At 36.8% G+C, this 72,089-nt stretch overlaps 2 protein-coding genes across 4 annotated transcripts in view; both read left to right on the forward strand.

Annotated features, from left to right (window-relative positions):
* Nucleotides 1-25,401: 25,401 nt before the first annotated feature.
* On the forward strand, nt 25,402-46,349 carry LOC137819154 (cytochrome P450 71B37). Its single transcript, XM_090296122.1, has 3 exons — nt 25,402-25,832; nt 26,043-26,190; nt 45,735-46,349. Exons 1-3 carry the CDS (start codon nt 25,402-25,404, stop codon nt 46,347-46,349), a joined length of 1,194 nt encoding a protein of 397 aa, XP_090152248.1.
* A 23,671-nt stretch (nt 46,350-70,020) lies between these two features.
* LOC150024715 (uncharacterized) overlaps nt 70,021-72,089 on the forward strand; it is a 2,868-nt gene continuing 799 nt past the window's right edge. The window contains exons 1-3 of one of the 3 annotated variants that reach the window (XM_090296416.1): nt 70,064-70,328; nt 70,744-70,845; nt 71,914-72,089. The exon at nt 71,914-72,089 is cut by the window's right edge and continues 46 nt beyond it. In XM_090296416.1, the coding sequence (XP_090152542.1) occupies nt 70,290-70,328; nt 70,744-70,845; nt 71,914-72,089 (317 nt within the window). In that variant the 5' untranslated portion in view covers nt 70,064-70,289. Of the gene's footprint in view, nt 70,329-70,743; nt 70,846-71,913 lie in introns of all 3 variants that reach the window. The other 2 variants (XM_090296415.1, XR_016516287.1) reach the window with 2 other exon arrangements.

The following is a 72,089-nucleotide window of genomic DNA, read 5'->3' on the forward strand; positions in this document are numbered from 1 at the left end:
CTTCAACACCCTGGTCCCACATTAACTTCAAATCTTCAATTAGGGGACTTAGATAAACATCAATATCATTCCCTGGCTGTTTCGGACCGAATATCATCATAGACAACATCATGTATTTTCGCTTCATGCACAATTCAGGAGGTAAGTTGTAAATAACTAGTAATACAGGCTATGAACTGTTATTTGTACTCATATTACCAAACGGATTCATTCCGTCTGTAGCTAAACCAAGTCAGATATTTCTTGATTCTTTACCAAACTCTGGAAAGTCATCATCAAATTTCTTCCACTGAATAGAATCAGCTGGATGTCGGTACATGCCATTGCATTTCCTCTCATCTACATGCCATCTAAGATTCTTAGCATCGTCTGGGTTTGCAAACAAACGCTTCATCCTTGGAATGATGGGAAGATACCACATAACCTTCATTGGGGGTCCATGCTTTTCCATCTCATCAATAGAATCATCATCTTTTGGTGACCCAGCGTGGAGGTGGAAGAGGCAAGTTTGAGGAGTGATGCCGAGTTGGATATGAGGAAGTTGTTCCATCATCTATGTTATCTTCTAAATTGATATACAATCCTTGAAACCCTCTACAAGCAAGCAAGCTTCATTGTCTCTGCATTCTCCAGGTGGAACTCAACGTCAAACTTAAGCATTGACATTGGTGACTTTCACTCACTTGCAATCCTCCAAGAATTGTAACGAAGGCTCTGAATGATCCACCACCAGTGGTGGTGAGAAGTAATGATATTGGTCTACCAGATTCAGGAACCAATATTTAGTCACCCACAAAGATTCATTGACTAGCTCGTGGTCAGGATTTCTAAATTTGGGCAACCACTCTTCTCTGAAAGGCATATTTAGAAGAGGGCTCCTTAAGGGGATGGATTCACCCTCATCCTCATAAGTGTAGTTAATGAGATCATAGTCTTCGATTACATCTTCATAACATCTTGATGCTTGTTCTACTGTGGATAGATCGATCATCGTTTGAGCATTTATCATCTCTAAATCCGCATCTTCAGAGGATACAGCAGAGATTAACTTAGCATGAATGACCATGTCTTAGGTGGTCATATAATTTGTGTTTGTCCTCACGTCTTCATCTCTTTTTAGCTGATGAGGTGGCAGTAGACTCATGCCTTGGAAGCGCTAAGATGGGATGTTGATCAGACGGTGGTTGAGCACTGTATTTGTGGGAGGTTGAGGAGGGAAGAGGATGTGAAGGGTGGTTTGGTGAAAGGTGATTTTTGGCAATGGAGATTTTTGTAGAGTGAGTTGTAAATTTGCTGGTTTGGAGATGTTTGAGAGGATGGTATGGAAAACTTTCTTTACTGGTATAAGACAAGATCTTTTATCATTTTTAACCTTCCATCCCATCACCTGAGAGACTCATAAGACCCTACTCTTAGGCAATTGAGGGCCTTGTGCATCGACTTTAGCTTTAAACTGAGCAAGGAGTTTGGAAGTGGAGAATTCACCAACCTCTACAATTTCACCTCTGGTTTTCTCTCCTCATTCAGTGCAACCTCTATACAGTGTCTATCATACAGTGTTGCAGATCTTCATCATCAAGCCTCAGACTAGAACAACTTCCAATTCCATTCATTTAGCGTCTTTGTCCCGCTTTCCTTTTCTAATTGAATCACAGCCTTGATAACCATAAAATATTCTTCATCTGGCTGTTCGTAAGGAAATAAGTAAGAAAATATCAATGGTTCGGATCCAGGATTTTGCAGGAAAGAGGAGGAGAGGATATACCTATGAACCGTAGATATCATCTCCCTCAAAATGAAGAGATGTAGAGGGAAAACCACTGTTACTGCATTTATATTAATATTTTTTTTTTATAATTATTATGTTTATTAGTTTGTAATTTATTTGATAATAGTTTTTATGAAATTATTTTCTATTGTTAATTACGTTATATTTTTTTAGTATTTTTTTAATTTTTATTACAATAAGGTTTTTAATAATAACAAATATTATCTTTTATTTATATAAGATATGGTTTATTTTTTAATTTTATAATGTATGTTTAATATTTTATGAAATTATTTCAAGCTTCATTTTTATTTAAATTTGTTGAATACATTTTTTTCTAATTATAATTTTTAAATTATATCTATTTATATTTAATATATATTTATTTTTAATTTTAATTTTTAAATCTACGAAATATGTGAAAGTTGTTTATTTTTAAACAAAAATAACTCATTTCATTATTAAAAAAAATTAATAGACAAGGATAAATTTGTAAAGTAACATTTAATAATTTAAAAAATAAATAAAACTCCCTTACAATCATCTTATCACTCACAAATTTTCATAAACTTTCCTCACACATCCACTCTAACATACCCCAATCCAAACAACCTCACTTTCTTCACACATCCTCACACATCCACTTCCTCAAATCCTCACACATCCACTTCCTCAAATCCTCACACATCCACTTCCTAATCTAAACACACATCTAATGTGGACTTACTTTGAGTAAGCTTGGACTTACTTGTGTTTGGGTTTGTAAGGAAGAGTTACCCTTTTACACTAATTTTGGGTAGACTTTGATTCGTAGCCCTTGTTAACATCCATTTTATGAAAAATAATAGTTTTAAAATCCTAAATACAACTTTTTTTTTTGTTTAAAAATAAATATATATAATATAAATTTATTACATAATATAAAAGAATATTAAAATAATAATATTGAAAATTGTAATATAATTGTATAAAAAATTAAGATTATTAATAAATTATTACTTTAAATAAAATTTACACTTAACAAAATTTATGAAAGAAAATAAATAAAAAAGGAAAAGAACTTTTAAATAAAAATAAGTAAAGACAAAAGTAGAAAGTAAAAAAGAAATCATAATAAAACAGTAAAAATAAAACAAGCAAAAAACAATTTTTCTTATCTTTTTAATTAAAATATATGTTTATTTTGCATTATTTCCTTTGTTCTCACTCTTATTTCTTCACTTCCTTTTCTACCCCCATCCCATCTTTACAATTTTCTTCTGACACCCCAATCTTACTGAGTACACTGAACCTACCTTTTCCTGATCACCACCCTGTTCAACTTAGGGTTCCCCCAGCTCATATCACTTTTTCTCTCCACATATCCACGCTCGACAGCTGTGCACGCATCCTGTAACATTTTTGTTTTCTTCTTTTCTCTTTCTCCACTCTAGAACAAAAAAAAAACCTTTTTCCTCACTGCAAATCTATCTCCACACGGCACTGCACACCCACAAACAATCCCCTGCCTCACTCACTTGTCATTCTCTCTACAAAAGCTGCAACCACACACACACGGAAAAAACTCCCACACGGTTTTTTCCATGCTCTCGTCTCCACAGCATCAAAAACCCTAATCTTGGCAAATATATTCACCTTTTATAGGGGGGCTTTTTTTGCACACACCACTCCTTTCCTTTCTCTTCCTTTTCCAGCAATCGCACTATCACCTTCACCTTAACGCTCTCAACATCTCAACTTCATCTGGTTGGTCCCGCAACACCGCCCCTCCTCTCATTCACTTTCTCAATGCACTGATACTTAACATTCCACTCATTCTTCCAATCACGAAAACACACTCAGCCCTAATCTCCTTTCTCTTACTCTACACACCCTCATTCCATCCCCACATAAGAGACCCGGAGACCATTTCTTACTCTCTGCCTGGCTCACAATACACCAGTTATACTTCCTGTTTTCCCCAAAAATACAGCCACAACAAGGACTTTTCGAGTTGAGTACGTGATTCTGCTGCACCTATGCTGTTTTCTAGCTTGTCCGCGCCTCTGTGCTTTCCTAGCTCTGAGGTTGTTTTCTTTAGCACTGCAGTATGGTCACTGTTTTTGTCTCTTTCGTAAGATGTGGGACCAGTTAGTACATTTTTGGGGTTCTCCGTTTTCGGTGAGTTGCATTTCCTAAACTGGTTGTGTATCTTATTGCTTCAGATTTATTTGCTTTTCACGTATATATTGTTTTTTTAATTAAAGCTTTTCACGTATTTAATGCGTCTCAATGATTACTCTTCTTAAGAAGTGTATTACCCAAGTTACCTAGGATATAATAAGAATTTTTTGAAAAACATTGAGATAACAACAAGTAATTTTTAAAAGAGTAAAAACAAATAAAAGAAAATATTTAGAACAAGGAAAGAGAAATAACTAATGAGAAAAAAGGAGAAAGAAATTTCCAAAACTGCTATAGCTCTAAAGTTGTCACCGATGACACTAATTCTCGTCCCAACATCTTGAGAATAATGGAAGAGATTTCGGAGGATCGAGTCTTGCATACAAAGCATATGCTCTAGCAAAGATTATGAGTTGTAGAAGAGGATCCTGCATCTCAGAAGATGTCCAAGATAATTGGGACAACTACACAAAGAAGATGTCCAAGATAATTGGGACAACTACACAAAGGTTGTTCAAAAACACACTAATGAATGTGAAGCCTATGGGTTTGTGAAGCAAATCTTTATCTTTTGCGATATCTCATATGTAGTTCATATGCAATTTTACAACAATTCCCACATATTGCAAAAGATAGAAAAAGAAAATATGAAATTTTACAACAATTCCCACATATTGCAAAAGATAGAAAAAGAAAAGAAAATCCTAAGTTCATATAAGATGTAATGCATTAGAGCTAGTAACCAGTTTTAAATTGATGAATTTAGCACTCAATGTAGTTGGTATAGCAAGCTATACGAACCAAGATAGTTAATGTGTTAGTGGTTTATCAGTCACAATACACCTTCACTATTTTTGTTATCGTTGTGTTACACTTACTAGGTCATGTGCGTGTCCGGTATTTATGAGTACTCTAGAGATCTTGTCAAGATCTCATGTAAGCGGCTTCACTTGATACTTATATAGGTGATTTCATCAAGTGTATGCTGTAAATCATACACCACCCACATGAGATATGAAAGTTATTAAATCTTTGTAACTTTTACGTCAAAATTTTAACCATAAAATTAATCATCTCGATAATGCAGTATCTAACACTTTCACACACCATAAGAATGGACAAATTTGATCTTAAATCAATTTTAGTGTTAGCATAACTAACATGTGACTTGTTTTTACCCATACAAACCTTATTCATGGGTTCTCCAATCACTAAAGTTGGGTTTCCATCACTTGTTTGTTTGTAAGTGGCTTAAGTCATATTCTCCTCGATGTTTCTAAAATCAGTTTTCTCTCTAGGAATTTTGTAAGAGGATATGCCAAATTCTGTTATGTCTTAACATAGTCATTAAAAATCATTTCACTCTTTAGCGGTTGCTTCACTAAATTATGTCTCAGTTGTATATGTCTATTCTTTCCATTATAAGTTTTATTTTTAATTATAACTATTATCGATTGATAATCACAATGCATTGATACAGATGAGGTTGGTTTCATTCTAACTGAATGTTTGCTAAGAAATTTTCAACCACTCACCTTTACTACCACCCATTTCTAGAGCAACAATCTCAAATTCTGACCAGTGAAGACTTTAAATTCTCAGTGCGTTATCTAAAGATTTATTTGATGTTTATTGCTCTTACAAGGAAGCAAAAGATATTTGGAATTCTCTTATCGTCAAATACACTATTGAAGACGTCGTTAGACAAAGGTTCTTGATCGGAAACTACTATCTTTGGAAGAGGGGATCGGAGACAAAGACATAAAAATTCAAATAAACAAATACCACAAATTGCTTGAAGTTATCAAAGTAGAAAGCACAACCTTGCATGATGAGTTCATGTCTGAACTGCTGATTGAAAAACTTTCGCAATCTTGGACTGACTACAAGCAACAACTGAAGCATAAGCACAAACAAATGTCACTATCAGATCTGATCAGTCACGTCATTATTAAAGACACCAACAAAAATGAGTGTGCTGCTGCAAGGAGTCAAAGCCTTGTCTACCAAGGCAAACATGGAAGAAGACAAACCATCTCTAAAAAGATATGAGAAAAAACTTGATCACAAAAAGAAGTATAATAATAAATTTTCTCCTCTCAAAGAACTAATCTCACCTTTAAGAAAAAGGTTAACTGCTCTGTCTTTGGAAAGTCAGGTCATCTTGTACCTCAGTGGAGACATAAGGCCAAAAACAACAATGTTTCTAAGGCAAATATAGGCGAAGGGGAAGATATCATTGTTGCAGTCATTTCACAAGTAAATCTTGTGACCAATATAAGTAAATGGGTGGTAGACTATGGTGCTACCAGACACGTGTCCAGACAGAAACGTGTTTACCTTTTACACCAGCGTAGGGAATAGAGAAAAATAAGTTTATCTCGGTGATTCTAGGACAATTTTTATCTTAAAAAAATGAAAGGTTCTTTTTTAAAGTTCACATCTAGTAAAACTCTAGCTTTGAGTGATGTGTTACATGTACCATTGATTAAAGTTAATTTGATCTCTATATCATTGTTAGCAAAGATGGAATTAAAGTATCATTTGAATCTGACAATATTATTATAAAAAAAAAAAATTGTATGAAAGAAATATTGTGATCTAGATTTTTTGTTTTGAATATTTCTGAAGTTATTAATGAATTTGAATTACAGATAATAACTCTATTCCCAATACTTCAAACGTTATTTCCGCAATACAAATCATTTTTGCGAGTCATTTTTCTGCAATTTGAATTATCAGTTCTGCTTCACCACCATGTGAATTTGGCTTGGCGGATTACAACTTTGTTTTCTGAAAATTTTACTTCATATATGTAGTGGGTCAAGGTTCTCTGGGTGGTGTACGTTTGGTGCATGTGGGTCATGATTTTGGATTGTTTCTTGAATGCGATTTGTTATCAACCTTCCCCTGTTTCACGTATGGTGAATGAAAATTTGCATGGAATTAGAATGTAGAGAAATTCACGTAAGAATGAGAGAGAAACATGCATTTAAAAGCAAATGGGCCCTACAATTTTTAATGTTTTGTTCTGCATATATTAATTGCTTTTGGACTCCTCATATTAACATTTCCACTCCCAGCCTTTTTCTATCTGCACCATGCTCCTTACATGGCTGCTTCTTCCTGCACCTCCATACCTTCTTCTCTCACTTCCATAGATTTTCGTATTTCCAAAAATGTCCCTTTGTAATATTCCGGATTACATAATCCGGAAGTCTTTTTTCATATGCATGATTACTTTCTGGATTACATAATTTGGAAGTCTTTTTTAATTTCCGGATTATGTAATCCAGAAGTTTTTTTTCAAATACGTTTCCGGATTACATAATCCAGAAGTTATTCTATGGGGTGGCACAAGAAGGATACAAATGTATTTTCATGTTGTGTATGGAGGTGCCAGAAGAAGATATGGAGGTGCAGGAAGAAACAGTCTCCTTACATTTGCGTCTCATTTTCCAAATAGCTGGGTATATTCTGCAGGCCTAGTAATTTCACTATTACCCGCCAGCGTTTTATTATGCCAACCACTTTTACCAAAGAAGCCTGGGTCCATTCTACTTGCCCAAAAAGTTTATTTTCACTACATTTTAAGATGGCAAATGCTCCCTGCACCCAACATCCAAATATACCCTTTATTCCGGAATTGAAAATAATGCATTCTGGAAAAATAAATCTGTAAGAAATTTTTGTGTTTTGGATATAAAAATCTGGAAAAAAAAAATCAAAATCTCATTCCGAATAAAAAAAATCAGGAACTGAAAATAATACATTTTGGAGAAATTTATCCAGAAGAGATTATTGTGCTCTAGAAAAGGGTGTCCGAAATGTAATTTTATATGCACCTCATTTTTTTAAGGGTATTTTCGGTTTTTCCCCTGTGATTGGGTGTAGTGATATGGTGCAGGAAGCAATTGCCTTTTAAGATATGCACTGTCTCTACCAAATAAACCTGCGTCCATTCTGCTGGCCCAGTGTTTTCACTATTCGCCACCAACACCTTTATTATCTGCACCATCCTTCCAAAATAAAGTTTAGGCCTATTCTGCTGGCCTTATGTCCTGTTGTTCGCCACCTCTTTTTTATTGCTCGAGAGTGCAGGAGTTCCATTCTCCATCGTCTTTGTTGGTTGGCAACTTTTGTGTTCTAATGCCAACCAGATGTATGATTCTTATAAACAACATGAAGTAAGGAATATGAGCCTTACTCTTCTTCTGCATATATTTGTCCTTGAAAATGGTCTCTTAGTGCTCCCGAATGAGAAAGGGCAGATTGATCGGTCTTTCTTAAAGAAGATGGAACAACACGAAACAATGTTTTTCTAAGATGTGATCCCTTGAGCCTGTGCATGACAAGATGATGTTGAAGAGGATTTTATGAATCACTCTTCTAAGGGGCAGACAATTTGAACTTTTTAGAAAGTTCCCCACCACTACGTTTGTCCATGACACTGGTTGTGGTTTTCCATACAGTAGGGTGTCCATATTTTAAATAGTTAGGTCATCGTCCCACCTATTTGTGAATAATGAACCTTCTTGTTTCAAATGTCTAGCCTTAGAAATATTAGCGACAGAAATCCTCACCATCTGACCAACTACTTCACCCTTAAAGCCATCGCTTGTTGGTTGTGTGTTGGCCCTAAACTAGCTATAGGCCTTGTGATTCCAAAAGTTCCTCAGGGCAAGAAACTTTGTTTATCCTACTGCACCAAAAATTTGTCTAAAGGATATCCCAATCGCTCAACATTTGCAAAGTTCAGATGTTTTTCAGGGATGGACTGGGGTTCAGGAAACATCAACATTGCTTACTAAGGTTGAAGAAAATGGAGTAAACTGAGTAATCTCCTTAAGGAATTAAGCTTCTATCATTAGAGTTTTGGAGAAAGAAATGGAGGGGGTACAAGATGTCAGAGGTTCAACCTTTTTCTTCATGAGTATGGTCACGCAAGGAAAATTTTTGATAGATACAAAAAAGTTTCTTTTGAAGGATAGATGTTTGAATTGAAACAACAATTATGTTTTCCCTTGAAATGTGCATCAAAAAGCTTTTAATGGGAATCTTGATTTGAGACACTTGTGGCGACTTGCATTAATGGTTTTGTTTTTTCACCAAAAAAAATGTGTGGTGATCAACACACATTCATGCTCACTAGAGAGGATAATTGATGACATATATAAAATTTAAGCCATTTTCTCATTAGGTAATAGAAGGCGAATAATGTTCTTCTATAAAGCTCTGGATAGGCACAAATATTTCAATAGCGTTTTTGCATCATACAATGTAGTCTCTCTTTCTTCTTCCTGAGTTGCTTTATATAGGTTTTGAAGAAAGCAATTATTTTTATTGTATTTTTTTTGTGTGTGTATCTGATGAGCTTGCTTGAGTAGGATGTATTAAGTGCACTTTATGCAACATTAATTGCTCATTCTTTTAAGTAATATTTTCAATAATTGGATGTACTTATCTCTTCTTGGGCAGTGTGTTTATGCTTGACTTTTCCTAAAGTGCAGAGCTTTATAAAGTAAATAACATTTCCAGAGTTATCAATGCATAGTGTTAGGAAATTGTAGAAGAAAAACAATTTTAGCTTGAACCCTAGGAGATCTTAATGTTGACTTGAACTTACATCTTTAACAAATCTCTAACATATAGAAGTAGTGGACATTTCCTACAACACAAAATAAACATATATGTTTTTATGAGGTACTTAATTAACTTATTTCTACACGTTTATGGCCAGAACATATTTATGCTATATCAAACGTAAAATAAGACGACACCGTGTCATATTGTCTGTTAGACCAAACAGTTGCATCTTACATTATCTGTTATTGAACTAAGTTATTGCCTCATAAACAAAACATGACCATATCTCACTTAGTTGTTTTCAAGACTTAATCAAAATATTAGGATCCTAACATATAATAGTTGAAAAAAAGAAAAGTAGACCCAACATCCTAACAATATTATAATGCATCTAAATTGCTAGATTAAAATATCAATTATTCTTACAATCAAAATTAAATAAAAAAAAAATTAAAAGACTAAATATTGATTATATGTTTTATCATTATATCACACTATATCATGTTCCTCTCATTCTTTGTGAAGTGATCCTAGGATGCCACAATGATTGAAATCTTTTAGCGAACTACTACATCAAGTTAGATAATAGAAGATTCAACATTATCAACCTCGAGACCACACTAATGTCACTACAAGAAAATTTGGTGGTATTACATACATTACAAATCCGTATGTAAAACAATAAATTTGTATGTAAAACATAGTTACATACATATTACATATAATTTTTTTTATATGTAAAACTATCGTAGGTAACTGTTACATATGGATTCAGAATCCGTATGTAATTACCTTAAGGTTTACATACAAAAATATCTGTATGTAACTATCTTCAAGTTTACATATGGATATATCCATATGTAACTATCTTCAAGTTTACATATGAATATATCCGCATGTAATTATCTTTAAGTTTACATACAAATATATTCATATGTAATTACTAATGTATTACATCTGTAAGTAACTATAATTCTTTTTTTGTATATTTGAAACAGTTCTAGACTTGAATTTCCTGAAAGTCATTCCAATTTTCAACATAATTCATTCAAAGACAGATATTCATCAACATTCAGACATGTCCATAAATTGAAAAACATTATAGAATACTATTTCTAAATATTCAAAATATCCAAATGTATTTCATTCATAACAAAAAAAAATATCTAATAAAAGGAAATTCAAATCACTACAAAGTTTTTAATAAACTAATAATTATTATAATATTAAGCAGGTGAGTTGTGTTGCTCATCATGATTACTATGATGTTGCACTTCATCATTGTCTTGCATGTGATTATGTCGAGTATTTTGCTGTTGAAAAATATGTTGTGCAGTCGTCAGTGCTTCAAGGGGTAGATATTGAATCATAAGATTTTGAAAGGATTGAAATCGGGAATTCATGTGTTGAATCTACTCTTTACTTGTTAATAGTCATTGTCTAAGTTCAACAATTTCTTTTGAATCAACTTTCTTACTAGAAGATGCTTGTGTTCTTGTGTAGGTAGCGATCAACATAATTGTCTTGATGATCGACACGTCCAACCCCATAAGATCTAATGGAGTAGATATCAAGGTACATACATATGGTGACTTAGATAATGCTCGAGAGAATCTACTTTCAAAATCTTCCTATTAAAATGATAAATATTTGTTATAATAGTAATTAATGTACATAAACAAAAAAGTTGAAAAAAACTAACACGTGTCTATCTCGATCAATCATCAACAAAATCCCTAGTGCTCTTACGTATATGTCTTGTTCTTGGATCTACCCCATCAGTAGCAAATGCTACTGCATCCACACCATCTCCACATGTTGTTGTTGGATACACCCCATTAGTAGCAAATGCTATTGCATCCACACCATCTCCATCCGTCATGCCATCAATACCCAATCAATCCACCCCGTCCCTTTCTCCACATGTTCGTTCTAATGCATCAATCTTAAACTCAGATATTGCACCATCCCCATATACAAATGTCGTAGGGACGCATTCAACTTCTGCAGCCAGTAACTTAGAGGAGCATGTCCTCTTAGTTGATGATCGCCCTCTGATTCAGCCTATTTGGGGAGAGTAAGAATATAATAAATTTTAATTTATATAATTTACTATTGTTGTCTTATAATTTTGACTAACTTTGTTTCAGTATTTAGGTTTTATCCATAAAAAAAATTGCATCAAAGGCCATCACTACCACCATTAAGCAACAATTTGGTGAGCCATGCTAAACTGGGGGGAAATCCCAAAGATTGATCAGGATCTATATTTTATCATTTTAAGGTACTTGTTTTTTATTCCCTTTAAAAAATGTTTATATTTTACAATTTGCTTTGCACAAAAAGGTCACATGGATGGTTGAGGATAAGGAAAAGGTTAAGAAATATTTCCATTCGAAGGCTTCTCACAACCTTTCACAAATGTTTAAAATGACTTGCCAAGAAGGTAAACGACCAAAATAAATTGAAAATAGTGTTTGGAACAACCTCCTAGAAAAAGTGGAATATGCCTGTGTATTGATCAAAATGTAATGCAGTTAAAAGGAATTGTTTATTCGAAAAAGGTGGATGCTTGCACACTGGAAGATCCATTAGCGTGCATGAACATATGATTTGTTTGGTATGATTGCCCTATAAAATTTTGTATTAATCTATGATTAATTATTACCTCCTTAATTTATAAAATGTTTTGTTTATATACATAGGAGCTTGGCTGCTTGGTGAATGTTGATGAAGTGTTGCAACAAACAAGTATACATAAGAGCACTAGAGATTTGGTTGATGATAGATCGAGGCGGACACATGTTAGTTTTCAACTTTTTTGTACATGTACAATAATTACTATTATAGAAAATATTAATCATTTTAATAGGAAGATTTTGAAAGTATATTCTCTCAAGCATTATGTGAGTCACTGTCAATGTGTACCTCAATATCTACGCCATTAGATCCTGTTGATGAGGAAAAATTAAGAAATAGTTGTTGGTTAGAAGCTGGTGGAAGGGACGAGTGTACGAAGTTGGACGTGTTGATCATTAGGACGAATGTGTTGATGACTACCTACAAGAAACATAAGCATCTTCTAGTAAGAAAGTTAATTCAAAAGAAATGGTTAAACTTAGACAAAGACTTTCAACAAGTGAGAAGTAGATTCGACACATGAATTCCCAGTTTCAATCCTTTCATGATCTTATGATTCAATATTTACAAACTGAAGCATTAACGACTGCATAACATATTTTTTAGCAGCCAAATACTCAACAAAATTAGATGCAAGATAATGATGAAGTGCAACATGACAGTAATCATGATGAGCAACACAACACAATCCACACAAATCATAACAGTAAGTATTAGTTTCTTACAAACTTTGTAATGACTTGAATTTCCTTTTATTAGATGTTTTTCTTGGTTTGAATGAAATACATTTGGATATTTTGAATATTTGGAAATAGTATTTGTTGAACCAAGTGGTGTTCAAGCTTTGAAGAATCCAAACCCTTTGAAGGATGTTGAAGCCTTTGCTGTGCTTGGTGTTGCTGTGCTGGTTTAGCTTAGTTATAAGGTAGTTTGAATGATTGTAATTCACCCTTTGATTAAATCTAAAGCATAAGCATCTCAATCTTTGTGAAAGTAAAATGTTTTCAAACTAAGTTAAAACAACCGATTGTTTTGTCGAAACAACTGATTGTTTATACTTAGCTGTTTTGAGAAAAAGATTGAAAACTGTTTTTAAAATGGTTGAACTGTTAAGAACTAAAACAACCGATTGATGCGAGGAAACAACCGATTGTTTGTTTTGGGACCATAACAGAAAAACTGTTTTATCTTTGACTGAGCTTTAAATGTTTTAACTGCTTACGCTTCAGTCATTAAATGCTTTGACCAATCTTTTAATGCAATTTAAGAGTTTGTTAAGATTTGATAATAAACTACATCTTTGAATAAATTCAGAAAAACAGATTTGACAATTAATCTTTAACAAGTTTTTACTAAGAGTTTTTAAGTTTTTCAAAGAGCTAAGATTGCTAAGAGTGTGTCATTGATCAAAGTTGTGGAATAGGATTTTGCTTGTATTGATTTCAGATTATCTTCTGTAACAAGTGTAATCCTTGTACTCTGTGAAACAAGTTTCGTTTCTGTGTTTGCTAAGATTGGCTGTGTGTTCTTGAGGGGATCAAGATCAACAATCTTGGTGTAGGTGTGTTGACCAAGGAGAGTGTGTTTCTTGAGGTGTTCAAGGTCATTCTCTTGGTTGGTGTGTAAGTGGTCAAGGTGTGATTGCTTAGGGGATTTCCTCAGGGTTTCTGAGAAGACTAGATGTAGATCTGGGTTTGGAGTGAACCAGTATAAACAACTGTGTACAATCTCTCTATCTCTAACTCTTTCAATGAAGTTTTATTTGTTGTTTGCTGGTATAAACAACCGATTGTTTCTGCGAAACAACCGATTGTTTTTCTGGTTGTGCTGATTTTGTTTGCTGTTTTTGGTAAACTGAATTTCTTATCAATAGTTTCCTGAGATAAATTCATTCTTGTTTTAAAAGTTTACGAAAATTCTCTTTAAACAATTCACCCTCCTCTAGTTTAAAGCCATCCATTCTAACAATTGGCATCAAGAGTTTGGTTCTTGAAAGTTATTCAAGTTGATCGTAAAAATCTTTTTTTAATAGCTGATAGACTACCTTTTGGGGAATGTGCTTCAATTAACAGACCACCTCTGTTTTGTGGTTTGAACTACCAATTTTGGAAAGTAAGAATGAAAATATTTATGGAATCTCTTGACAAAGGAATTTGGGATGCAATTGAAAATGGTCTTTTTATCCCAAAGTTTGAAAAGGATGGATCTGTCATTGAGAAACCATGGTCTCAATGGACTGATGCAGAAAGCAAAAAGGCCAAATTCGATTGCATTGCCAAAAATATTATAACCTCTGCTTTAAATTCTGATGAGTTTTTCAGGATCTCGCAATGCAAATCATCAAAAGAAACGTGGGACACCTTGGAAGTCACTCATGAAGGAACAAATGAGGTGAAAAGAGTTAGAAAGCATGCTCTAATCCAAGAGTATGAGAGGCTTAGAATGCTTAAAGGAGAAACAATTGCTGAGGGCAAAAAAGATTCACGCACATCATCAATCACCTTATAAGCCTTGACAAGAGCTTTGATAAAGAAGAGTTAAACATCAAGATCTTGAAATGTCTTGATAGAGCATGGCAACCAAAGGTAACTGCTATTTCCGAATCTAAAGATCTAACATCATTAAGTGTTGCTTCTTTCTTTGGAAAGCTTAGGGAACATGAGCTAGAGATGAATAGACTCAATGTTCAAGAGAGTGAAGATAAGCACACAAGGAGCATAGCCTTAAAAGCATCCAAGCACAAAGGGAAACATGATTCTAGTGATGAAAGTGATGAGGAAAACCTTAGCTTGCTGTCAAGAAAGTTCAGCAAATTCCTAAAAAGAATCCGCAACAAAGACAACAACAAAGATAGGTATGGAAACAAGAAATCCAATGATTTTAATTCAAATAACTATACTTGTTTTGGTTGTGGTGAGCAAGGTCATATAAAGGCAGATTGTCCAAACAAGAGCAAAGAGAAAAAGTCTAGCTACAAGGAGAAGAAAGGCAAGACAAAAAGAGCCTACATAGCTTGGGATGAAAGTGATGTGTCATCATCAAGTGAAGATGATAAAGCAAACATATGCTTGGTAGCTGAAAATGATGATGAATCTTGCAGCTCAAGTGAGGTAAGTTCATGTGCTTCCTTAAATGAACAAAATTACAGTGAATTACTTGAAGTTTTTCAAGAAACACATGATGAAGCTAATAGATTGGTTCTTTCAAACAAACGATTGAAAGATCTTAACAGTTGGCTTGAAAAGAGAGTTAAATCACTTGAAGAAGATCTGGAAAAAGCAAAAAGTGATTTCGAAAAATTGGAAAACCATTTCAAAAATGCTTCTTGCAAATGTGATACTCTCATTTGCGAAAATTGTGAAAATCTTGAGAAAAAGGTTCACTATCTTGTTGAAACTGTGGACAAGCTTTCAAAAGGGGAAATCTAACTTTGAGAATGTTTTGGCATCTCAAAGCTGTGTTTTTGGAAAGGTTGGTTTAGGCTTTAATCCACAAAACAAGCAAGATAAGTTTTCAAAAAGTTTTTCAAGAAAGTCAGAAAAGCAACCGATTGTTAAGACGAAACAACCGGTTGTTACATGCTTTTACTGCATGAAGAGAGGCCACTCTGTTAGGTTCTGTAAAATAAGGAAATATTCTGTTCCAAGAGGTTTTATGAAATGGATTCCTAAGGGATGTGAAGTTTCTAACTGCAAAAAAAAAGTCAAAAGGACCCAAATTTGTAAGGGGATCAAATCTTGTTGCTTGAAATCTTTTATGCAGGAAAACTAAAGAAAAACGAGGGACTGAGTCATCTGATCAAGTTCTTGAAGAAAAAGACAGTCATTGAAGCTGAATCAATGCTATGCAAAAGACCTCAACAGTGAAAAGAGGCTTCTTGATCATAAAACACATGACTCATTGAAGAATTAAAATAAGGATAAAACTTTCCTTTATTTGTTCTGAATTTCTGTTTCAAAGTTCCTTCTCATGGTTAAACAATCTTTTTATTATGCTCAATGTCATCTGCTTTGAAATCCTTCTGCTCATGGTTAAAATTCAAAAACAGTTTTTACTGTTGTAGAAAAACAACCGATTGTTTTGGGTCTGACAGCACTATGAAGAAATTGTTTTAATTGCTATTTTAAATTTCTACCCGTTGCAGATCAATTCAAAGAGAGAATCTTGGTCAAAGAATCTGTGTTGAAAGTTGATCATGTTTAGAGAGAAGTTACAACAGTCATAAAGGAAAATATTCCAAAATCTTGGAAATTCAAGAGCCTTAATGACTAGTCAAAGATCACATGTGAAGACCATGTGATTCTCAGCTTTTTCTGACATTTTCTGTGCAGAGCAGAGTCAAGTCCTCTCTCTGAAAATCAGGTACCCACTGAATAAATTTGAATGCTAATTGATTCTTTTTCTGCTATAAAATCTGGTGCAGCTGATCTCTTCCACAAGAACAACCAATTGCAACATCTCTTGCAAAAAAATTTGTGAAGAGAGCTCCTCTCTATTTTCTTCTCTGCCATCATGGAATCAACTCCTCCCACCTCAAAGAGAGTCAAATCCAGAGCTGTAAGGTCTGGAGGAAGGCTAGAAGGCTGGTTTTCTGGAGACAATGATCTTATTGAGAAATATAGGTATGAAACAAGTATCAAGAAGATAAATATAGGTTGTATGCTTTGATTGGCTGAAAAGTCAAAAGCTTGATAATGTGAGAAGGCTGCTCAAGGATCAATCTCTCAGAAAGTTCCTGGAGATGAAGGGAAACATATACCCAGATTTGGTGAGGGTGTTCTACACAAACCTAAAGTTTGAAGGAAACAATCTAGTTTCTCATGTGAAGAGTGTAGAAATGGAGATAACTCATGAAGTATGGACTGCTGTTGCTGGTCTCAAGTTCTCTGGTCTTAGAATCAACAAGGGAAACCTTGGAGTGGTGGAGGATTTTAACAAAATCCAATTCTACAAGAGTTGCTTGAAGAATCAACATGCTCAAGTAAGTACATGCTCGGTTGGAGGTCTAAAGCTTGATGAGAGATTGCTAGCTCTCATTGTGACTTGGATTCTAACTCGAAGGGGGAGTAATCATTCTGTTCTTACTGAAGAAGATATGGTATATATCTTCTGCATCACCAAGAAAATCAAAATCAATTGGATCCACATCATCAAAGAGCATATGCAAAAAGCCATGAGGTTAGGTGATTATCATTATCCATATGCTGTTTTGGTATCTAAATTTCTACTCTATTTTGAAGTAAACCTTGAAGATGAAACATCTGAGTTGGTCAAGTCAACTCAAGAGTTGAACAATGGAACACTCAACAAAATGGGTTTTACAAAAGTAGGTGGAAAATGGATAAGCAAGGATGGTGATCTTGGTGCCTCATCTAGTGGTGCTGCTAATCTTGAACAAGATGAACCTGCTGATATGGATGTTCAACATGAAGATCCACCTGAAGATTATCAAGATGATGGACCAAGTGTTGGTGCTGGAAATCAATGAGAAAGGATGCAAATCATGTCTTCTTTTGAAAGACTCATGGTGAATAGGCTTGATAGCTTTGCTGAAAATCAAAGGAGCCTCCATGATCTCTATGTTAGCAATTTCCAAAGAATTGACACCAGGTTTGACAACATGGATGCGAGATTCATGACTCTGGATGAACAGATTGAAGCTGTCCAGAACCAAATTTTTGATTTTCAGTTTGCTGATGAAGAAGAATGAAGGAAAAACAACCGATTGGTTATCGGAACAATCGATTGTTTTTGGATGTTATATCTGGTTTTTAAATTTCTTTCTTTCTGCTGTTACTGCTTTAATTCTGATGTAATCGAAACAATATCTTGTTTTATCTCTTCTCTTTGTCTATTTGTAAAGACAAATAGGGGGAGATATATGTTGTGTTTCTGCTGTGTTTAAGTTTCGGTTTTTTTTCTATTGTTAAAACAGTTTGGGATGAGTAATATTTTCTGATATTTAGTTCTGAAGTTTATTATTGTTTATCTATGCTAACCAAATATCAGAAGTTCTATGCTTTGTTCAAAACTGTATCTTGCAGGAACTGCTTCAGATTTAATCAGGTACAACACAAGTATCAGGGTTTTGTCTTCATCAAGGTGTGATTGCTTAGTGGATTTCCTCAGGGTTTTTGAGAAGACTGGATGTAGCTCTGGGTTTGGAGTGAACCAGTATAAACAACTGTGTACAATCTCTCTATCTCTAACTCTTTAAATTCAGTTTTATTTGTTGTTTGCTGGTATAAACAACCGATTGTTTCTGCGAAACAACCGATTGTTTTTCTGGTTGTGCTGATTTTGTTTGCTGTTTTTGGTAAACTGAATTTCTTATCAATAGTTTCCTGAGATAAATTCATTCTTTTTTAAAAGTTTACGAAAATTATCTTTAAACAATTCACTCCCTCTAGTTTAAAGCCATTCATTCTAACAGTATTTTATCATGTTTTTCAATTTATGGACATTATTAATATTTATAATAGTATATTATTAATATTTATATTATTATTGTTATTATCGTTATTATTATTATTAATATTAATTAGGGGTAATAATTTTATGTAATGTTGAATTACTGACGAATACATATTTGTTGGTCATAATTCATATATAATGTTGAATTTACTTATTGATAAAGATGTGCGTAATATAATTAATATGTAATGTTGAATTTACCTATGAATACAACTTCAAATGTAAAAATCGTATATAATATTAAATTTACATATATATATTCGTGAATAATAATCTATGGGTACATCTGAAATTTTTTGTTGTGTTTCAGAAAATAATGATTAAGAGAAAAGATTGAATTTTATTTTCTTATATATAAAATAGAATTAATTTAAATATCCATTAAAATAAAAAATAAAAATAATTTTATATATAATGAAAAACTGAATTTTAATTTTTGTATGCGATAAGAAATTTGTGGATAAACTTGTCAAAAAATCGTACTTTTTTTATTTATTTTTATACTCTTTCATAGTATTATCGAGTAATTTAATATTAACTTAAATTCATTTTTCTCTTTCAATTTATTTTCACCTCTTTATTTTTGTTCTTATCCCTTCCTCAATTTCTAAACACATCATGATTTCTATTTAATTTTCTCTCTTTTCTTTCATCATTTCATGCAGTATGAAAAGTTGGACCACGAATTAACAGATGCATTATTGACCTATAAATTAGTATCTAATGACAAGCTTATATCCACTGATAGAAGATAAGATTTACAACTATGCTTTTCACAATGCTGTTACCTCTTTTTCTCTGTCTTATTCTCCCTGTGCTTTTCTTGTTCTTCATCCATAATCTCAGAACCTTCAAGAACTCACCCAGCCCTCCAGGTCCTAAAGGCCTTCCAATTATAGGAAATCTGCATCAGTTAGATAACTCCATTCTTTATCTGCTGTTATGGAAACTCTCAAAGAAATATGGGCCTATATTTTCCGTTCAATTAGGGTTAAGACAAGCTATTGTTATTTCCTCCTCAAAACTGGCCAAAGAGGTACTAAAAAACCATGACCTTGAGTTTAGTGGACGACCTAAATTACATGGCCAGCAGAAATTGTCCTATAATGGTTCAGAGATTGCATTCGCTTCTTCACACAGTGAACATTGGAAACTAATCAGAAAAATTTGTGTTGTCCATATCTTTAGCTCCAACCGTGTCTCTACCTTTTCATATATAAGAAAGTTTGAGGTGAAGCAAATGATTAAAAATATATCTGGGCATGCCTCTTCTTCTGGTGTTACAAACTTGAGTGAGTTGTTAATTTCTCTCTCAAGGACTTTAGTTTGTAGAATTGCTTTTGGGAGAAGGTACGAGGATGAAGGAAGTGAAAAGAGTAGGTTCCATGAGTTGCTGAATGAGCTTCAGGCCTTGATGGGTACCTTCTTTATTTCGGATTATATTCCATTGATGGGTTGGGTTGATAAACTGAGAGGATTGAATGCACGTCTTGAACAAAATTTCAAGGAGTTGGATAGGTTCTACCAAGATGTCATTGATGAACACATGGATCCCAATAGAGAATATGCAGATGAAAAGGATATGGTTGATGTCTTGCTTCACCTCAAGAATGATCGTTCGCTTCCAATTGATATCACTTTTGATCACACCAAAGGGGTCCTCATGGTATGCTCTATTAATTCCTATTAATATTCAGAAGATGGGGAAGGGTGAGCGATGTTTTCATTTCTAAGAGATTAAATATAAAGAAGCAAAGGTTTGGATTTGTTAGATTTCTGGGAGTACAAAATGTTAGGGAGCTGGAAAACCATTTGAATACAATATGGATTGGGAGCTGGAAATTGTATGCTAACAGACCAAAATATAACAGAACAGTAGAAACAAGAAAGGAATGGAATGCTAAGCTGAAAGAGAAGGTATTAGTACCAGAGAAAGATACTAAAAAAGTGTGGAAGGCAAAAGGTACGAATACATATGCAACCATGGTCAAGTCTGGTAACGGAAACAGAGCACAAATGCAGAACAGGGAAAGCTTGAACGCTATCCACTTTAGAGCAGAAGAAACCTCCAGAGAATGGTTAAATAATTGTTATATTGGAAGAGTATCAGATTTAAGCAAAATATCAGGATTGAACGAAAGCTTTGTCTTGGGAGGCCTTGGTTACATAAAGATCAAATTTCTGGGGGGTTTCCATGTGTTATTGAAGGGAGAAAATGAATCGAAGATCAAAGATGCCATAAAGGAGAATAAAGAATGGTTTGAAGATTTGTTTGACACAATCATTCCTTGGGAAGAGAATTTCGTAGCGGTTGACAAACTGGTATGGGTGAGATGTAGAGGATTACCTCTGAAGCTATGGAATTATGATTGTTTCAAACACATTGCAGCGCTAATGGGTACCCTTATTGAGGTTGATGAAGCAACTCTGGCATTGGAAGAGCTTGAGTACGCAAGGTTTAGAGTTAGAATTACAGTGGGATGTGAGGCGAAGATTAATAGCTATATGAAGATCAACGACGTGTTGTATCAGGTTTCAGTGGTGGAAGAATGTACAATCCCAGATTGTAAACTTTGTCAGTGCCATTGGAACGAAGACTCTGAAGGTTTCGAAACAGAGGTTGATTCAATATCATCTAATGCATCAGTGCGATCGGGTAATAGGGATTTTGAAGCTGTTAGAACGGCTGTCGAGGAGAAATTGACGACGGATGTGAGTATGGCACCACCACTAGCGGTACAAGGCTGCCGGAAAACGGAACCTGATGCACCGTCAAGTTGCTGCAATGCTCTCGTAGCTAGAACCATAGGTCCTATCTCTGCACCTATCCTTAGACCAGTCATAGGGTCTGATACCCCAACGGCTCTAAGTAGGGCTGACGTGGAAAAAAGGTGTGGGCTTTCTGATTTGGGCCAATGTGTGGACAACAAAGTAACATATGCAATGGAGGAAGGGAGGTGCATAAGTAAAAATTTAAATCAGGCTTTTTCAAAAAGTGGCCCAGTGGGGTGCAGGAAGGAGATGCTGTGGAATGGATTGCCTGGCAGCCCAGTAAACTCAGAGTTTTTTTGTGAACCTCGTAAAACAAGTCAGGGTGGACAACAAGGGAGCGATAGCGGCACCGCTGGCCATGAGATTACTGGTAACGGCGCGGCCACCGCTCCAACCATTAAATCGCTTGAGGTTATGGGGGAGAGAAAAGGGAAACACCCGTGCAAGCTGAAGATGGCAGTGCAAGGGGCAGCAGTTCCCATCTATGATGAATCGTCAACGGCGAAAATGGTGAAGGAAGGGAAAAATGAATTGACGTCGGCGAAAGTGATGAAGGAGGGGGAACGCGCACCGACGTCAGCAATTGTGGAGAAGGAAGGGGAGCATGATCCAACGATATTGATTTCGAGGGTGGAAGATTCTTTATGCGCGTCACAAATAGAAGAGGCCTATCAATCACCTTCTCTACTTGCTTCAGACGAAACAAAGAATAAACATACGCACATTCAATGTCAATCTGGTTCGAGTTTAAGCAGAATAAGCGATACATATGTACCGTTTGAAAAACCAGCAAATCTGGGGTATCAATTGTCCGCGGATGATGTGAACAACCAAACAATTCAAGGCAACGAACCACATACAACAAATACACCTGCTACAATGGAAAGAAGAGTCTTTTGGGTGGGCGAATCAAGCAAAAACAGCAAGCGGGAAGAACGCAAGAATTTAAGGTCAGTCCTATCCCAAATTAGTAATTCTGTTTCTGATATGGGAATAAATAACTGTAATCGTCTGTTCTGGTTAAAACATGGAAGTCTAGAAACGATTAGAGTATGGGAATTGGGTAAACAGTTAGGGGCAATATGTGGGGTAGAGAGTAATGTGATGGTAAGCCTAAAAGAATTAGAAAAAAGGGATAGGATTCTGAAAATCCAAAGGGAAGCGGGGGAGAATATGAGTTACCAATGAGAATTCTTACATTAAATGTGAGAGGGTTTGGGAATCCAGTAAAGTGGAGGTATATTAAGGAATTGATCAGAAAGGAAGATGTTAGAATGTTGTGTTTGCAAGAAGTAAGAATGACAAATTTTAGTTTAAATAATTGTTGTCAGTTATGGGGAGATAATGACATTGATTATTGTTATAGTGAACCAACTAATGGGTCCGGGGGTATTATCACTATTTGGCATAAAAAGTTTTTCCAGTGTTGTAGTTACTTCATAAATAGATGGTTTATTGTGTTCTCGGGGCTTGTTAAGGAGAAAAATATTCCTGTTATCATTGTAAATGTGTATTCTTCTTGTAATTTGCACGTGAAAAGGCAAATGTGGGTTGACTTATTAGAGATAAGGCAAAGGGAACCCTGTAAATCTTGGTGCATTTTGGGGGATTTCAACTCCATAAGACATGAAAGGGAACGTAGGGGGATAAATAGTTCCAATGGTAACAAGAGAGAATTGCAAGGTTTTAATAATTTCATAGATAACATGGAACTGGTGGATATACCCTGTATTGGTAGAAAATATACTTGGTACAGACCTAATGGTAAAGCAAAAAGCAGGCTTGATAGATTCTTAATTACTTTTGAATGGTTACAACACTGGCCAGGATGTAAGCAATATGTTATAGATAGACAAATATCTGATCATTGTGCATTACTGCTAAAATCAAAAGTGGTTGATTGGGGCCCAAAACCCTTTAGGTTTCTTGACATATGGCAAGAAAACAAGGAGTTTGAACATTTCATTAAAAGCAAGTGGGAAAGTTACTTGGTTCAGGGCAACGAAATTTTAGTGTTAAAGGAGAAATTGAAGATGTTGAAAAGTGACCTGAAAGGATGGAATAAAGAGGTCTTTGGTCATAATGATAAGATTAAACTTGACATTTTGAGGAATATAAGAGAGTTGGATATGAGAGATGATGTAGATGGATTGGATGAAATTAAAATCAGGGAAAGAAGAGAACTTTTGAGTCAGTTACAGGAAATAAATGAGAGAAATGAATCTTTACTACAACAAAAGTCAAGAGCACTATGGATTAAACAGGGGGATTCGAACTCAAAATTCTTTCATGCTTCTATCAAATGGAGGAGAATGAAAAATGAGATAAAAGGAGCACATTGTAATCTCTCTGGTAACTGGGTGGAAGAACCAATTAAGGTAAAGGAGATGGTTAAAGAGTTTTACAAAAACAAGATGTCAGCCATCGAAGATATTGGGGTTAGGCTGGATAATGTGGAATTCATGAAGATATCTGAATCTGATAATAGACTATTGACTGATCCGTTTGATGAAAAAGAAATAAAGGATGCCATTTGGAATTGTGATGGTCATAAAAGTCCTGGTCCTGATGGAGTAACTTTCAGTTTCATTAAAAACAACTGGAGTGTTTTAGAAAAGGACGTGTTGGGAGCTATTAAATTCTTTCACAGAGAGGGAAAGATTCCGGAGGGATGTAATGCTTCATTCTTAACGTTGATTCCAAAGTCTGAGAATCCCCAATCCCTTGAAGAGTATAGACCTATATCACTCGTCGGTTGCTTTTACAAGATTCTAACAAAAGTGCTCTCGAACAGGATTAAAAAAGTAATTGAAAAAGTGATAGATGGATCACAATCAGCGTTTTTGTTCGATAGAGGATTGTTAGATAGTGTCCTTGTTGTGAATGAGGTAGTCGACGATTTGAAAAGAAGGAAGAAAAGGGGGATGATTGTGAAACTTGATTTTGAGAAGGCATACGATTCGGTGAGTTGGGAGTTCTTATTTTACATGTTGGGAAGACTAGGGTTTTGTGGAAAATGGGTCCAATGGATTAGAGCATGCCTTGAATCAGCTACTGTCTCGGTTTTGGTAAATGGTAGCCCGACAAAAGAATTCAAACCAACTAGAGGCCTTAGACAGGGGGATCCGATGGCACCATTTCTGTTTTTGATTGTCGCACAAGGTTTATCTGGGCTAGTAAAACAAGCGACAAGAAAAAATTTGTTAACTGACATCAAAATAGGGGATAAAAAGGTGGAGGTGGATCTACTCCAATTTGCTGACGATACCCTTTTTTTGTGCGAACCAAATGTGCAGAACATTAGATGCATCAAGGCTATTTTAAGATGTTTTGAATTGAGTTCGGGTCTTAGAGTAAACTTCTTTAAGAGCAAGATAGGTGCAATTGGAGTAGATAGATACGAGGTTAAAATGTATTCAGAAATACTTCATTGTAGCCTAATGGACATCCCCTTCACTTATCTAGGCTTAACTATAGGTGGTAACCCATCTAGGTGTTCTTTTTGGGAGCCTGTGGTAGCGAAGATAAGGAAGAAACTTTCGGTATGGAAGGGGAGGAACTTGTCTTTTGCGGGAAGAGTGTGCCTTATAAAATCTGTTATCAACGCTATACCACTTTTTTATCTATCCTTTTTTAAAGCACCAATCGGAGTGTGCAAGGAGATTACAAAACTACAGAGAAAGTTCCTGTGGGGTTGGGGAACGGAAGGGAGGAAAATTGCTTGGACTAGCTGGGATAATATTTGTAAAGCGAAAGAGGAGGGAGGTCTAGGTATTAGGCGTATTGAGTTATTTAATAAGGCACTTTTGGCAAAATGGCTATGGAGACTGGGTACCACAGAATATGGACTTTGGAAGGAGGTTCTTGAATCTAAGTATGGTTCGAGTTGGTTATCAAACTCTTATGTACCGAAAAGAAATAGATCTACATCTAGATGGTGGTTAGATTTATTCAAAGTTAGCATTTCAGACCACGGGGACAATTAGTTCAATCAGAATATGGTTTGGAAAGTAGGATCAGGGGGGAAGGTTAAATTCTGGGAAGATGAATGGATAGCCAATGGACAACTGAAAACAAGATATGAAAGAATATATAACAACTCTGAGCTTAAAGACAAACCCATTGATTGTTTCGTGAGAAGGAACGCAGATGGGTGGGAATGGAAATTCAGATGGAGAAGAGAGTGGTTTGAATGGGAAAAAACTATGGTAGAGGATTTTATGTCTATATTGTCACATGTGTCATTACAATCTGATATAGAAGATTCAAGATTATGGAATGATCCTCCATCATATACTTTTTCGGTAAAATCTGCATATAATAAGTTGGGTAACTATGGGTCTGGGGGGGTATCAGTGTTTGGTTATCTTTGGAGCTTAAAGGTCATGCCCTCAACCATGTTCTATGTGTGGAGGGCTTTCTCGAATAGGTTAGCAACAAAACAGAATTTGCTCAAAAGAGGAGTGTCTTTAGGAGATTCTTTATGCGTTTTATGTGGAAGGGAAGAGGAGACAATTGCACACAGCCTCCTTACATGTAGGGAATCATGTAAAGTATGGAACATGTGTTCCACCTGGATGGGAATTTGTTCTGTGTATCACAATGAGCTCATTAATCATTTTGAACAATTCTCTTGTAGGTGCTTTAACAAGGAAGGCAATAGGTTATGGAAAAACATTTGGGTTTCAATAGTATGGTGTATATGGAAGCATAGAAACAGAGTTATATTTAACCAAGCAGAGATAGACGCCGAGGAGATTTTTACTATGGCACAAGTACAATCATGGGTATGGTTGAAACATAAAGAAAAGAGAGTTTTGTTCTCTTTTTCCGATTGGATACTTTCACCTGTAACCTGTATTAACATGGTAACTAGGTAAGAGAATAAAAGGGTTTGTTTAATTTTCATAACTTGCTGCATATGTATCGAAGGTAACAATACAAGGTGAAAGTAATTTTTGTATTAGTAGGTGGATGTTGTAATAAATATTGTATATTTCTCTTTAGGTCAAGGTTATGGGTTTTTAATGTTCTTCTTGGTTCAGTTTGAGAGGTGGGGAAGGTTGTTTTGTTTTTTAATGGTGCAGGTACAACCGATGGGGAGCAGCCTTTTAATCCTTTAAAGAGAGAATAAATTAGAAAAGATCATGGAAGGTAGAGGGAAGAGTAAGTGGTGGGCTGAAGATGTTATCTTTTAAGGTTTTTAGGTACAAAATCTACGCAACAAAGGATGGGCAGCTGGATTAACAGAGGTGTTGGTGCTATGGGACTGCAACTAGGTGGAACTTTGTGTACCTCAAGTTGCTGTCTTCAAACCAGAATCAATTTCCTTTGCTGAAATTTTGAAGAGTGGATGCTCCTTTAGCAATTTTAAGATTGACGTGCTGGTGCTGTTACAAAACAATAGGTAAGGTTGGGGGATTATTGGTCTTTTGGCTGGGATGTATTGTGTATTTTGTCACCATTTAGTTTGATGGCACCATCTTGTTTCTTTGCTGGTTATTCTGTTGGGTTTTCTCTTGGTGTGATGTAGTTTTTTGGGCACTTTGCTGAAAGTGTGCTTTTGTTATTAGTAGTTTTAGGACAGGTTTTTACATTCCTTTTGTAGGTGTGAGCCTTGTATGTGCTCTAATTTCTTGTACACGGGTTGGGACACCCCTAAAGTGTCCCTCTTTTAATTTCATTAATTCTTTGCGCAAAAAAAAAAAAATTCCTATTTTCTATAATTTATTAGCTTTTTTAGCTACTTAATTAACACTATTTTTGTATATAAGAAATTTTTTTTTTCCACATATAAACACATTTTAACTAATTTTACTTTATAGCTTTTTTTCTATTTTCTTTATTAATATCTTACTTTTGATTGAGCCATTATCATATCTTACTTTTATTTTACAATATTAGAAAAGACATTTTTTAGAAAGAATTTGAGAAGGTTTATTAAATTTAATGGGGTTAACTATCTTCTTAACTTATGTAAATTTATTTATTTTACTTATATGAATTATCACATCAAGAATTGAATAAATAAAAATATATATAAATAACAGATCAAATTTCAGGTCAACATATCAAAACTACAATGTTAAAAGAAAAACGAAAAATAAAAGAAAATGTTCCTAGCTAATAAAACTATGAATTGTAAGTGTAAATTGTATTCATAATAATAATCTTACAATTTATTATTCTCACATTTATAATAGTGCTAAACACTTATAATGAATTATAAGAAATTCAAAAGTGAATAATTTCTTTCATTATTTTTTTTAATCTATTTCAATTCATTTTCATATCACACTTTTTTTTATGGTCAAGAGTGAACAACCTTCATTACAGAGACATAACCTTATTTTCTCTTATTTCTCAAAATCTCGTCAAATTGGTAATCATCAATTTTTAAAAGATAAATTTTCATATAAACCAAGGAGTCTTTTAATTTTATTAAATCACATTTAGACCCGCAATTATATTTCATATGAGTTATAATCTTTAGTTATTTTACATCTTTTTCTAACATTTCCCAATTGATTCATGTGATGCTAATACTTTATGATTTAATAATTACATAAATCATAATTAAAAGACCTTAAAAAATTGGTTCCAACATTCTTCATAATTAAAGATACAAAAAATAATAAGAATTATGACAATTACATGTCATTTAATAACATATTCCTTACCATGTACTACTATATTATATATCCTTCTCCTAATACTATATTATCCTTTCCATGTCATTTAATGAACATAGTCCATAATGAGTTCAAACATAAGGTCATTTTCATCAACAATAACATAATTTATTTTTCGCATCATAATTTGCATGCATATAGTAAAACACAGATTTAAAAAACGTGTATATCAATAGGCATTAATAACAACATTTAACATTCAACATTCACTAGTAGACATAATGCTCATATATATTCTCAATATGGCCAGTAAATGCTTTGGGCGAAAAATGGTCACCAATCATAAGACAAGTGTTAATATGTTCTAGTCACACTATGTTTCTGAACTACTTCTTTAACAACAAAATATTTCAGTTCCATATGATTAGCACCTTTGGAATACTTTTTGTTTTCAAAAAAGAAGATAGTTGTATAATTATCACAATAAATTCTTAGCGACTTGGAAATACGGTCAACTAGTCTAAATCTTGAAATAAAATTTCGCAATCAATTAGCCTAAACTATGACCTCAAATCCAACCTACATGGTGCATGCATCAATGACTAACTGCCTCACACTTTTCCATGGAATGACTCCTCCTACCAAAAGATAGACATAGTCAGTTGTAGACTTTCTTATATCCATACAGCCAACAAAATTTGAACTTGTATATCCAATCAACTTACGATGATTATATCTCCTATAAGTAAATGTGAATCTTCGTTCCTTGTAAGTATTCTAATTTTTCTCTATATCTTTCCAATGATCCAATCCTGGACTACTCTAGTATCTACCAAGCATACCAACTGGAAAGCTAATATATGGTTTTGTACATGTTTGAGCATACATCAAACGCCTAACAACATATGCATAAGGGATATTCTCCATCTGTTTCCATTCCAAATCATTTTATGGACATTTCGCGGACTAAATTTGTCTCCTTTCTATATTGGAAGGGGAGATGTTGAACATTTATCCATTTTGAATCTCTCAAAATTTATTAATATATGCTTTCTTAGAGAAACTTAACAGTCCTTGTGATTTTATCACGAAATAGTTCTATCACATAGTATGTCACACCCATATCTTTCATTTCAAAGTTCTTAGAGAGAAACTTCTTAGTCTCACTTAATAGACCAATATCATTAGTTGCAACTAAGATATTATCAACATACATAATAAAAAAGGTATAAACTTACTCCCATTAACACCATGTCTTCCTTTCCTTCTGCAATGAACCCCATTGGTTGGTCCATTTAAACATCATCTTTTAAATTTTCATTTAGAAAAATGGTTTTAATATCCATCTAATGCAACTCAAGATCATAACGACCTACTAATGCCATGATAATTCTGAAGGAATCTTTCTTAGAAAAAGAAAAAGAAAAAAATGACACTGATGGCATTGAGCTCTTCTCTTTTGTGGTTTTTGGGTGGTTTGCGGAAGCTTAGTGGTTTGTTGATGGATCAAGGCCCTCCTAGGAGGTGTGGCTGCCTTGGAGGTGCATGAGAGTAGGAAAATTGAGGGAGGTTCGGCCAGCCCCCTTTGGTAGGTGAAGGATTGAAGATTAAGACCTAAATCTTAGGCAAGGGAGTAAAGTATGGCTCAAGTTTGGCAGCATAACAATACTCAATTTAATCTTACAAAATGAGAGCCAAGCACCTCCTTATATAGGATTGGAGGGCTGGAATTTCAAAAGAAAGTGGAGGGAAATTCAAATGAATTCACTCCCAAAAGTGGAGCCTAAATGAGCACATGGGGAGGGGTGTGTCTAGTTTGTATGCTCCCCCCCTCCATGGGCTTTCTAGATCGGCCTTGGTAAATTTAGAAGTTTTTTTAGAAACTCTAAGTTTACCTAGGTTGGTGTTTTAGGTGCCAAAATTAATTCTATGAAAAATTACAAATAAAGTTCCTATGCTAATTTTGACAAGAAATTAAAGTCTACTCTACACTAGAGTTTATGGCATTTGAACATGTAAAAGAACGTCTTCTTGGATCCTCTTGGGCATAACTCTAGGGTTGGCCCAAATCTACCCTTTGGTGGGCTTGCATGTGGGCTTGTGCTTGGGCCTCTTCCATCATCCCCTCCCTCTTGAAAAGGATTTGTCCTCAAATCCAATGCTTCTTCTTCTTCAATGTTAGGGGGATGAATGTGGCTGGATGGTGTCCATCATCTCCTCCTTCTTGAGAAGATCTATCCTCAGATCTACAGGGTCGATCTCGAATAGCAGCCTCTTGCTTTGACAACTATGCTCGTCCTCCCGGATCAAACGTCCATCTATGGGAATCATCAAACAAAGCAAATGGGTTAGTTTGAGCAGTTGTATAAAAATCAATTTTATGAAGTTGCCATTCTTTTTGTTTTTCTATTGGCAACTTTTTACGATATTTCTTTAGGGAGGAGTTCATATTTTTCTTTTCTTTCAAAAGCTCAAGAGTTTGATCAACTCCAAAAAGACTTATGAATCCTCCTTCATGTGACTCATTCACAAGGAATTTTCTATGTGTTATTTGGGGTATGCAAAGTTTTTCTTCTTTAAATACGTTCCCCTCATAAATATAAAACCCTCCATGTGCTCTATGTTGATACTTAGCAAAAGTGGTTGCAAAATCTTGATAAAGTTTAGGTATGTTATCAAATCCAAGAATTTGGCCTCTAAGTTTTAAAAATAAGGCATGTTTCCTTGATAGAGCGTCCACCACAATATTTGTTTTGTCCTTCTTGTATTTGATAACATATGGAATTTGCTCAAGAAATCCCATCCACTTTGCATGTATTTTTAACTTGTGTTGACTCTTTAAAGATTTTAAAGACTCATGCAGGGCCCTCACAAGTGTATAAAGCTCTTTGTTATAGATGGAGGAGTTGAGGGTTGCACCATGAAGTTTTTCAATAAAATATGCAATTGGGTGCCCACCTTGCAAAAACCCAACACCTATTCCTACTCCCAATGCATCACACTCTAGCTCAAAAGTTTTTACAAAGTTTGGTAAAGCTAGAATAGGTGCATTGGTGAGTTGAGCTTTCAACCTTTGAAAGGCTTGCTCATGCTTCTCCATCCAACAAAATGGAGTGTCTTTCTTCACTAACTCATTGAGTGGTGAAGCTAGACTTGAGAAGTTAGGATCAATTCTCCTATAATAACTTGCTGGACCATGACAACTCCTAACATCTCCTATATTTTGTTGTTTTGGCCATTCTTGGATGACTTTGATTTTCTCGGGGTCAACATGTACCCCATTTTTGTTAGCTATAAAACCCAAAGACACTACACTATCAACATAGAAGGTACATTTATCACTATTAGACAACAAACTATTAGTCCTAAACACTAAGAAAACTTCCCTAAGGTGACTTAGGTAATCATAAACTACTATATATTTACCTAGGCACTCCCCTTTTAAGGGTTCTTTTTTTACTATGTTTGTAAGGGATGTTGTAAGATATTCCTTATTCTTTCTAGATTCACACAACCCCTCACTTGGCTTTTCTATTTCTATCATCACCTTTTCTCTCTTTTCTTTCTCTTCTTTAGCTTTCCTTTCGTCTTCCTCTTTTGATATTTTCTCTTGCATCTTTCTTTCCTTTCTTACTTTATGGGAAGCAAACAATTGTTCTACCCTCATTTCCCAATCTAGGCAAGCTTCTATATTTTCTTTTCCATGGAAATGGGGTAGGTCTACCCTAATCTCTCTTGGGCTTTCTTGCTCTCTCCTTCTATTCCTCCTAGGGGATGGTTGATGATATTCATTTATCCTAAGACTTTCTTCCCCAAAAGAATCATAAACTTGAGAGCTATATGCATGAGAATGTATTTTTTTTTAAATTTGAGACTTCCCATCCTTTGCTTTAGTCAATTCATTAGTTTTGGCCTCATTCTCCAATTGTTTAGATGAAATTGATTGAATATCCTTGGAAAGTTGTTTTAAAAGAGATTTCAAGGATTTCACATCACTTTTAAGAGATTTAGAGGAGTGAGAAGACATGATTAAAACTTTGTGTTTAGAAATGCTTTACTTTAAGAAAGATGAGGAAAGCTAATGAAGGTAGTTTTCCCGGTAAGAGAGGTGAGTCACAATGGACTACTTAAATACCAAGTCTTTGCCTTAGCCAAAAACTATCCCTCAAGATCTTCACACAAATCTTTCTTTAGGTAAATCACTTGAAACACAATGAGGATGTAGAAATCAAATTTTATGCAACAAAAACAATGCAAGCTATCTAGCAACTAAAGCAAATTATCAAAGCTTTAAACAAGGCTAAACAAAAGCAATTAAGCAAAACTAAACAAAAGCAATTGGCGTAATTAAAGCAATTAACAAATGCTAAGCTAGAAAGTTTAAAGTAGTTGATCCTAGGTGAGACTTCTTAGACACTTTGAGCCTTTAAAGACACACTCACCGTCTAATTGCGTGATTAATCCACTAATTAACAAGAGTGAAGTGTAATTACAATTCAAGAAATGCAAAGAAATTAAATTGCACAAATTAAATTTCAGCAAGCCACTCTTTTGATTTGTTGTTACTCTTCTTGGTTGTGCCTTTCAAGGTGTATGGTGTATTTTGGTATTGTGTTTGTTGCTGCCCCTTGCCTTGATCCTCTTTGAATTAGGGAATTAAATTCTTCAATACAGTACCTATTAAGTAAAGCTAGACTCTCCTCAAGTCAAATCCCACTCAACAAGCACCAATTGATATTTATCCACCAACAATTTTAGAGGTCAAGAAAAGAAAGCAAGAAAAAATTAAAATTTAAAAACAGCACCACTGAAATTGAATTTAATAATGTGACACAACTAGAAGGAGTTCAGAATGAATTGGACAAGCAAATAAAAATAGGCACTCAAATAATGGATGGCACACAAAAGGAACCTAAAGATTGACACTAGAATTGATTTAAAAACCAAAACAGCACCATTGAAAATGTTGTGGTCCAGAAAGCGTGACTTAAATGATTTATGTTGAGCTGGCTATTTTGTATTTGTTTCTGAAACTTTAAACACAATCAATTCAGTTTCTCAACAAACTTTTGGCGTTGGTTTCACTCCAATCACATGCGCCAATTAATAATGATAATTTTTCCAAAAACAGTGTCCAATTACCGTCAGGTATAGTGCCAGAATGCACACTTCTTTTGTATGATTTATCTTTTTTTTTTCTATTTCGGTTTTTCAAATGATTATTTTTTTCTTTTTGTGCTAACACCTCAAACTATTGAAATCCAGAGGCTCATAATTTTCTTATGACGTATTTAATTTTCATAGAGCAAAACAGCCAAAACAAATTTGTGAAAACAAAGGATTCTGAAATCTGAAATCAAAATAGAAAGATATACTTCGAAAACACAATGGAATTAATGTCATGTAATTTGTGTGGATCTAGCACACAAATATGAACTCAAACTAAAAAGAAAAATGCACCAAAGGATCAAATCAAAACAGAATTCAGATTAAGCACTCAACTCAAAACAAGAAACAAATAAATCAAGAAAAGTACTACTAAGATTTGTTGACAATTTTTGGAATCACATGACTTGACAAAACTTATAGATTCAAAAAATAAAATGACTCAAACATATTAATATGAACCGAATAGAATTTCAATCAAGACTCAAGCAACCTAAAAAATAAAAAACAACAACACAATGTATCAAGAATCCTACACAAAATTGAAATAAGATGCTCAAGCACAATTTGAACAAAAACTACCGATTGAAATGCATAGAAAAGCATTCAAATCATATTAAAATATAAAAAACAGCAAGACAACTTGAAATAGAGATGAACAACTCGGAAATAAGAAGAACTCAAGCACAAAAATGAGAAGAGAAACTTATCTCTTGAAGACCATAACTCATGATACCAAATGATGGCATTGAGCTCTTCTCTTTTGTAGTTTTTGGGTGGTTTGCGGAAGCTTAGTGGTTTGTTAATGGATCAAGGCCCTCCTAGGAGGTGTGGCTGCCTTGGAGGTGCATGAGAGTAGGAAAATTGAGGGAGGTTCGGCCAGCCCCCTTTGGTAGGTGAAGGATTGAAGATTAAGACCTAAATCTTAGGCAAGGGAGTGAAGTATGGCTCAAGTTTGGCAGCATAACAATACTCAATTTAATCTTACAAAATGAGAGCCAAGTACCTCCTTATATAGGATTGGAGGGCTGGAATTTCAAAAGAAAGTGGAGGGAAATTCAAATGAATTCACTCCCAAAAGTGGAGCCTAAATGAGCACATGGGGAGGGGTGTGTCTAGTTTGTATGCTCACCCCCTCCATGGACTTTCTAGACCGGCCTTGGTAAATTTAGAGGTTTTTTTAGAAACTCTAAGTTTACCTAGGCTGGTGTTTTAGGTGCCAAAATTAATTCTATGAAAAATTACAAATAAAGTTCCTATGCTAATTTTGACAAGAAATTAAAGTCTACTCTACACTAGAGTTTATGGCATTTGAACATGGAAAAGAAAGTCTTCTTGGATCCTCTTGGCCATAACTCTAGGGTTGGCCCAAATCTACCCTTTGGTGGGCTTGTGTGTGGGCTTGTGCTTGGGCCTCTTCCATCAGACACGGTCAGAGAAAAGTGAACATTGAAGGAAGAGAAAAAAGAGAGAACAAAAACCAAAATAAGTGTTTAATATTGGGACATACTACATCAATGTGACCTATTACATCCGTTCTTAAATGAATTGTTGTAATAAAAGCATAGAACATCAATTCTAAAGCAATTGTTCGTGTTTGACAACATAATAATAAACTTGAAAAGTTGGAGGAGAGAGATGAAAAAAAAAGGAAGTAGATGTGAAGGAGGGGATAAAAGTTGAGAAAGTTAACTTAAGAAGATTCTTGATCTAAATATTAGGGAGGTGGAGGGGGAGTGAAGGTGATAAGAAAATGTATAAAAAAGAAAGATATAAAGCATGTTTATTTATAAGAGACTAAAATACATAATATAATGTCGAAGATATGATAATCTATTTCGTGAGATAAAATGGTTTAATGTTTTCACAACCCAACAGTACGAGATTGATGTGTGTATTTGGTGTAAGGAAGCACTCTAATAAGATTCTAGTTAAGATTTAGCTCGATTTATGATAGTAAATTAATTTTTTTATCTTTTTAAATTTTTTAGAATAAATCCTATGAAACTCAAAGAAACTAACTACTAAACATAGTTAATCCATAAGATTGAGTAAGTGTAAAAGCTTTCATAGAATAGTTGAGCAAGAATATTAACACTGATAAAAAAATACAACACAAAAAAGATGAAATAGAATAAAATTCCTTAGAAGCTTGCCACTAGACTCGTGATTAATCCATGAGATTATCTAAGTGTGTGAAAACTTCCCTTTATGAGTGGAAGAAGAACATGATCTACCACTACGCCAAAAGTCATAAGTGATAGTCAGGGCACAACACTTTCTAATTAAGAGTGTAACAACCCAAGTGACATAGTTCAATTGTGACTTGGTCCACCTGACCTATATCATGGAACAATTGATGCACCATGTAATAATCTCTCCCTCTACAATTGTCCTACTAGAAATAAAATTCTTTGATTGTAACTCGATCCACCTACCTTATGCCCCATGATGCTTTTGCAACCTTGTTAGAATAGATGCCTTGAAACAAGAGGGGGTGAATTGTTTTCGTAAGATTTTCGCAAATAATAGTGTTAGATTGAAAACTTCAATTAAATCAACCAATTGATTAATCTATTCAACTGATTATAAAAACTTAACTGTGATATAACCAAAATATAATGCAATTGTTTCGAGAATTCAATTTATTGATTTACACGCAGAACACTTATAACATTTTATATAACAAATATCAAAGTAGGTAAGAGAGAGATAACACAAGAGAATTATACTAGTTCACTCTTAACCTAGAGCTACATTTAGTCCTCAACACACCATTGAGAATTTACTAAAGCAATCATACAAGATTATAAACATAGTCAAAAGTGTTGATCTTGAACCCTTCAAGAACACACAACACTCTTAACCACACATAGATTTCATAAATCCTATATGAATTTCTTTATAAAACAATACAATAAAGAAGAATGAATTTCGAAGACACCTGGGTTTGATACAAATGAAGAACAACAAAAATGTTGACCCAAAACCTACTTTACATCACAACAATTATTCAATATTGAAATGTAATCTTCAAGAATGATTCTAAACAGTTTTGATTTTCTCTCTTCAAAAGTGTTATGCAGTGTTGTGTTAAATAATCAGAAAACATCTTTATATAAATTTTAGAAAGATTTGTTAGAACATTTTGATTATTTAATGAAATCAGTTTTCTTTAATTGTTAAAATCACCATATAAAACCTAAATGATTATTTAATTGATTTTTGAAACTAAGTGATTGCTTTCTTTAACGGTTGAAACCACCATATAAAAAATCGGTTCATTTCTCAAAATAACGTGTTGATTTTACTTAACATAAAAGACAAAATGAAAACAAATCATTTTTAAATCCTTTAAAAACCTTTTAAGTGTTTTCAATCATTTGAATAGATAAATCAATCTATTAAATATACTTATTGTAGTCATCATACTTAAACAAAAGTAATTTCAACTGATTAATATACGAATCAACTAGTTAAAATAAACATAGATTTGGAAAAGAAAACATTTAAAAGAGATTTCAAATTAGGTTTACTTGGATCATAACTAGATGTAAATTTACAAAAAAAAATCTACCTAACTAGACTCACACACACAACAACACATCTTCATGAAAGATTTGGAAATGAGCAAAGCTTCCTTGTTCAACAAACCTTTTGTTGAACAATTATCTCAGTGAAAATTGAACTCGTGACCTTTACTCTAATTCCAACTAATGGATTGAGTCCTTACGACTAGGCCAAAAGTTATAGCTGATAGTAAGGCTGTAACTCGTTCTACTTAAGAGTGTAATAGTTGTAGTTGCACAATTCGATATTGACTTGGCCCTTTTGACCTCAATCACAAGATATTTACACACTCTGCAACATAACATACTCATAGAACTACAATGAGAACAAAACATGAAGAGGCATGAATAACACCAGTTTGAAAACTCAAAGGAAAAAGAAAAGAGAAAATGGAAGAGAGAAACTTATGGAATTCATGGAAGTTAACATGTCACTTGAAAGAACTTCAAGATAAGTGATGAATGGACTCAACATTTAATACTATGATTCAAGATAAGACCTAAGAAAGAAAAGAACTCTCTTCCTTCAAAGAACTCTATAAGTCATTTAGGAAATCTCTTTCAAATTCAATTTTATCAAAAGTTATTTTACAAACAAAACGAAGAGTTACTTATACAAATTTTACTAAACTAGATGAAATGTAAATGTATCAAGAATTACATTCAAATGTGAAATCTAAAACCTAGATCTAATGGCAAAAAAATAATCATATCCTGAGGAGGAAAATTTGAAATTCCAATTTTAAAAGACAATAATTGAAATTACAAGAGCTTGGCTGAGAATATTGAAATATGTCTCAAGCTTGAGTCAATGTTTGTTTACACTTGTTTTGTCTAGCTCATGTAGGTGCAGTTGGCTCCAAAAGAGGGGGTTGAATCAAACGTTAGACTCTTTTTCACTATAGATGAGATAAGTAGACTGTCTAGTAGACCGTTTGACGGATCGTCTAACATATCATCTAATAGAAACCTTCTTGTAGGACTGTTTAACAAATCCTCTCTAATTAAGAATTATAACATAAGCAAGAATAAGAATAATTGAGAGACTAACAAAAGAATTTATCTTGGTTCACCCAAATTCGAACTATGTCCAGTCCCCTTGAGCATTTGTTTAAGAATTTTCAGTAACCAATTGGTTATGATAACTATTATCACCTATCAAAGTTATAACGAGCATTAACACCTGTTCAGGTTAAATATTTTTACCTCTCATAAGATTAGGACTCTCTAAAAAACAAAGAAACACTCTCTAAGATAGCACAAAGAAAGCTCACATAATGTAACTTTACAAAGTGAATAATTGTAACAATTTCACACATAACCCAAAAGACTAAATGTTCTAATGACTAGATTAGAAGCTCACTGCAGCTCTTAGTATTTTCAGCAAGATCATATTATGTCTTTTCTTTTTTTTCTTGGCTTGCCTTGCTTTTGTTCTCCACCTACAATCTCCTTATATTTGTCCTTGGGTACTTGAATTAGTTAAGTTTGGATGAAATACATTATATCTCCATCTTTTTCATGTTATATGCTCAAAATAGAAAGCTTGGATTTGCAATCTTCTAATTTGTTTTTGCTTCGAAATTGTTTAAGAAACTAATTCAAAAGTATTTACAATATGGGTTAGTAAAAACGAATCAAAACATAATCATAAAATTGTTTCATTTCTAATAAGGCATGATACTAAAACATAATACTTGATATTTTCAATTTATTCAAGTCCTTTCTGTTTAAGGAAGATTAGAAGATATTCATAAAGTTATTTAGGAAAAGATAGAACTTTAAGATATAAAAAAAAAAGTTGAACAGAGTCATTACGTGGATTCAAATCTTTTCATTTTTTAACATAAAATCTCTTTGATTGAATGTATTTTTATTAGATATATGAATTCAAAAGATTTCCTTTAACAATTATACCAAAACTTATTACTCGTTAAACACATTATTTAGACCACCTAACACGAACAACACTATAAACACTCAAAATGTCTACTTAATACTGTAGTTGTACAAATCATTATTAGAACCAAGTAACATATTCAATCTAAATTTTTTTATGCACTTATCCAGTCTTATTAAATTTTCTAATGAATATATGTTTTAGATGTTCAAACTGTTTATCATGTACTTATGTTGTAGGCGCTGAGATCATCTATCAAATTGTCTAATGAATACTAGAGTGGTAGAAATATTGTATCGATATTTTAATATGCAAGGAAGTCATTAAAAAAAATAATTATCATCAAAATAAAAAAGGCATGAACTCATAGATTGTCTAGTGTTCATCAGACTGTCTAAGATCTTAACAAATCGTCTAGATAGATTGTCCAAGGTATCAACAATCTCCCTATTTTTTATGATGACAAAAATAACTTTTAGCATGTGTCTAGAACACATTTTAACCATCAAAGTACACATTAATATCCACGACATTTGAGCAACATATAGTAAAGATTGTTAGAATTGATGGCTTTAAACTAGAGGGGGGGGGGGTGAATTGTTTAAAGAGAATTTTCGTAACCTTTTAAAACAAGAATGAATTTATCTCAGGAAACTATTGATAAGAAATTCAGTTTACCAAAAAACAGCAAACAAAACCAGCACAACCAGAAAAACAATCGGTTGTTTATACCAGCAAACAACAAATAAAACTGAATTTGAAGAGTTAGAGATAGAGAGATTGTACACAGTTGTTTATACTGGTTCACTCCAAACCCAAAGCTACATCCAGTCTTCTCAGAAACCCTGAGGAAATCCACTAAGCAATCACACCTTGATCACTTACACAACAACCAAGAGAATGACCTTGAACACCTCAAGAAACACACTCTCCTTGGTCAACACACCTACACCAAGATTGCTGATCTTGATCCCCTCAAGAACACACAGCCAATCTTAGCAAACACAGAAACGAAACTTGTTTCACAGAGTACAAGGATTACACTTGTTACAGAAGATAATCTGAAATCAATACAAGCAGAATCCTATTCCACAAACTTTGATCAATCCCAAACTCTTAGCAATCTCAGCTCTTTGAAAAACTCAAAAACTCTTAGCAAAAACTTGTCAAATCTGTTTTTCTGAATTTATTCAAAGATGTAGTTTGTTATCAAATCTTAACAAACTCTTAAATTTCATTAAAATATTGGTCAAAGCATTTAATGAATGGAGCGTAAGCAGTTAAAACATTTAATGCTCAGTCAAAGATAAAACAGCTTTTCTGATATGGTCCCAAAACAAACAATCGGTTGTTTCCTCGAATCAATCGGTTGTTTTGGTTCTTAACAGTTCAACCATTTTAAAAACAATTTTCAATCTTTTTCTCAAAACACCTAAGTATAAACAATCGGTTGTTTCGACAAAACAATCAGTTGTTTTAACTTAGTTTGAAAACATTTTACTTTCACAAAGATTGAGAATGCCTATGCTTTAGATTTAATCAAAGGGTGGATTACAACATTCAAACTACCTCAGAACTAAGCTAAACCAGCACAGCAACACCAAGCACAACAAAGGCTTCAACATCCTTCAAAGGGTTAGGATTCTTCAAAGCTTGAATACCACTTGGTTCAACAAAGATCATTGTGAGGTATAAATAAGCAATGAGGAAAGTATGAGATAGGAAGTTTAAGATCTGTGGAGAATAGATAAGCAATGAGGAATGAATCCAAAAATTATTATGAGTAGAATACACTATCTTTTTGAAAAAGTATAGTTTTAAGAACCAAGTATATATTGTAGTTGTACGAATCATTCTTAGAACCAAGTAACACATTCAGTTTGAATTTTGTTATGCACTTAACAAGTCTTATAACACCTAATGAATATATGTTATAGATATTCAGACTGTCTATCATGAACTTACGTTGTACGTTCTCATATTGTCTATCAAATCGTCTAATGAATACTCGAACTATATAAACATTGTTTAGATCTTTCAATATACAAGTAAGTTATTCAAAAGAAATTTCTTGTCATCAAAACATAATGACATGAACTCATTGACCGTCTAATGTTCATCATACCGTCTAGGGTCTTAATATACCATCTAGAGAGATCATCCAGACTGTCCTGGATCTCAACAACTCCTCTTGACTTTTCTTTGCCTTGCTTGGACTTCAATGCTTTAGTCGAGATTCTCATTAGGCTTACATGTACTTGATTGACTTAAAAGAACTACGTAGTTTTAGCTCCCTAATATGCAAACCCCTTAGCTTATCGGACTTAATAAATCCAATTACAAATTGCTATTTACACCTGCTTTTTACGAGAAAAAATATAAGAAATTTTTATTTTTAAAATTTACAAATAAAATAACCTCTACTCTATAAGAATTTATTTATTTAAATTGGAAAATTCGTTTACAAGTAAGAGATTCGTTAAATTAGAAGGTAGATGAGGGAGGATCAAATTGCATGCACAATGGTGAATGTCTACAGGCCATTCATGAAAGAAAAATAAATTGTGATACGAACTTCTACAAACTAGTTTGGTAGGAATATGATATGGTTTCTATTGAACAATTTCAACTCAATAAGAAAGATAAAGGAAACATAGGAGTAGGCTATGCGGGATATGGGTTATTATAAATAAAGAAGTTGAACATTTTCATTGACAATATGGAGGTGGTGAATGCCTTACTAGTGGAAAGAAGGTACACATCATGCAAACGGAATGGATCAGCTAAAAGCATAAATGATAGGATACTACTTTCAATAGAGTGGTTCGTTAAGTGGTTTGAGTGCGTACAGTATGTCCTTAACAGAAGTGTATCTTATCATTGTGTGTTAGTCTTGAAATTTGGATAATTGTGTATGGATTTTGGGGGAGTCATTGATTTTCTAGACTTGTGTGCTTATGGTTAAAAAGAAGATGAAATTATTGAAAACATACTTAAAGAGATGAGATAAGGATGTCTTTAGAAATATATCACAAATATAAAAGAATATGACTACAAAGGTTAGAGAGCTTGATATGCTAGATGAAAATGATCATGTAAATGAAAAAGAGAAAAGTGAAAGAAAAAAGTTGTTACTAATCTTCAGAAGATGAGATATAGACAAGAATCTTTATCGAAGCAAAACTCAAGATTTAAGTAGATAACTCCGACTCTAACTACTTAAACTCAATGATTAATTGAAGGAGGACTAGACATAGAATTAAGGGATTATATGTGAAGGAGAAATGGATTTAGAATATAAGGGTTCCTCTAGAAAAGATTCTTAGAAAAGAGAGGTAGTAAACCTAATTTGGTGGTATGATTCGCTTCAATTTTACAAAGTGATACAGTAGCAAAGTAAATCTAATCAGGTATGGGTTATTTAGAAAGGTGGCAAAACTGGAAGTGTAAGGAAGATAGGATAAAAAAGAAAGGGAGTAAAGATTTAGGCTTCATACCGCCGCTAGTGTATTGTGATAATATTCAGCAATTTACTTTTCTGTTTCTTGCGCCTATTTTATTGAATGGCTTAGTTGGAAAAACATTAAGTTCAGCAGGTGTAATGTTTTTGGTAAAACAGGGATACTTGGATTTTATATAAGGGTGGAAACATCCTTAAAATGTTCCGTTTTATTTATTTAATTTTTTATTGATATAAAAAAGAAAATGATATTATAAGGTTGACAATTGAATTTGAGGAAGGGAAGGTTTAAAAGGTATTATAGGAATGTGAAGGTAGCAAGAGTTCAGGACACAATGGCTTTAATTTCAAATTTGTAAAAGAATTTTGAGAAGTAATAAAGAAGGACACAATGAAGGATATGAAGGAATTTTCCAAAGATGGAAGATGGCGGATAGGTGTAATTCCCGAGTAGTAGATCAACAATATTATGCGAAAACATATTATTTGATTAATTGGGACTTATTATACTATAAGTTGCATAAACTAGGGTTTTTTTTGCAAAAACTCGATCAGCTAGAATTATATGTTGTTTGAAGTCTACATCGATATCAGTTCTCTAGTCAACTAAAACCCTACTAAGTATTTATGTCTATTTATAGGACTAAGACAAGGGATCCTTTAAACCATTTCTATAGCAGAAGAACAATAAGGTTTTGTTAAACAAGATATTAATTACAATGTGATGTTAAGGATTAAGGTGAGAGAAAAGAAGGTGGTGGTAAGTATTTTACCGTTTGAAAATGATACATTATTTTTATCTGATGTATATAGAAGGAGTAAGATAGTAGTAGTATCTAGGCTAAAGGTGAATTTCTTTAAAAGTTATAACATAGTAGGAATTGGAGTATATAGAAACTTGATGAATAGGTTTGTAACTGTGCTGAATTGCATGTAGATGAATGTCTTCTATTTATGTTGGGTGTCTATGTTGGTGTTTTTGTACATAGCTTCTGGGCAAAGGGTTGGAGTGACCCAAAGGCTTTTTTAATATAATTTTTCTTACTAAAAAAAATGTGGAATAGGAGAAAATTGTAGGAAGATTTAATCTGGCTGAAAAGTAGAAAGGGAATGGCAAAATAGAATGGCAAAACCAACCACTGTTACACATAGGTAGATGAATGGGGTTGGCAATGAGGCTACCAATAAGGGATGTCATATTGCATTTGCCTTAGGCTTAGCAGAGGGGAGTAGCACAACATTATATATAAGTAGCAGTTGGTGATAAGGTTATCTGACATGAGAAAACAGGCCAAGGACTTATATATGTATATCTATTATGGTGAAAGAGGCATGTATGGCTTGGTTTGGGAAAGTTCTACACATGAGAATATAAACCAGGGGAGGAAGAACCCAGTATAAGTAGGTATTGAAAGTATGCAGGAAGGACTGAATTCCACATCTATGGACTGGTATCCGATGCCCAACTCTTCTGCAACTGATACAGGGTTGGCACATCCATTCTCTCGCCCATTTATTGCTGATGTACTTAGGGGGGGTGTCCTTAGGGAATATGTGGGACCTAGTTATAAGACGTGATATCTTTAAAGTCTATTGAAGATGTAATTGTGATATGTCGAGTTCTGGATTTGGGTATGTACCTGATGCTGACATTTAGAAGTAAACTTCTTTGATGCAGCTAGTTTTAGCAGTAAAATTGTGTGTAATTAAGCAGCTGTAATTGTGTCTTTGTGAGTTCTAGCTTTGGGGAGCTATGTATTTGCAAAACATTTTGGAAGCTTTAGGATGAGCTGTGCCAATGATAGTGTTAATCAGATATGAAAAAAAATATGTGAATAACAGTTGTAGGAGAGTTGTGATTACACCGGAATAAGCAGATTTTCAGAAGTGACAGGAAATTACATTGAAATCTTCATTTCAGCACAGATGAAAGTTTGGTCAGGAGTAATGACTAAAGCGCGTGGTGTAAATTTTTCATTTTCTGATTGGTGCCTTGAATCTTTTAGTTGTATGATATCAATCAATTTTTCCAGAAACAGTTAGCATGAGTAACATGTATTTGCTTTTATATTTTTAGTTCCTGCAAGAAGGTTTGACATTTAGGACCTCAAATAAGTCTTTTGTACCAGGGTTGATTGTATAAGGGTTGAGGTACCTAAAATACCTTCTATTTATTCATTAGTTTCTTGCCAACAAAAAAAATACTTAACATAAATTGCTTTGGTTTGGTGTGGAGTGTTGATGCTACATAGCAGTACAAAGTGTGTAATCGTAGCTCGAGGGTACAGATTGTAGGATGTGACACAGAAATTGGTTAAGAGTCATTTGTAATATGTCTCTTAAGATACAGCTTTTACCCTTTTAGCGAATACCTTTTCTTTGCTCAGTGAAATACCTTTTCTTTGTTGCTGATAAAAAATTAAGCAGAACCAAAATTTAAATTTAACCCAGGATGTTGTTTCTTCTCCCTTGACGAGAATAATTGTGGTCATCTATATTAATATTGTGTCTCTTCAAATATGCTTTTGTTTGTAGTCTATCAAACACCATTTTCTAGGCAAATGTTGAGACATTTATAGGCATATGGGTTTCTAAAAGCATAGAAAGAATTCTTTATCTGCTTGTTCATTATGTCTTTGAAGAAGCATACCATAAGCTTGTTCCATTTGTACATTGTCAATGTTTTGCATGAAACTCTCACCCACAAGTTTTTCCCACTCACTTTCTTTCAGCCTTCATCATATCTCTCCTACATGACATTGTTTTGAATTTAGCAATATCCTATTGTATATTTTATGGATACTTTCCTCTCCTATTCTCCTATTTTATGCCAAGACTCCTTTCTTTAGGACAACAATCCTCTCTAATTTAACCCAAGCTAATCTACACCCTCCTTACTCAGTACCCCCCAAAACAAACTTTCATTGGAAATTTATAATTTTTACCAACATATGCAGAATTAATCTTAAAAAAAAATTGTATTCACTAAAAAAAATAATTAAATAGAAATCAATATTGAAAACAAAAAATAATTAATTAATATATTAATTAAATTAGATATTATTGTAAAGATTAAAAAAAATATTTATATTTAAAGTAGTTTTTATTATTGATATATAGTTTTTAAATTGGTATTTAATTAGTTACCAATGTTTTAGTTACTAATTTTAGAATCTAAATAATTGGTAGTCAAAACCTTCTAGTTAATTAAATATTAATTTAAAAATTTAGAAATTATTTATCATTAATAAAAACGTTTACATGTCAATAGTTTTTTTAATCTCTAAAATAATATCTAATTTAGTCCATATAACAAATAATTATTTTTTATCTCTAAAAATAATTTTCATTTAATGATTTTCTATTTTTATCAATCATTTTCTATCTTTTCTTCTTATATCTATTTCCGGTAAGAAAAAATATATAAAAATATTACTTCTCACTTTTGTCACATATGAATGATTTTATGGGAGGAAAAAATACAATTTATAAAAATAAAGTTAATTTTCTTTAGTTGATGAATCTAATAAATAAATGAAAAGTATTATTTTATCTACAAAGTTCATCTTCTTCACTGGTACTTAAGTATTGATTTTCTTTATAGAACATACTTGCAGCAGGGACAGATACCACTGCAGCCACATCAGTTTGGTTTATGACTGCCCTCGTAAAAAATCCAAGAATTATGAAGAAAGTTCAAGAGGAAATCAGAAACTTGGGAGGTAAAAAGGATTTCTTGGATGAAGATGACATTCAGAAACTTTCCTACTTGAAGGCTACGATAAAAGAGACATTGAGATTGCACCCACCAAGCCCACTACTTTTACCACGAGAATCAAATGAAGAGTGCATTATTAATGGCTACCGAATTCCAGCCAAGGCAATAGTGTTTGTAAATGCTTGGGTTATTCATAGAGATCCTGAAGCTTGGAAAAACCCTGAGGAGTTTTGTCCTGAAAGATTCTTAGATAGTGCTATAGATTTTCATGGACAAGATTTCGAACTGATTCCTTTTGGATCAGGTCGTAGAATTTGCCCAGGTATACCTATGGCTGTTGTGACATTAGAACTTGTCCTTGCTAATCTTCTTCATTCCTTTGATTGGGAATTGCCTCGAGGGATGGTAAAGGAAGACATTGATCTTGAAGTATTGCCAGGAATAACCCAACACAAGAAGAATCATCTTTGTCTTTGTGCCAAGACTAGGAGCAATATATAACAGCTACAAGAACTTGTAACTAACATAATAAACAATGTATAATCTTTTGTTTAACGTACTGTATTTACTTGCTTTTGGTCTGCGTTATTGTAAGAACCTTGACGTTGTTTTAATGTTTTAAATCATAGTTCTTGCTGATCTTCTTATAAAGATATATTGTGATGCTTATTAAGTTATTACAATGACTGTTTCAATAACGTGTATAAACATTGCAGATGACAGATGACGCAAACTGTTGTTATTGAAATATTTAAAAAGGAATAAATTTAGTTACATATTACATGAAATTAATTAAAGCTATATAAACTTAGTTATCTTAAACCATAAAATAATATAATTTATACTGTACCGGTACGGGGCGAGGCCGGGACCCACCTGGCTGCCTGATGCCCAATCAAGCTCATCGAGACAAGGGGAATCTGGTTGAAACCTTAGAAGACTTGGCCGAGAGGCCAAGACCTTGGGAGACTTGTGCCGAGAGGCCGAGACCTTAGAAGACTTGGCCGAGAGGCCGAGACCTTAGAAGACTTGGCCGAGAGGCCGAGACCTTAGAAGACTTAACTAAGACGACCGAGACCACAAGGATTTGGCCGATGGCCGACCCGCACCATGGGAACTTGGCCGATGGCCGAACCCTATTACAATTAACGCTCAAACCAAGATCAGTAAAGTTAAACCATCATCAAGAAGTAGGTAATGCAACCCTAAGCAGTATCCACCTTGATAAACGGGCCCAACAAGGTAAGCCCATTAGAATAATATAAATAGTGTGCATCCCAAGGAGTAAGGTATGTCATTTATTACTGTTCACCTACCTGAGAGCGGACCACCCGCTTTACTGACTTGAGCGTTGGAGTGCCTTCGCAGGTACCCCCACCATCCGGTGATTCGCCCGACGACCGAGTGCCGAGCACCGAAGGATAAGCAAGAAGACGAGAATAATCACAGTTCATCACCCAGTCACCTGCCCGACCGAAGGAAGGAGAAGAAAACTTCAATAGTTCTCTAGGTCTCATCTCCCTAGCAGGAACAATTGGCGCCCACCGTGGGGCCGAGGGAAACTAGCTGAAGGAAAAAAGTAGATGGTTTCAACAAGAAGCATGGAAAGAATGACTGAAGCCGACCAAACAATGCTGCTGCTGTCTCTCCAGAGGGAGATGGCCGAGATGCGAAGGAAGGCCGAGGAGGCCACTCAGAAAAATGAGCAAGAGCTGCAAGTTCTCCGCAGGGAGAACGAGGATATGAGAAAGAAGCTGGGGGAGGGAGGACCCTCTGTCATACCGACGAACGTGGTCGGCAAGTCCTACACCTCTCCCCCCAACCCAGATGTGGCCGAGGGGACGAGAGGCCGACCCCCTCCCCGCGAGACCGAGATGGGCGACGAGTCGTGCCTAATCAGGTCCACCCGGACGACCCTGACGACCGACCCGAACCGCCGACATCCCTTTACAAACAACATCATCGAAGTCCCGCTTCCTGAGAAGTGGAAGGGTTTCAACCGAGACCGATACGACGGGTCGACTGACCCGGACGAGCATATGGACACCTACACCACCCATATGAGTCTCTACACCTCGGACGACGCCGTCTTGTGCCGAGTGTTCCCCACATCCTTGAAGGGTGCAGCCCTTAGTTGGTTTACCAAGCTCTCACCCAACTCCATCGATAGCTTTGTCACGCTCGTCGCAAAGTTTGAAACTTAGTTCGCGACCAGCCGGCCGCACCACCTGACCTCCATCGCCCTGGTAGGCATCCGCCAGGAGAAAGGAGAGTCACTGAGAACCTTCGTGGATAGGTTCAGCAAGGTGGCAATGAGCATCCGGAATCTGAGCCCGGACGTTGCCATGCACCACATGCTGACGGCCCTTCGCCCGGGACCCTTCGCCGACAACCTGTGCTTGCAGCCGGCGGACAGCTTGGACGAGCTGCGGAAGAGAGCTGCCAAATACATGCAGCTGGAAGAGCTACGGGAATTCCATAACCAGGCCCGTGTCGAGGCCGGTGGGGAGAAAAACAAGGAAGAAAAGGACCGCCAGGGGCAGCCGAGTCAAAGGAACGACCGACGCCGGGACAACAGAGACCGACCGATCCGGTTCTCAAGATACACACCCCTGACGACTGAGAGGGGGAGGATTTTGGACGAGGCCCTCAATGCCGAATTGATCCCTCCCCCAAGGAAGGTGGCCAGTCCAAATAATGCCGATCGGAGGAAGCAGTGTCGGTACCACCAAAACACCGGACACTCAACCGACGAGTGTCAGGCCCTTAAGGATAAGATCGAGGAACTTATCCAGGCTGGGCATCTCCGTCGCTTCGTCAGGAATGGCCGAGACCCACCCGTCCGGGCGGATCCACCCAGGCGGACGAGGTCTCCTCAACGCGGCCGAAATGACCAAGATAACAGAGGCGACCGACAACCCGTGAGGGCCGATCCCCCTCCAAGAGACGATCCCCCCAGGGAGGCCGATAGGAGAGGTAACCGAGAGGTTATCAACACTATAGCCGGCGGCTTCGCCGGGGAGGAAGCACAAACAACGCTTGGAAGAAACACCAGGTGAACGCGGTGGCATTCCGGCCGAGGATGCCACCCATCACCTTCATGGACGAGGACTTCAAGGGCGTAGACTACCGCCAGCAAGACGACCCGATGGTGATAGCGGTCGACATAGACCGATTCACCATACGGAAGACCCTCGTGGACCAAGGAAGTTCGGTAGATATCCTTTACTGGAAAACTTTCAAGGCCATGAGGATGACCGAGGCCGAGATGATGCCATACGACGACCACGTGGTAGGATTCTCGGGCAAAAGGGTGGGTACCAAGGGTATATCGACTTGTACACCACCTTCGGAGAGGGAAAGAACACTAGGACCATCAAAATCCGATATCTGGTCATTGACGCCAACACCTCCTACAACATCCTCCTCGGCCGACCATCCATCAACCGACTGATGGCCATAGTATCAACCCCTCACCTCGCAATGAAGTTCCCTTCAAGAACAGGGGACATTCTCACCGTCCACGTAGACCTAAAAGAAGCACGAGAGTGCTATGCCGAGAGCCTCCGGGTGGAACCTTTAAGGGCTGACACCTCTCCCCTCAGAGTGAGGAAGTCCTCCCGAAAAGACCGCTCCCCCAGGAAGGACCGACCGAGAGAGATCAAGCCAACCGTGGCGTTGGTGGACCTTGATCCCCGGGCGACCGAGGATAGACTGGAGGCAAGAGAAGAGCTGAGGAGAGTCCCCATCCTCGACGAAGAACACAGCACGGCTGTAGGAACAGCCTTGGCAGCGGCCGAGGCCGAGATCGTGCACGCCGCGCTGAAAAAGAATGTCGACATGTTCGGGTGGACGCCCGCCGACATGCCGGAGGTAAGCCCGGATGTCATCACCCATCGATTGTCAATATTCAAGGAAGCCCGCCCGATCTCCCAAAAGAAGAGGGACTTGGGCAACGAAAAGCGACTCGCGGCGAAGGAGGAGGCCGGCAAGCTCCTGTCGGCCGGATTCATAAGGGTGGCCCGATACACGACATGGCTGGCCAACGTCGTCATGGTCACCAAGCCGAACGGTAACTGGAGGATGTGCGTCAACTACAGAAACATCAACAGCGCATGTCCGAAGGACACCTACCCGCTCCCGAACATTGACCGACTGGTGGATGGGGCGGCCGGCCACAAAATTATGAGCTTCCTGGACGCTTACTCTGGCTATAACCAGATAAGCATGCACCCGAGGGACAAGGAGAAAACGGCCTTCATGACGACCGACGCCAACTACTATTACGAGGTCATGCCATTCGGCCTCAAGAACGCAGGGGCGACCTACCAGCGCCTCATGGACAAAGTCTTCAAAGGCCTAATCGGCCGAGCGGTAGAGGTGTACGTGGACGACATAGTCGTGAAGTTCGACTCATTTGATCAACACCTGAAAGACCTGGACGAGGTCTTCAAGACCTTAAGGGGAGTCAACATGAAGCTCAACCCCGAAAAATGTACCTTCGGGGTCGAGGGAGGGAAGTTCCTAGGCTTCATACTCACCCACCGGGGGATAGAGGCCAACCCCGACAAGTGTCAAGCTATACTCAACATGAGAAGCCCGAACAGCGTGAAAGAGGTACAACAGCTCCTAGGGCGGCTGACCGCCCTCTCCCGGTTCGTCCCCCGCCTGGCCGAGAGGACGAGGTCGATGGTCCAGCTGCTTCGGAAGGGCAAAAAGTTCGCCTGGGACGACGAATGCGAGGAAATCTTCAAGCAGTTCAAGGAGTTCCTCACATCCCCGGCCGTCATCCAGAAGCCGAGAACCGACCACCTGATCCTTGTATATCTGGCGGTCTCGGAGGAAGCAGTCAGCGCTACCCTGGTACAAGAGATCGAGGGCAAGGAACGGCCGGTGTACTTCGTCAGCCGAACCCTCCACTCAGCCGAGACCAGGTACCAGATGATAGAGAAGGTGGCCCTCGCCCTAGTCCTCACAGCAAGACGAATGCGCCCCTACTTCCAAAATCACTCCATAACTGTAAGGACTGACTATCCTATTTTTAAAATTTTGTCTAAACCGGACCTTGCAGGGAGGATGATAGGATGGTCAGTCGAACTTTCCGAGTTCGACATACGCTACGAACCAAGAGGCGCCATCAAGTCTCAATGCTTGGCCGACTTCTCGGCCGAGCTGACACCACTACCCACCCTCTCGGGCGGGTGGACGCTCTATGTGGACGGCTCCTCAAACAAAACAGCCTGCGGAGCGGGAGTCGTCCTGGAGGGTCCGGTCGACCTCTTTTTAGAACAAGTGCTCCAGTTTGGATTCCGGGCGACCAATAACCAGGCCGAGTATGAGGCTTTGCTCGCTGGGCTGAACCTAGCCTACGATATGGGAGCACGCGAGGTGACATGCAAAAGCGACTCCCGGGTGATGGTCGGCCAGGTCAACGGGGAGTTTGAAGTCAAAGAACCTCTGCTGCAGCGATACTACCACGCGGCCAGAAACAGCATCGCCCGCTTCAACAAAGCACCCTTGGAACACATCCCGAGGGAGGACAACAAAAGGGCCGACATCCTGTCCAAGCTATCGGTCTGCAAGAAGAAGAGTCATCAGAGGTCAGTTATACAAATATGGCTGAGACACCCTAGTGTGATGGAGGCCGAGGCCGAGTGCTGACTATAGAGGAGGAAGAGGCCGAGGCCGACAACTGGATGACGCCCGTCATTCGATACCTAACGGACAGCACTTGCAAGGCCGGCCAAGAGAGGGCGATGAAACAACAATGCACCCGGTACACCATGATCAACGAAGATTTATACCGGAGAGGGTACTCGACCCCCCTGCTAAAATGCATCACCAACACACGGGCCGAATACATTCTGGCCGAGATCCATGAGGGGGTCTACAGGAACCACGCCGGGGCGAGGACGATGGCCGCCAAGGTTCTAAGGGCCGGCTACTGCTGCCGACCATACAGGGCGACTGTGCCGAGTACGTGAAGAAATGCGCCAAGTGCCAAGAATTCGGCCCCCTCCACCACACCAGGGCGGAAGAACTGCACAGCATCATCTCCCCATGGCCGTTCGCCATATGGGGGATGGACATTATCAGTCCATTTTCCCCAGGGAAAGGGCAGACCAAGTTCCTCCTGGTGGGAGTCGACTACTTCACAAAATGGATCGAGGCCGAATCCCTCGCCTCCATCTCGGCGAAGAATGTGCAAAACTTCGTATGGCAGAGCATTGTCTACCGATTCGGCGTCCTGCACACGATAATAACTGATAATGGCCGACAGTTCATTGATCGAGGCCTACAGTCTTTCTATGACGACCTGGGCATCAAGTCCATCACAGCCTCGGTGGAACACCCGCAAACCAATGGACAGGCCGAGGCCGCCAACAAGGTCATACTCAACGAACTGAAGAAGCGGCTGGGCAAAGCAAAGGGTCGATGGATCGAGGAACTGATCGAAGTACTTTGGGCGTACAGGTGCACCCCCTAAACTACCACGCAGGAGACACCCTACAGCCTAACATACGGGACCGAGGTTATGATCCCAGTGGAGGTGGTCGAGCCCACCATACGACGACAGATGTTCGATCTCACCCTGAACGAGGAAAGCCTAGCGGTTAACCTCGACCTGATAAGTGAGTTTCGCGACAAAAGCAGGATTCGGGAGGCCGCCTGCAAAGCCCGGGCGTCCAGGTGATACAACACAAAGGTCCGGCCGAGAAGTTTTCAGAAGGGCGACCTCGTCTGGAGAATGCGTAGAGACGCAAGAAAAAATGAAGGGAAGTTCTCATCCAACTGGGAGGGGCCTTTCCGAGTTCGAGAAGTCGCGCAGGGAGGAGCTTATCATTTAGAATGGCTTTCAGGAAAAATTGTACCAAGGATGTGGAATGCCACGCACCTCAAGTTCTATTACAGTTAAAATCATAAAATCAAGCACTCTTTCCTCACCCAACCAGGGAGGTTTTAACGAGGCGTTTTCATCAAAATGTCAGAAATATTTTGCCACCACCTCTCGGAAATATTCTACCGAACAAGCAATGGCCAACCGACTGCCCACTTGCTCGATTAACATCGCAAGTGCCGGCCGACCGACTGCCCACTTGCTCGAGTAACATCGCAAGTGCCGGCCGACCGACTGCCCACTTGCTCGACTAACATCGCAAGTGCCGGCCGACCGACTGCCCACTTGCTCGATTAACATCGCAAGCACCGGCCGACTGCTCGCCAAACTTGCTCGAATGACATCGTAGTATTGGCCGATCGCCCACTTGCTCGATTAACATCGCAAGTGCCGGCCGACCGCTCGCCAAACTTGCTCGAATGACATCGCAAGTATTGGTCGATCGCCCATTTGCTCGATTAACATCGCAAGTGCCGGCCGACAGCTCGCCAAACTTGCTCGAATGACATCGCAAGTATTGGCCGTTCGCAGTTGTGGCTGACCGCCCGAATCAATTCGTCGTAGTTCTGGTCGAGCTCAGCCTCAACCTGCTCCTTGGCAGCTTGGAGGGCGACCAATTCAGCGGCCGAGGACGAGAGCTTCTCCTCAGCCATCTTCTTCACCTCGACAGCTTCGGCTGCCGCCCTCGAAGCCTCCTCTTTGGCCGAGGCCAAAAGCTGTCTCGCCGCGGCAGCATCTTTCTCAGCGAGCTCCCTCTTGGCAGCCTCCCGAGCGGCGTTGGCCGAGAGGTCATCATTGGTAGCCAAGGACCGCTTCAAGTTCTCGCGAGCCTCGGCCAGCTCCTGCTCCAACCGATAGACATCCTCGGCATGTTGGCCGTGACCTTCGATCCCTTGCTCAACAAGATTGATGGACCGACACATAAGCTCCAGCCCACTCTTCAGCAGGTCCATGGGGGCGACCGACCAGATCGACTCCCGTGTCCCCTCAAGGAGAGCCACGCGAACTCTACGCGTAAACTTATAACTACCTCCTAGAAGATCTAGGGCCGAGGTCGGCGGCCGATGGCCACCAGCTGAAGCACCGGATGCTTGCTCCACGTGCCGAGGGGAGAGAGAGCCCACCTTGACCATCACGCGGCGGGAAGGAGGCGGCGTCGGCAGAGAGTCGGGGGAACGATAGGTGGTGGCAATGTTACCACCATCCCTCGCCCTTTTCTTGGACTTGTGGGAAGGGCCGGCCGAGTCCCTCTCGGCACCAGGGGCGGCAGGAGCGTTCGCAGGAAGAACGTCGATGCTTCGACGTCCCTTTCGGTCGGCCGCCCTATTCCGGTACTCGTCAAGGACGCTAACGCCGACCGGTTTCTCTTGAACCATCGTAGCTGCAAACCAAAAAACACAAGTTAGAACAGCGAAAGTAAATATACCGACCGACACAACAAAAGACGAGCCCATACCCCTAACGGCCGCCCAACGCGCCGTCTCGGTATATGCACTGATCAGCGATCGGCAAGGAAGCTTCCTTGGGAGTGCGTCGAAGAAGGAGAGAATCTCTACCTCCTCCTCACTCCACGTCGGCCTCGGCCAACTCTTAAAATCTTTGGGCTTGGAGGTCCAATATAGGGGGAACCGCGACCGACCGGCTCGGTCAAAGAAAAAGGCCGTCGCTTCAGGCCGAATGACGACCTTGACGAACCTCTCCTTAAACCGCTTATACGAAACCGCAAAAGGGTCAAACAATACATGCCCCGGCCGGCTGGCCAAGGAAAGCCAAGAGGAAAGACGACCGGGGTGGGAACCATAATAACAAAGAAAGGAAGACGGGGTGGGGCGAAGCCGCATGGCGTCACACAGCAAGCGAAATGCTTGAAGGGACGCCTACGTGTTTGGGTGCACTTGGGTGGGTGCCACGTTGAGCGCCCGAAGGACGCCCATTGTGAACTTGTCGAAGGGAGGGACACATGAAGATCGGAAAAGAAACAGGTGTACATGTAAAAGAAAGGAGGACCAGCACCAGCCCGATCCATACACACGCGCTCGACCGAGCCACAAGGCAAGATCCTAAAGTAGTCTAGATCCCTAGAACCGTTAGAGTCCTCGCCCGCTTTCAAAACCGGGTACTTAGCCAAAAACTTGGCCACAGACTTCTCGGTAGCATAAGTGGATGAGAACTCCACAACATTAGGATCCACCCAACTAAGAACCACTAGTGGAATGGTCGTCGGGATAGATTCCGGCCGGTCAATGTCGTCGGCCGGAGGAGAGTCTGGTCGACCAACGACGTCGGCTGGGGGAGAGTCCGACCGGTCAACAGCGTTAACAGGATCGTCCCCCCTGACCACCTCTACCATGGGTGGCGCCTCAGCCACACCAACCGACAAGGAATCGGCGGCAGATGAAGAAGAGGTTAACAAAGAGGAAGAATGAACCTGACCGAGAGAGGGGGAAGAATGGCCGGACAAAGAAGGTGTTGGCCGAGACACGGTCGACATCACTAACCTTTGAAAAATGAGGGAAGGCGAAGCTTTATAAAAAGGCCGAACGGTCACTCGGTTCTCAGAGCGGTGGACGAGAGAAGGCTCAGCTATCAGACAAACTCACTCAGAAAATGCAAGGTCTCGACACTGTTGGAGACCCCTATTTATAAGGCCCATGGGCCTCGGAATTCGAAACATCGAATCAATCTCAATCGTTAGATCTCTTAGATCCAACGGTTCAAAGCACTTCCTGCCCGAAAAACCCCTCATTAATGCTAATCACGTCATGTCACCAAAGGTCACGTCACGCTGCCCAGGTCACGTCACACCTCGAGAAATGAAATAGTCGCACGACCAAGGGAGACCAACCGACACCCATCATTAAAGACTCACCGGACAAATCTAACCCATCTACCCTCGAGCCTGGAGGGCAAGTGTACCGGTACGGGACGAGGCCGGGACCCACCTAGCTGCCTGATGCCCAATCAACCTGACCGAGACCAGGGGAACCTGGCTGAAACCTTAGAAGACTTGGCCGACAGGCCGAGAGGCCAAGACCTTGGGAGACTTATGCTGAGAGGCCGAGACCTTAGAAGACTTGGCCGAGAGGCCGAGACCTTAGAAGACTTACCTAAGACGACCGAGACCACAAGGATTTGGCTGATGGCCGACCCGCACCATGGGAACTTGGTCGATGGCCGAACCCTATTACAATTAACGCTCAAACCAAGATCAGTAAAGTTAAACCATCATCAAGAAGTAGGTAATGCAACCCTAAGCAGTATCCACCTTCATAAACGAGCCCAACAAGGTAAGCCCATTAGAATAATATAAATAGTGCGCATCCCAAGGAGTAAGGTATGTCATTTATTACTGTTCACCTACTTGAGAGCGGACCACCCGCTTTACTGACTTGAGCGTCGGAGTGCCTTCACAGGTACCCCCACCATCCGGTGATTCGCCCGACGACCGAGTGCCGAGCACCGAAGGATAAGCAAGAAGACGAGAAGAATCACAGTTCATCACCCAGTCACCTGCCCGACCGAAGGAAGGAGAAGAAGACTTCAATAGTTCTCTAGGTCCCATCTCCCTAGCAGGAACATATACAATAAGAACAAATATGTAATTAAGTTAAATATATTTTTCTTTAATTTAATGTATTATAAATTATGCAATCATCTTACCCACACATAAAAAATGATATATAAAAATATCACTACAAAGAAAAAAATATTTTTAATGAGGTTTTAATCTTTGATAAGGAAATTATCTGTAGTTTGTTTTACCTCATCAAGTGAAAGTGTTTTTAAAAGAGTTTGATGATATATTCTCTAAAGAAGGTCTCATAGGACTTCTCCCTTTTAGAGGTATAGAACATCAAATTGATTTAGTTTCCGGGACTAATCTACCCAATAGACTAGCCTATAGAACTAATTCTTGTCACTTTCAAAGATTTTCGAAAACCTTCTCACTTTCAGGAATTTTTGAACTCCGTTAATTTTATTTTTTTGTGTTTTTTTAATAAGTTGTTATTTTAATACACATAAATCTTAACATAACTAAAAGATGATCAAAGAGAAAGACTTTAAAATTTATAATTGAATATAATATTAATAAAATTTATAATTGAATATAACATTAATAAAAATTTATAATTAAATATAACATTAATAAAAATTTATAATTGAATATAACATTAATAAATTAATAAAGAGAATAAATAACAAAGTTTACAACTTTAAAATAAACTAATGTAAATATAATTAAAATTCATACATAACTTAAAACATACTCGTTTTACTTTATATACAAGTAAATTTCAGAGCTTGAATATAATATACAAGTTGAATTTGAAGTATGACGCTTAAATTTCACATCTTGTATTTATATATTAAAGTTGAAGTGTGGCATTTAAAATTCACAGCTTGAAATAAGTGAGGATTATTCACAGCTTGTATATTAGAGATATTTTTCATGATGTCTGCTACATTTAACAATTTTCACTTTTAAACTTCTTAGTTACAACTCTTTGCTGAAAGCAATAGTCAAAATCACAATAATTGTTGATACAAATATTTATTTTTAATTACTAAGAATGTGCATACTGCTTTGTAAAATTTTTTTAACTGATTTTTAACTTTTTTTATATGATTATATTAAGAAGTGGACTTTAAGACTAACTCAACCCCATAAAACCAGCTCATGAGGTTGAGGTTTGTACCCACTTATATACAATAAAAGACTTTAATCTCTAGTCGATGTGGATCTCTAACACACCCCTCACACCGAGTGTGACAACAGCTCGTGTGTGGGATAACATATTATAGGTGGTGGCCTGATAAACCCAACAAATACTCGTTAGGATAGACTTGGAATGGCTCTGATACCATATTACAAAATAGAACATAGATGAATAAAAGAGAACAAAAGATGAACAAAAGAGTAAAAGGAAGGTAAAAGATATGAGAATGAATATCTCTCTTTTTTTGTTATTCAAATCAAAACAAATGGTCTGAATATATACAAGTAGTACACTCATTCTAGGTTTAACTAAAGAGGGAAATAACCAATAATTAAATACTAGAATCATAACACACAAAGACAAAATAAAGGTTATTCATCTCTATAAAGATAAACAACTGATAATTAGAAAAGACACCAAATTATTCTCTTCTATAAAGAGAAACAACGGATAATTAGAAAAGACACCCAATTAATATTAGGATCCTTCTATAACTCTGGTATCCGTATCCTTTAATACCCCACCAAGGAGCAAATATTGATGAGGCCCAGCTTGGAACAAATATTCTTAAAAGATTGAGGACTTAAAGCTTTGGTATAAATATCAACCAGTTGCTCTGTGGTGGAAATGGGAAGCAAATTGATGAGACCCTTTTTTAATTTTTCCCGGACCACGTGACAATCTATGTCTATATGTTTTGTACACTCGTGAAACACTGGATTTGTTGCAATGTATCTTGCTGAGTCATTGTCACAGTATAAAAGAGATGGTTGCTCAAAAGGAACTTTGAAATCTTGAAGAAGATAAGTTAGCCATTGAATTTCACATGTAACAGTGGCCATTGCCCTGTATTCAGCTTCACAAGAACTCTTTGATATTGTTCCTTGCTTCTTTGATTTCCAAGATATGAGAGAATTCCCAAGATACACACTAAAACCAGTCACTGATTGTCTTGAATGACTACAGGTGCCCCAATCACTATCACAAAATGCTTTGAGATGAACATAGATAGTGGAAGATAAAAATAGACCAAGACTTGGAGCCCCTTTGATATATCTGAGAATTCTAATCGCTGCATTATAGTGAGCAATTGTAGGCTTAGCAAGAAATTGAGAAAGTTGTTGCACAGAAAATTTTATGTCAAGTCAGGTATTAGTGAGATACATAAGTCTTCCAATCAATCTTCTGTAGGCTTGAATATCTGTGAAAGGAACACTTCTAGTAGAAGAGAATTTCTCATGATTATCAATAGGAGTGGGTGCAGGTTTGCAGGCTAAAAGACCTGCATCTGTTAATAATTCCAATGCATATTTCCTTTGATTTACCATTATTCTTGTCTTACTTCTTGCTACTTCTAAACCAAGAAAATATCTTAAATTCCCAAGATCTTTAATCTTGGATGTCTGATTCAAGGCTTGTTTGATTCGAGCAATCTCTTCTTTATCATTTCCCGCCAATATAATATCATCCACATATACCAATAATGTTGTAAAAGATCCTTCAGAAGAATTAATGAACAAGGAATGATCATTCATAGATTGAGTATATCCCATAGAAAGCAAAAATGATTACAGTTTGGCAAACCATTCTCTGATGGCTCGCTTAAGGCCATTAAAGCCTTTTTTAGTTTACAAACTTTTCCTGGTGGAATAGAAGTCAATCCAGGAGGAGCAACCATGTATACATCTTCTTTCAAATTTCCATGTAAAAAGGCATTGTTTATGTCTAATTGTTTCAATTCCCAATTATAAATAGAAGCTAAAGAAAGAAGCAACCTTATGGTGGTCATCTTTGCTACTGGAGAGAAAGTATCAAGGTAGTCAATGCCTTATGTTTGTGTATATCCCTTTGCCAATAACCTTGCTTTATACCTTTCAATTGTCCCATCAGCCTTATATTTTATTTTGAATACCCATTTGCAACCTATGGCAGCTTTGTTCTTAGGCAGAAGAGTAGTCTCCCAAGTCTGATTTGACTCTAAAGCAGATATCTCACACTGTATAGCTTTTCTCCAACAGTCATGTTTCACAGCTTCATAATTAGTGTTTGGCTCAACATGTGAAGAAAGAGACATAACAAAAGATTTGTAAGAAGGTGATAAATTGCTATAAGACAAAACATAATTCAAAGGATATTTAACTCTTGAATATGTACTAGAAACATTAAGATTACAATGATAATCCTTTAAATACTCAGGTGGTCTTTTTATTCTTGTGCTCATTCGAACAGATGGATTTGATTCAGAACTTTGTTCTATATCATTGATTTTCATTGAGGTTTTGGTCTATGTGGGAACAATCTACTTCTGAAACCTCAATTTGTGACTCACAATTATTATCACTGTTATTTTCAACATTATCACAAGGTGCAAGAATGGCTTGTCATGGCTGACTTAAGACAGATTGATCTTCAACAAACAAAATTTGATCATCAATGTCAGGACTGTTAGTTTCATTACTAGTATCTTGAACCCTTTGGTATGGAAAAACATGTTCATAAAAGACAACATCCCTAGACACAAAAATTTCTCTTGATTGAATATTCAACAAAATATATCCTTTTGTCCCCCTTAGAAAACTAATAAAAACACATTTTGATGCTCTTTGATCAAATTTTCTTCTATTTGTTGACAAAGTGATGGCATTCTCAAGGAGTTCTTCTTGGATTTCGGTAATATGGTGCGGAAGCTCAATGTAGGAGATGGGCAAGGTCCTCCTAGGAGTTGTGGTGACCTTGAAGGTGCATGAAGAGTGTGGAAAGAAGGGAGGTTCGGCCAACCCCTTGGTAGATGGTGAAAGGAAGATTAAAACCTAGAAGCTAGGCAATGGGCAATGTATGGCACAAAAAATGGCAGCATAACATTACTCAATTCAATCTTGAAAATACAAGTGATGGGCTTCTCCTTTTATAGGCTAAGGAGGCCGTAAATGTTAAGCTAATAGAAGATGAAATGCTAGCCAAATGAAATGGAAATGTGAGGCACATGGGCACATGGAGCACATGGCCGTTCCTAGTGGAGAATCTTCTAGAAAACGTGAGCAAACTAGGTTAAATCAAAAGGAGACAAGTTTATGCTTTCTAACACTACACTAACTACTAAGCCACCCCTAATGGGCCTTCATGTAGCATGTACAAGTTCCTTTCCCTTCCATCCGTTGCTTGCCCCAAATGTGCGTGGAGATGCTTGGCCATGGACCTAGTGATAGGTCCTAGACGGTCTAGGCTTCCTCCTAGACGGTCTAGGCTTCCTCCTAGACGCTCCTTTTGTAGTCGCCCTTCATCTTGTGCTAGACGCTCCCTGTACCGCCCTGCTGGTCGGGTGTGATGACGTGGCACCCTGCTACAGTGTAGGCGTGTTAACAAGGCACCAGGTTGGCAGATAGGAAGGAAGTCGGGAGGCACGTGTAGTCGCCGATTGTTAAGTTGGCGTGTTCCGATTTCCAGTTTACCAGAATAGGCGATCGCCAGGTTGAAGATGAAGTCGCCAGATGTAGACTCAGGCGACCAAGCAGTCGGAGATCGCCAGAACAAGCACATCGCCAAAGATGAAAGAGAAGCAGATTATGAAGGCGGCCGGCGAGACCACAGGGAAGGTGTATGAAGGCCCTAACTCGCCAGTTTCAGTAGAGATCGCACTCCTAAGTTTACTATGCACTGGGCAGTACCATGCATATGTAACTTAGCCAAAATAAGAGTAGAAGCAGCGCCAAGTCAGGGAGCCTCCAGATGATGGCACGTGTACGGTTGGATGCGGGCCACGTGTCCAAGTCTGCAACTGCCAGGAGAGAGAAAGTCACCAGGTATATAAGAGTTCTTAACAGATTTTCTGAGGTACGCACGTTCAGTTCATACACTTTACGCTTGCGAGTGACAGAGCTGTTTGTGAGAGAGAGTTTGCACGGTTCTAGTTCTTAGTATTTGGTGATACCGTCACTGACTTGAGCGTCGGAGTGCGATCGGCCGCAGCGGCGCCGTGTCGTTTCTTTGCAGGTTCTTGAAGTAGATCCAGGGAGGAACGAAGGTGATAAGCGGTGCGCACGTCGATCTTTGACGAGGCATTCTCCAGCGCTCCGGTCAGCAGGCAGGATCACTCCCCACTTGGCTCTAGACGCTCCCCACATGGCTCTAGATGGTCTAGACTTGGCTCTTGTCTTCCATAGGGTGGTGAGCTTGGCCCTCCTCCATCACAAAGTGCTAGCATAACATAAAGAACCAAACACCTTTAATCCATTAAAATCTGCATCAATTTTGAGAAGCATTTCATGAGGAGAAGAATTGTTTAAAACAGGTGTGGGAAGCATATTTATAATATGTGCAACATGTATCACAGAATATGACCAATAAATTTTGGGTAAATGAGATTGTATCATAAGAGCTCTTGCTACATCTAATAAATGACCATGTTTCCTTTCAACTATACTATTTTGTTGTGGATTATTGACACATGTTGTTTGATGTATTATTCCTTTACTTACAAAAAAATTAGTCATGAAAAATTCAGTTCCATTATCACTTCTTATTATTTTTATTGTTGTCTCAAACTGTGTTTGAACAAAAATAACAAAATTTTCCAAAACCTTAACAACTTCAGATTTTTGTTTGAAAAGAAAAATCCATGTGTACCTCAAATAGTCATCAACTATAGTAAAGAAATATTTATGACCATGAATTGATGGTATTGAGTATGGTCCCCAAACATCTACATGAATCAAATCAAAACATTTTTTTGATTTAGATGTACTAATAGGAAAAGAAAGTCTTTTTTGTTTTGCAAAATGACAAACATCACAAACAAAAGATTTGTTATATTTAACAAAAGGAAATTTATTCTTGATAACATCAATACATTTATTTGAAATATGACCTAATCGAAAATGCCAAAGGGTTTCTAGATCACTAACACTGACATTAACAGTATTGATGGTGTGTGTAGATTCAAGGGGTTTAATTTGAAATTTCTGGTAAGATGGGATCCTGAGTATATAAATTCTATCTTGCATCTTAGTAGAACCAATTATTTTCAATGAGTTTTTGTCTTGAATGTGACAACCATTAGAATCAAAGGTAAGAACACAAGATAGTCTATCAATCAATTTTGTTACTAAAAGAAGATTAAAAGTGAAACAAGGAATATACAAAACATTGTTTATGACATGATTTTGATTGAGAAAAAAACTTCCAAAATAATTGGCAATGACTTGATTTCCATTTGGTAATTTGACATAAATAGGATCAATTTGATGATATGAAGTGAAGTAAGTTAAGGATGAACAAATGTGATCAGTAGCACCACTATCAATAATCCAAGAACTAAAAGAAGAAATAGAGTTATTACCAGTTTGTGTTGTCATGTTGGAAGGAATAACAGAGACTTGACTAGAAACATTGTCACTGGATTTGACCTGTTGTAAAAGAGCTAACAATGTTTGATACTGCTCAGGAGTAAAACCAAATTTGTTGAGACTCCACTTCTGACTTTAAACCTTCATGATTCTGCTCATTATTGTTAAAATTTGTATTGTGAAAGGCTGCATGACTCTAATGATGGTTCTGATTTTTAAATTTGAAATGAGGTGGAAAACCACGCTTTTTATAGCATGTATCAATGGTATGCTCTGTCTCTCCACAATAACTGCAAATTTTGGAAGTATATTCTCTTCCATATCCACCACCCATGTCATAGGTCGTAGCATTGTTTTTATAACCTCCTTTGCTAGTAGCAATCATTGCCTTGGATTGATCACCAAAAACTTGCCTCTCTTGTTGTGTAATGAGAGAGTAAACTCTATTCAAGGATGAATTATCTGATGAACTAACATGGTAAGGTGAACAAAGATCTTGTGAGGGATCAACAACTTCACCCATAAATAAATGTAGCAACCAGAGCTCTAATCAAAGCTCTGATACCATATTAAAAAGTGGACTTTAAGCCTAACTCAACCCCATAAAACCGGCTCATGAGGTTGAGATTTGCACCCACTTATATACAATGAAAGACTCTAATCTCTAGTCGATGTGGAATCTCCAACAGATCAACTTGAATAGATAAATGTCGAGTCAAAGAAAGAAAAATTAATCAATAAATTAAAGATAATATATTTTGTAAACATAATTATTGTGAATAGATGTATATTCATCTAGAATATATATCTATATTTGCAATAGTTTTTCACCATCATCAAGCTATTGACATTGTAAATGTCCATCATCATATGAACATCATTAGTCTCAACCTCTCCTCCAAGCCATTATTAATTGAATTTGTCTTATTAAGCAATTTGGTGGATTAATAGGTCTCATTCTTCTTTTTATCAACAATAAATTAATAAAATAAAACAACACACTTAAGAGTGTCCAACTTACACTTAATAGGTCTCATTCAATGTTTCCAAATGCTTACTACAAGTCAATAGAAATTTTTTCTTGATTTAGTTTGCAATCTTTAAACTTTGCAATAGTGGTGTCGTTGATTATTGTTAAGTTAATCTATGGAGTTATTCTTATGTTATTAATATAAAATATAAAAAAAAATTATTAGATAAAATGATTTTTCATGATCGATTTAACACATATACTAATAAAAATAATACATTTTTTATATTAGTTATCAATTTAAAACTTAGTGATATATAAAAAAAATTCTGATATAATTAAAACCAGGTAAGAAAGTACACTTTTAAAATTATTATAATTAGAATCAATACAATACATTTTAAGAAAATGAATAATTATATATGAAAAATGGAGATATCAAAATAAATAAAGTTCATATGATTAGAACAAATACTAGGTGAAACAAACAAATGATGATCAAAATAGAGAAAAATAATGTCTCAACCTGAACCTGAAGGTGATTACTAATCTTGGAAGTGTATGACTTATAATAAAAAAATAATTGCGTTTCTTAAAAAATCTCGGTGATTTATCACAGGTTAAAAGAACACATAAAATGTGTGTATTTTAGTGGAGATTATTACTACTTCTATTAAAAAAAAGCCTTATAAATAAATTTTTTTGGTTGCGGCAGAAGAGGTTTTAAAACATATTAAAAGAATATTATTTTAGTTGAATTTGCATTGAAGACGTAGAAACATAGAAATTCGAAAAGAAAGGAAATGTGAAATAAAATAGCTGAAGATCGGACAAGTTTTGCGCGTAACATTGTTGGCAATGAAGACAATTCTATTTCATGCTTCAACTGAAGCAAATGAAGATAACTAAGCCATTAGCCTAAAATAACTAAATAAGACCACATGACCAAATGAAAAATATTAAGGAAAAAAGAGGTAACATACAGAATTGTGTAGAGACATGAAAATCAGGGCGCAGTAAAGTTTTTACAATAGGAAGGAACAGAAAAAGTGGACTCACAACAACTTCTGTACAAGAGAAACACATTTTTTAGCACATGTCAAAAGATCATCATCACGCAATAAAAATTGGATGATAATTGGAGATACCAACAATGGATAGTGAAAAATTGTAGTAGCTTCAACAAGGGAGCCATGAGTTTGATAACTTTGGTAAAAGAAAATTATGATATAATTGCGTACTGTACAACTGACAAGTATAAGAAACAACATTTAAATAAACAATTTTTTTTATTTTTTAATTGATAAAAATTATAACTTTATACATTTGTTCTTATATTTAAAAATTATTGAAAAAATAATTTGATTGCGTGATGGTTGGTACACGTACCTGAAAAAATTATTGAAAAAATTATTAAACTTTATTTTGAATTAAATTATTTTGAATTAAAATATTTTAAGTCTCCTCCTTAAACTCTATAAATATCCCTTTCTTGCAATGGTTGGTACACGTACCTGAAAGACACACAAACTGAGCCATTTATTTTTTATCACTTTCTGCCTTCAAAGGTCATACTCTAATCATGTTAGAACATTTTGTGGCGTACAAGAAAATCCTTCTAATCGAAAAAGAGTCCATTTTTATTTGATCACCTTTTGGAAAATGGAACCACCATTTCAATACCACGTTACAGAAAATTACCTTTGTCCAAATCTGAAAAGTGTTTGGTGTATCAGTGACTAATTTAATTTTGAAAAATTCAGCTACTTCTTAACCTTTTGATGTAATTCTACACTAGGAAAACAGGTTGTTCGTAGCGGTAGCAGCTTCTTTTCTCAGTGCCCTCCCTTATGAGATAAATTGCTACGACCTTCATAGCTTTTCAGTATTACGAAGATTTCCTTAAAATGTCCAATATTTCATAATTAGTTAAAAAGTGCTAAAAAAATAAGCAATCTGGCTTTCTTTGTTTGTTTGTACTTTACAGCTCAGAAATGTGTGTTCTTAGATTCCTCTTATAATGACTCATGTAGCTTTCGTCCTCACGGCTCCTGTGTTCGGTGTCTCTCCGTCTTGTAAGTCATTCTCCAAGAACGGCGGGATGAGATACCTGCGAAGGCGCTCTAACGCTCAAGTTAATCCAAGTACAATATGCCAATGAGTTAAGAGTGAAAGATTACCTTTGACGCTGCGTCTTCTCTAGTATTTATAACTTTGACATGGACCTCAACTGTTATGGGCCTGCTCTTGGATTTCAGACGAGGGCCCAATTGTGCTTTAATCATAGTTTATAACTAAACTGGTTTAATTACAATTATTTGTGTGTTTATTGTTTGTTCTTAGGTTTATTTGGCCTTGTTGACCATTCAACCTCCCGGCCATCCAGTAGTACATTTGGGTTTATTTGGCCTTGTCAACCATTCAACCTCTCAGCCATCTGGTAGTACATTTGCCCCCAAGGCTCAAGTGGAATTGTTAAAATGTAATGTAGAGTCTATAAAATAAAAATTGCTTCATCTTTGGGCAGATGTTTTTTTATCCACCTCAACTGTTTTATATCTACCTTCTCCGAGAGGTTTCTTATCGGACTCTCGGTAGGGATTCACGTAGGTGAATTCTACCTTCGCCAAGAGGTTTTCTTTTACGGCCTCGCAGTAGGAATTCGCATAGGTGAATTCTACCATCGCCAAGAGGTTTTCTTTTACAGGCTCTCTGCAGAGATTCACGTAGGTGAATTCTACCTTCCCCGAGAGGGTTTCTTATCGGACTCTCGGCAGGGATTAACGCAGGTGAATTCTACCTTCGCCAAGAGGTTTCTTATCGGACTCTCGGCAGGGATTCATGTAGGTGAATTCTACCTTCGCCAAGAGGTTTCTTATCGAACTCTCGGCAGGGATTCACCTAGGTGAATTCTACCTTCGCCAAGAGGTTTCTTATGGAACTCTCGGCAGGGATTCACGTAGGTGAATTCTACCTTCGCCAAGAGGTTTTCTTTTACAGACTCTCAGCAGAGATTCACGTAGGTGAATTCTACCTTCGCCAAGAAGATTTCTTTACGGACTCTCGGCAGGGATTCACATAGGTGAATTCTTCGCCAAAAGGTTTTCTTTTACGAACTCTCGGCAGGGATTCACGTAGGTGAATTCTACCTTCGCCAAGAGGTTTCTTATCGGACTCTCGGCAGGGATTCACATAGGTGAATTCTACCTTCTCTGAGAGGTTTCTTATCGAACTCTCGCCAGGGATTTACATAAGTGAATTCTACCTTGGGCAAGAGGTTTACTTTTACGGACTCTCAGCAGGTATTCACGTAAGTGAATTCTACCTTGTCGAGAGGTTTCTTATCGGACTCTCGACAGGGATTCACGTAGGTGAATTCTTGATGGAGATCAAGAAGAAGAAGAGAATGAGGTTGAAGTTCAAGATGCTCAAAGACACATTAGCTCATCATCCTTTATACCTCAAAGGATTACAAGGAGCAAAGCTAAGGAGTTAGGTAGTAGGCTTCAAATGTTTTCTCTTTTTATAGTTTCTTTTGTATAAAATTGTAAAACATATAGAGTAGTGTTTAGGAAGGTGCTAAAGATGGACACCTAAGACACCTCCTTTGTATTGCACATTTAGGCATTAGTTTTTAGGAAAGATCTAGAAAGGTGCCTCTTCACTCTCCTTTAGGCACTAAAATAGGAAGAGTTAGAAGGTCACATTTCAAAGCTTCTCTTGTAAGCTTCCCTTTTACTTGTGACTAGTCCTCCTCATTATAAAAGGAAGGCTTAGGTCTTTAAAATAATAGGATTGATTTTGTGAATAATGAACCTCTACCAAATTGGTGAGTGAATTGAGAAAGACTTGTGTTTTCTTCTCTTCTAGTCTTATCTTGAGTGAATTCTTGGTCTCTCAAGTGGCGGCAACAACACTCATCTTGAAGCCAACCATCCTTCAAGTGGCGTGCACATTTCCAAGAGCTCCAACCACATAAGTTTCCTTGTCCTTTTCATCTTCTTCTTCCATTTCCATTCCAAAACAAACTCTAAAACATGTTTTTGTTGTTTCTTGTTATTTCAATCGGTAGAACTTGTTTGTCTTGTGTTTATATTCGGTAGTTTCATTTGGTTTGCTGTTCTTGTGGTTATGATTGTGTTTCTTGGACTTTTAATCAGTGCATTTGTGTTCTTCCTTGTGTCAAACGGTTCATATGTCCAAAAATGGGTTTCTATGTGAGTTTGGCTTGGTTACTTGTGTTTTGGTGAGTTCTTGAATGTTTAAGAACATTGATCAAATTCTTAAAAAGTGCCTAATCATATTCCAACTCTTATTGAATCCATAACATGTTCATATCATATCCTATCATGTTAGTGGGTTTATATCAATTCTACCTTCGTCAAGAGGTTTCTTATCAAACTCTCGGCAGGGATTCACATAGGTGAATTCTACCTTCGCTAAGATATTTTCTTATCGAACTCTCGTCATGGATTCACATATATGAATTCTACCTTCTCTGAGAGATTTCTTATCGGACTCTCGGCAGGGATTCACGGAGGTGAATTCTACCTTTTCCAAGAGGTTTTCTTTTACGGACTCTCGACAGGGATTCACGTAGGTGAATTCTACCTTCGCCAAGAGGTTTCTTATCAGACTCTTGGCAGGGATTCACAGGTGAATTCTACCTTCTCCGAGAGGTTTCTTATCGGACTCTCAGTAGGGATTCAGTGAATTCTACCTTTGCCAAAAGGTTTTCTTATCGGACTCTCGGCATGGATTCACATATATGAATTCTACCTTTGCCAAGAGGTTTTCTCTTACGGACCTGGTAGGGATACACAGGTGAATTCTAGCTTCTCCGAGAGGTTTCTTATCGGACTCTCGGCAGGGATTCACATAGGTGAATTCTACCTTTGCCAGGAGGTTTTCTTATCGGAATCCCGGTCACAAGTGAATTCTACCTTCTCCGAGAGGTTTTCTCTTACGAACTATCGGCAGGGATTCACGTAGGTGAGTTCTACCTTCGCCAAGAGGTTTCTTATCCGACTCTCGGCAAGGATTCACATAGGTGAATTTCTACCTACGCCGAGAGGGTTCTTTGACGTGCTCTCGGCAGGGATTCACGGGTGAATCGACCTTGGCCGAGAGGTTTCTGTAACGCGCTCTCGGCATGGATTCATTTGGGTGAATTGACCTTGGCTGAGAGGTTTTCTTTGACAGTCTCTCGATAGGGATTCACGTAAGTGAATTCTTCCTTGACCGAGAGGTTTTTTTGACACACTCTCGAAAGGGATTCATGGGTGAATCGACCTTGACCGAGTGGTTTTCTTTTAACGTGCTCTTGGCAGGGATTCATTTGGGTGAATCGACCTTGGCCGAGCGATTTCTTTAACATGCTCTCGACAGGGATTCACTTGACATTACAAAAAAATAACATTTTAGTCACCAAATTTAGAGACCGAAAATAAGTGGTTGCAATTTGCAACCAAAATAACCACCAAATATCCATAATTTAGTAGCTGAATGTAATTTTTATTTCAGTAATATTAATAATAATAATAATAATAATTCATTTTTATTTTAAAAATCTATACAAGGACCACTATAGATATTCTTGACTAGTCATCCATTTATAAAATAATTAGTTGTATTACTGTTTTTTTTTTCTATTTAAAAAATTTGTGTCAATTATATTTGTAATTTTTTAAATTTAAATAAAGTTAAATAAATATTATTTTTAAAATATCAGCTCAAATAAAAATTATAAATAAAATTACATAACAAAATAATATTATTTATAAAATTAATCCTTTTAAAAAATAAATTACGCCACATAATTAAATTTAAATAAAATTATCCCTTTAAAATTACTTTAATTTTATAAAAACAAATAAATTTTCAGAATTAAAATGTAAATAATTTTTTGATTATTAATATTTTATTTAAAAATTATTAACAGAGGTAATAGGTATCTGCAACTTAAACCATGAAAAATAATTAAATGATTAAAATATTCATATTTATTATCAAGATATTTTAATACTTATTTAATATTATAATTTTAATTTTACAAAAATGTGTATGGCTACAGTTTTATTCATTTCTAATAATAAATAATATAATTAGATAAAATAAATACTTATTTAATATTTTTTTTTATTTTACAAAAATGTGTATGGCTACAGTTTTATTCATTTTTAATAATAAATAATATAATTAGATAAAATATTGGAATGTATTCAAAATCAATTTTATTTTAAGTATTGAAAAAATTGTGTGTCATGAAATTTTCTTGGATGGTGCGTAAAATATAATGAAGAAAATAGTAGCGGTGGTGGATGGTGTGTAACTTACGCAACCACCACAAATTACGTTGCGTTTGTTTTTGCGGTAGGCCATCTAATCAAACGTGTCAAAACTCAGAACCTGTCACTTTCTTTCCCTTCTTTCTCACACAACAGACACGAGAGTGACTGTCTCTTGCTTTCTTCCTCCTTTGATCGACTTCGCACACCGTACGTCACACCATCGATGGTCTCCAAACATACCGACTCCGCTTCCAAACCTCGAGTCAGTTTCTCTCTCTTCCTCCAATTCAACAATAAACTGAATACAACTTGTTGTTTAATGCTTCAATTCTTTTTTTTTCTCTTCCGACTCAACGGAATCGATGGCGTAACTGTTTTTCAGAATTTGTTTATGTCTATATAGAATTTTGAAATTGAGCTGGTAATCACGAGCGAACATCATTTTCGAGTTCTCTATTCCTCTATCTCTCTGTAATTGAATATCACAACACTTGAGTCGCGAATAGGGCTTTTGGATTGTGCTTAGTCTTTAGTATTGATTTCTGTTCTGTTGTAGATTTTCCATTGCTAATTAAATGGTCATTGTGCTTCATCGCTTGAGAATTGAAATTTTGTTTTATGTTTTTCTACTTTTTGTACTTTGAATGTGGTGACGTTTTCTTCTGTAATGTCGATAGAAACAACTTGGAGAGCCTGCAAATGATGCATTGGGAACCTTGTCGCTCAAGATAAATCAGTTGAAAAAGCAAATCCAGGCGGAGAGAATAGTATACATTAAAGTAAGATTGATACCGAGTTTATTCTGCCTTAGCTTGATTCTTCTAGGAATGAGTCCATATTTCTATAGTTTTTTTTTGGAGAGATAACTTTTTGTTTCTGTTAATTTAGGAAGATGGCTTTAACCTCTATCTCGTAACATTTGTCATTGTATGCAAAATCGATTATCTATAAATTTTATTGCAGTTCTTATTTGCCCTTTTCACGGAGAGTTAATTTTTCTATTTTGGTTGGTATGAGCTTCCATCAGCTTTTCTTTGCATGTTTCTGGTACAACTTTATGTTATGATTTCTAATTTGAACTTGAATTCAATTAATCGAAAATTTCAATGTTCTGAGGCTTTCCTTGTACTCATTGCAATCAACCTTAGTTGTATTTCTGCAGGAAAAAACTCAAAGCAATGAGAAGAAACTACAATGTCATACTTAAGGAGTCCTATAAATATTAATAATACATATAAAAATAGCCATCAAAATCCTAGGAGTCTCCATTTAGTCACCGAATTAGCCACCAAAAGTTTTTTTTAATTAATTATTTTAATCCATTAGCGACAAAAAATGGTTGTCGCTATTACCTTTTGTTTCAGTTACCGATTTAGTCACCGATTATTTTATAAAACTTTGGTTGCTAATTTGGGTTCTAAATTTTTGTGACCAAATTTTTTGCGACCGATTTAGCCACTGAAATTTCAGTTACTAATTTGGTTTTTGAATTTTGGTGACAATTTTTTGCGACTGATTTAACAACTGAAATTTCGATTGCTAATTTGGTTTCTGATTTTTGGTGATCAAATTTTCTGCGACCGATTTAGCCACTGAAATATCGGTTGCAAATTAGTGACCACTTTATAATTCGGTCGCTAAAGGCTTTGCGACTAGAGTTTCGCTTCCATCTTTATTTAGTGACTATTTCGGTGACAAATATGTTTAGCGATCGATTATAGTGCTTTTAGCGACCGAATGTGGTGGTCGCTAAATGTGTTTTTTTTTGTAGTGTGGGTCGACCTTGGTCGAGAGGTTTCTTTTTGGGTTGGTCTATACTCCTCCTTACGTATTTCTGTCGTTGCCAGTCATATTCCTCGTTGTTATCATGTGGACACTCTGAAGGATTTCATCCCGGCCCCACGGTGGGCGCCAAAAATGTTCTTACAAGGTCGGGTTCCTCTCAGAATGACTCATGTAGCTTCCGTCTTCTCGTCCTCGCGGCTTCTGTGTTCGGTGTCTCTTCGTCTTGCAAGTCCTTCTC

Source organism: Phaseolus vulgaris, chromosome 10 (assembly GCF_051622355.1).
Source record: "Phaseolus vulgaris cultivar YP4 chromosome 10, ASM5162235v1, whole genome shotgun sequence".
Taxonomy (NCBI): Eukaryota; Viridiplantae; Streptophyta; class Magnoliopsida; order Fabales; family Fabaceae; genus Phaseolus; species Phaseolus vulgaris.

Bases quoted from the DNA above. Each gene is read 5' to 3' on its own strand.
- LOC137819154 (XM_090296122.1), top strand. From the start codon at position 25,402: ATGGTTTGGAAAGTAGGATCAGGGGGGAAGGTTAAATTCTGGGAAGAT. The intron at 25,833-26,042 runs GTTAGCAACAAA...ATTCTCTTGTAG, and splicing joins TGGAGGGCTTTCTCGAATAG to GTGCTTTAACAAGGAAGGCA. The intron at 26,191-45,734 runs GTATGGTTGAAA...TTTTCTTTATAG, and splicing joins TGGCACAAGTACAATCATGG to AACATACTTGCAGCAGGGAC.